Source organism: Xiphias gladius, chromosome 22 (assembly GCF_016859285.1).
Source record: "Xiphias gladius isolate SHS-SW01 ecotype Sanya breed wild chromosome 22, ASM1685928v1, whole genome shotgun sequence".
Taxonomy (NCBI): domain Eukaryota; kingdom Metazoa; phylum Chordata; class Actinopteri; order Istiophoriformes; family Xiphiidae; genus Xiphias; species Xiphias gladius.
Window position 1 is genome coordinate 6,842,010 of NC_053421.1, and position 72,089 is coordinate 6,914,098.

Here is a 72,089-nt window from a genome sequence, read left to right on the forward strand (position 1 = left end):
CAGCTCAGTGTTTGAAATGAAACATATCATTTCTTTCAGACTCAGGATTATATTCTCACAATCATCGAAGCCTTCTGTCTGTGTCCTTTAGGCTGCATTATCAGGCCAATTACAGCTCTGACAAAAGTGTGCCGCTGGACGACAGGTGGCTCTGTTTGTGCGCATGATTCTGTCCGACATGTCCTTGCAGGGGTACATGGTCCCCGGGCCTGTAGATGAGTTTTGTAGATGAGTTTTGAGCCAGTGTTAGGAGGCAGCGACGAGGCCTGACAACGTCTTTACCCCAAGTTCCTCCCCTAGAGGCAGATCTGAATGGATCGTAGAGGCTAGGAGGAGAAATAAATTGGAGAAAAGGATAAATCGATGCTTGGCGGAGAGGCAAACAGACCTTCCAACCCCCGGCCCAGACACACACACACACACACACACACACACACACACATGTACCACAGCGTGGCTTTTTTTCCTTGGGCTGTATTGGATTGGTATGCAGAGCTGAAGAGAGAGACGCTCAGAAAAGACTTGGCCTACAAATGATGTCCTTTGTTTGATCCATTAGGTTGGGGGGTTGGTTGGTGGGTGGATGGGGAGGGTTGTCCCATGGAGACGGTGGAAGGGCTGGGAAACAAACATCTCTGTCTGTGAGCCTCTCTTTCCCTCTCTATCCCTCTCTTACAGCTTCTCATCTAAGGGAGGAGAAAGAGATCAGCTCCAGGAAAAGCTGGTTATCTTCTCTTTCTGTTGATGAGTTAGAGGGCAGAAAGGATGTACTGTAGGTGTGTGTGCATAGCCACTGCTTAGATATGTGCTAAATTTACCTGAAGTTATCTGAAGCTTTGAATCTGAGGGATATTTCTGGTTTATTCCCACTTGTGTATTATTTATTTTTATAGTGTTGGTCATTCCCATCACTCATAATAACACTGAGCTCACCAAGTTCATTCCTAAGTATTGATAATACTATCATTTTGCTAAAAACACGAGCCATCAGACATGTTTGTATCTTACCATAACCAATAGAAATGATGGCCAAAACAACGACCCAGAATTATCCTTTAAGACTCATTGTTGTACTCTCATCCTAAACCCCTCTTGTTTTTTTTTTCTGTGAGGTTTGCCAGTACAAGTCTTCCAGATCAAATTCACTAAAGTCTCTTAACTGAAGAAACTAGCTTTAAATTGCTCGTTCCAGCCTGATGACTGTCACCTGTTGGTGAGGAGGTGCGCGTTCATGAGATTTGATCATTATTATCAGCGACCCCAAATTGCTATCTACGGTTGCCCGTTCCTCTCGGTTTTTTGGGCACGTTTCATTCACAAAAATGTCAAGAATAAAAAGAAGAACTTCACACTGCAGAGCTTGAAGCCCTGTTGTCAAACAGTAGCAGACAAAAACAGTAAATTTAGTAGTGTCAGTCATGGTATTAGGGGAGCCGAAAATATGAGAAAATATTACTGCGGTTGTCAACACTGTGTCATCACAGAGTGGTAACAGAACCACAGAAATGAAGAACGATTGGTTTGACATGAAGATAGATGCCAAGAAAGATCTTAAATTTATATTCTGCATTATAGGGGATTTTTCTGGGAAGCAACCTGAATAAAGACCCCGAGGCAGCCTTTTTTTAAAATTCTGTACAGACATTCATGGTCCCCAGAGGATGAAGACTACTGACTGTGGTGATCCCCTGATTTTTAATCCAGCGCCTCCAGCAGGTCAAATACCATTAACAGATTCAAGAAGATTTCAAGTCATTAAATATTAACTTAAAAGATGTGTTTTTCCTTACTGTTATTTAGTATTTGCGTTTTTATTACTCACTCCAGCTCAGTTAATGTCTCTCTCTCTATATATATATATATATATACATAAATCCCATTTTATGTTTGGCAACATTTCAAACAGTTATGCAAATTTTACTTGACATTTGGATGGAAACATAGCTAGTGAGGTAGACAGCGACATACAGCGCTTAAACAGCTTATTAGCCTGCTGATGCTAGCATTTAGCTCAAAGCACCACCGTGCTTAAGTACAGCCTCACAGAGGTGCTAGCAAGACTGCAGATTTTTAGTCTTCTTTATTTTTTATTTTGGTTTATTTCAGGAACACAAGAACACTCAACTCACTCAGACTAGTACATTATAATTCTTAAGTCAAACAAGTGTCTTTCGCCTTTGGACAAAGGCAGACTATCTGTACATTAGCCGTACCACAGGCCTGGACCATTGTGTTTATGAGTGGTTTGTGCATGAGGCCTTTTATCAAGTTTATCAGGCAAACTTCTGTCAAATCTAAACTTCAACCTCACTCCTTATTTATGCTTAGGTTTTTTTTCCATCACTGCTCTTTCTGTCTACACTCTACCACACTATACCTATTTCTCCTATTTCTGAGACATACACTATTCTCAGCTCTTATCCTGCAACAGCATACGTTGCCATATATTTTGGATTGGGAGTTCTCTTTTCACTACATGTCTTTTTATAGTTTTGGCGTTCGTACTGTACGCCCCGCTGTGCTTCTATTTTCATGAATGCTGTGAGAAATAATTGAAAGTGCTGTGTTCGCTGCCGTCTGTTGCAGCGCTCCCACTTCCTCGTGCCTTGTAAATACTGTATCACTGAAACCCCTGCTGCAAGCTGCCGGCTCGGGATTCCTCACAACTCGGAGACGTCAACACTCACTGAAAACTTGAGCCAAGATCAAATCGTAACTTGAGTCTGAACGTCGCTCCTGTGGACAGAGTCAGTCTGTGATTGATATCAAATTCAGCTGCTTGTCCCTGTCTTTTTCCTTGAAAAGACAGAGTTGAATAAGATTTCTCTGAACAGCTCATGTCCTGTTTCTTCTGTGAGTGTTTTCCCTCTTTTTTTTTTTTCACTCATGACATTTATAAGGAGGGGGAAAAGGATGTCAAAGGAGTCACAACCCCTGCTGCAAGTGGTGCTGGTGTGAAATGCAACAGACGGAGGACCTAAAGGAGCCCTAACAAGAATGAATAATGTACCACAACAACTATAAATAAAATCATGGCTTTTTAGAATAAGATTAAAGGGCTGGCTCACAGATTTATCACATGAATACTAATCATGGGGAGTACTACTCAGCCTGTGAAAAAAAGCTGTATATAATGTCTTCTGCGGCTCTGGAGGAGCTGTCTGAGAAAATAACCCCTTGTGATGTCATCCGATTTCGGATGACATCACACAACGTCTGCATTACACACAACGTGATCTTGGACTCTGAGAAAAACTTAAATGGATACTTTTTCAGAATTTTCTGACATTTTATAGACCAAATGATTCATCAGTAATCACCCTATGAATCAATAATTAAAATAATCAATTGTTTCAGCCCTAAATTCAGTCATGCAATGACTCCTTAATTATCTTTTGTCATCCTGGGTTTTATTAAAAGAAACAGGAAGGGATACCTTTCATTTGTCTTCAACACTAAATATTTGTTCCACCATCCAGACATGGAAGATTTTTGGAAACTTAGGGGTGGATAACCAGACCCCAGACGAGCCCCGGACGTCCAGTATGGCTCTCCAGGTAAGCTGCAGCACCACAAGCCCAGATACTACAGTCAAGTTACCAGCCAAATGTACTGCAAATTTTTACCGAATTTACAGAACACATGGATGGAAGCAATTAAACGGTTGACTGTGAAGGTTACTGTTCGGTAGAGTGACGGGAAAAATGTATCATTTTATGAATAAGATAAAAGGGTTTTCATTCTAATGGTGTTCATTACATTTGGAACCAAAATGCCTATGTGGTTGCTTTTACATCTTAAACATCTGAAAATTGATTAGTTGATCGACTGAAAAATAATCGACAACTATGTTGTTGCATCATTTTATTTTGTGCCAAATAAACAATATTCCTTAGTTCAAGCTTCTCAGTTGTGAGGATTTGCTGCTTTTCTTTGTCTTATGTGACAGTAATCAGAGTATCTCTGGGTTTTGGTCAGTCAAAAAAGGCAATTCAAAGATGGCACTTTGGGCATTAGGAAAAGATTCATTATTTTCTGATGTTTTATTGATGAATTGATTAAACGATTAAATTAGAAAATAATCAGCAAACTGTCTGATATAGAAAACAATTGTTATATTTAGCCCCAGTTGCTTTTCTGTAAGCTTCTCATATTAGTTTGTGTAGATTAAGCTTCCTCGTGTCATGCACTCATCACTCCTTTCACGTCCAACAGTTACAAAGGACAAATGTACAGGAACGTACGAGACCTGCTGCCGCGAAGGAACTTCACGAGACAAAGACCACCACGGATGATGTGAACCTAGAGATTAGGTCCTTCCCAACGCAGATCCTCCAGGATGTTGTCATGCTGGAGGCGCAACAGCCAGACTCATCAGACCAGGAGTTGGAAGAACTGTGAGCAGAGAGGCAGGGGAATGGAGGGGGGGCGGTGGGTAGGGGAGTGAAGAAACAAATATGAACCGTGGTTAAATAAAGACTGTTATTTTGCACAGTGCAGCCTGCCAGTTGATCATGAATCAATTCCATGTACTGTAGTTTGACTGGTTGGCCTCAGTGTCAGTAGAGTTCATATATTGTAGATTCCTAACTTGGCTTTAAAACTCAATCACTCTCCCGGCCACAGAAACACACACAAACATATAAATCCTCCCTGGAAAACAAATGGTCCCAGGAGCAGGTCTCAGCGAGCATCCCCGCTCTTCGTTTGCCTCCCGAAGTTGCAAAAGGTTGGTGAAAGATATGTTTGTCTTTTTCCACTTCAGTGAAGGGTGAATTCAGCTCAGTGTAATAAGAAATGGATTCCCCATTTATTAAAGGGGCCGTGTCACTCCTCATTGAGTTGGACAAATAACAAATTAATTTCTAACCGCCTAATTTCTCTCTGTTCTCCACTGAATTTCCGATAACGTCGAATCACTGATCACAGCCGTGTGAGCTCCCTCAACTTTTTATCAATTCATTAAAAACGTGCCACAGCGGAATAACCAACCCCATGCTTCCTTTAACGCCACAACACTGTGTACAAACAGAAACCAAATGAACTACTCCACAGAAATTAGGCTATTAAAAACACCGGAAGCCATCACAGACCATGTTGGAGAACGTTACTTTTGTTGCCATTTTGGAAACTTTTTTAAGGAGGCATGTCAGCACGAAACAAAAGATGTCAGGGTAGTAGCGCCCCCCCCCCCAGGTCGAGTTGCAGGTCTGTTGGTAGTGGCGTTTTGTAAAGTAGCAGTAGTGTATTGACAGGGCAGTATTGATGTTTCAATTAGAGCAGCGCTACATAGAGCCGCAGCATGCTAACATGGTGCGTCTCCCGCCATCTGCTCTGCCTCCACGTCTGACGAACGAGGCACGTGGGGCTAATCGAGCCGCACATGAGCGATGGGACCGCGAGATCTGTCACACACACTCACACACACACATTCGCTTATCCTATACGCACGTCCTTATGCAGAAAAATGGGGGGGGGGGGGGGGTCGTCAGCCCCGCTGTTTAAACAGCCTTCAGAAAGCTTGTGATTCCTCCCCTTCTCCTTTCGCATGTGCCACGGGAGCAGCGAGCAGGTTCCTCCTTCTGACAAGGAAACAGGCAAACGCACCAGATGCGCGATTCCAAAAATCGTCAGAAGCTCATCTGAAGGAAAGACAATAAAAAAAAAAAAAAGAAAAGAAAAGGAAAAAAAAAAGGCAGCAGCTTCTGCCAGGTTCTCTCGTGCTGGGACGGTCTGAAATAACAGTGTGCATTATGCCTGGCGGTAGCGCCTGCCAAACCACACGAATCAAAGACCTCATTGTGTGGATTACCTCGTTAATCTGTTGATGCCATTAAGTAGTATCGCAGGTGATAATGTGCCAGTTCCCCCCTCCTCTCTTCTCTTATTGGGGAGGTGTAGCGTTAGGTTGGTAATCTGCTTTAAATGCTTTCTGGGGAACGAGGCACGCTGAAACCCAGCCAAGAGAGCTGTGCTATCGCGACGAGCCCTCTCTCCGTACAGCACGCGGACGGGACTGACTCGCCGAGGCCGAGGCGCCGGTGCCAGCGGGGACGAGCTGGGGGGGCTACACGCCCCACGCCACTTGTTGAAAAACGTGGCTGTATGAATAATGAAAGAGGAGAGGGAAAGCGATATTGCTAAAGCGAGTCCCACAATGACATCCATCAGAGAAATGTCTCCTCGCTCTTCTCCCTCCGCTTCCTCCTGCAAAAACCCCAAGTTGTGTCTCTTTGGAGGAGTTCACCAAAGTTGCGCCGTGCTGCGCCTGCCAGAGCCCGCGGACTTAGGAGTGAAACCAGAAGGGGAGAGGGAGAGAGATACAGAGACAGAAAGAGAGAAAGACAGAGGGAAAGGGACAGAAAGAGAGGTAATCCTCCCTTTTTTTTTTTCCCTGCTCCCCGGGGTGGTCTCTTCATCCAGGGCCTCAAAGAGCGACAGAATACACCTCCCCGCTACAATGGAGGGGACCCACAGGGGCTGTTGCTATCTGAGTGTGTGTGTGTGTGTGTGTGTGTGTGTGCGAGCGTGCGTGCGTGCGTGCTTGCGTGCGCGGTGGGGGTGCAGCTTTAAGCAGGCCTTTGAGTGGCCTAATTGCATTGGAATACAGCAGTCTGAGAGCTGGCTCAGATCACGGCAGGGCTGTGTTGGAGGGGCGAGCGCCCGCGCCTCGACATCCACACTCAGCCAAAGAGCCCCGGCACAATGCACACAATTAAAGCTCTCCCGCTCGTTAACTCTCTCCCCACTTTTTGTCCTCTCCTGCGTTTCTTCCATTCTACCCCCCCCCCCTCAGCCCAGTGTCCTGCTCTCTCTCTTCTCTCCCGCTCCTGTTCCACCCTCCCTCCCCTCAGTATGTCGTCACTCACCCACTGGTATTAATCCTCCCATACAGCCTGTCAGTCTCCCTCTCTTTGATGCACACAACAATTACAGTAAGGATGAAAGGCGTGGGTAGGCTCTCCTTATGTAAGACTTGAAATGGGCCTTAGCGAGGATTTTTGATATCTGAACAGCTAATCTGAAATAAAACCTCAACAACATGACACCCGCTCCTATTAGTTTGCGAGAAACGATCTGTGCCTGATGAAAAAGTATATTGAATGTCTGGCCTTTTACTGTATATATTCGACAGTCCGCAGTCACACTTGCAAATGACCTCTCAGGAACACAGGGTATCTTTGGAGACACATTTTTATAAACTGCGGGACAGCGGTTCAGTTCTTGTGATTTTTGACTCTGTATCTGCTCAGGTATAAACCAAGCAAGTCAAACTTGAGGCAGGCGGTAGAAATATAGAATATATAGAGAGAAAAATCCATTTAGTCATGATTGTTCCATAAAGATGAGGCCGTAATAACCCAGTAATGCTCCAGCAGGGATGGCTTGTGTCTTCGTGGCAATAAATACTATGTTGTTAAGATCTTATTGTCCTTACTTGAATGTTATATCATACAGTAATAGTCCAGAGATCATATAGTATCCAGTAAGGGCTTATACATACAGTGAGGGCTGAAACAATTAGTTGATTAATTCATTAGTAAGGCGACAACTATTTTGATAATCAATTAGTTGTTTTAGTAATTTTTTTTTTAAATAAAATACCAAACTTTCTCTTATTCCAGCTTCTCAAATGTAAAAACTTCTACGACGGTAAACTGAATATGTTTGGGTTTTGGACTGATGTTTAGAAATGACAAGCATTTTAAAGACCTTGGCCCGAATCCCGTCCAGACATGATTTAAGATTATATAGAAATAATCATTTGTGTCTGATATGCTTGTACCCAGAAAAGACTTCCCGTACATTGTCAAAAACTCTTAAAATTATACCTTCCTCTTCTCCCTCATTGAAAAAAATATGAATGCAAATACTTCAACTACTCAGCACAAGATCCTGCTTCATGGAAAAGTCCATTCTCAGTGTACGTCCACTGGAGATTCACGTTTGCACATCCCAGTTGTCCAAGGCTGCATATCGGACTGTGATTGGCTCCAAACTAGTTGTGATGTCACAAAGTCCTGCTCTCAGGCATAAGTCTTAAATCTCTTAAAATGAGATTTAAAGTGAGCACAGAGAAACTTTCCCCCCTCCGTAGATTAAGTTGAAAACAGACTTCTAGTGTCAAGGAACAATAAGCAAAACCCATTTTGAGTGGAGCGGGACTTTAAATATGTTATCTTGGGCAATTTTCACTTTTTCCTGAATAATTGACAGATTAATAGATGATACAGGAGATGCAACCCCACATACCGTAATTTTCCAGTCATCTTTGGAAAATCCATGTCAAAAGTATTGCAAATACGGACTAGATTTCTGTCATAAGGGTTAGGACCACAAGTTACACTATCTTCCCTCCACAGCAGACAGTGGATAGATCATTATGTGGGCTAAGATAGTCAGACACACAGACAGATTCCCAGTCTCTCTCCTTCCTGTCCTTGTCTTTAAATGGGACTCAGTGGACTGTGTGCATGTCCCATTCAATGATTTTAAAAATATATCATATTTAACCATCCCCTCCTTTGATTTTCTTTATTACATGAGCCGTGTCTTAATAAAATCTAATTATTTCCGCTCACAGGACGCTTTCTGGTGAGAAATTGGCAGAGGGCTGTGAGCTGATGTATGGGGAGACAGTCGCCTAATTAGAGCGTTAGAAATTGAATCTTTACAGCACACGGGTCATATAATTATCCTACTGTTAATTTAACGCTTACATTCTCGGCTGTTCATTTTTATTCCCTTAAATGTAGTTTGGCAGCAACCCTCAATGCTCAGCGCTGGGTTTTTACAGTACGAGAGGAGGCAGCATGGCCCCTAACATTGGCCCCTCTGAGTGACCGAATAACTGAGGACCATGCCGTCCAAATAACAAGGTTTTGCATCATTTATGCATTGTTAAGCCATGTAATTGAAACGAGCCATAGTTTGCATATTACACCATTAAAATAATGTGCTTTGCGTTTCTCCCAACACGACTATTTAAGCCTGTGTGGCGATGTGGTAATTCCTTGAATTACAGCCTAATTATCACAATGTTCTTTTGATTTGGCCGATTTCAATGTTACGCCACTGTAATGTTCAATATTACCAGAATGAATTACTGAACCGTGCCTGGAAACTTTTCCTCGAATGACTTAAATCCTGGCGGCTTCATGTGCTGTCAGTACAGCTGGATCCACATCCACAAGGGATTATTAGCCTATGGAATGTGATCCATTAAAGGCCCAGTCAGTAATACTTCACGGAAGAGCTGGAGTTAACAACGGAATATAAGCATTTTGTGGGATTCTCAGCTGATTCTATAGGCCTGGTTTATGGCACTGTTTACAGATACTATTAATGTACACAGACCAACATCAGAAAACATTACCGACTTATAATTACTATTGTCTGCTATTTGTCCTTGTAATAAAAGACATATTATATTTAAAACTATTTGAATGATGTGATGAATTGGGGATGTTTGGGGAAAAATGTATATGTTTGGGATAAAAAAAATGTGCCCTTTGAGGATGAATATAACAAACTATGCATTTAATATGTAATTCGGTTGCCATTAATTTATTCTAACATTTTATTCAATTATTTTATTCATCTTTCAGAGTAGCATCAGTGGTTGAGACTGTTTTTATTTGGCCGCTGAAGCAGCATCAAGACAAACAGAAAAGCTGTAGCTTAAATCAGTGTGTGAGATCGAAACCCAAGCCAGGTCATATATGGTAAAGCAGAGAATAGAGAACATTTTATAATTAGCACTTGCCCTTTGTTACATGCCGCTGTATTGTTCACAGACCTCAGTCTATACACACGACATGTGTCCTTGTGTGAACTTTCTGAATAAATTAACATTGCTAAGAATGATTTGTGAGTGTACATATTCAGTATGTAGATCTTTCTGTTTTCACTGCGCTATTTGAATATTTTTGGTGAAAATATTTCTTTAATAACTGCTTTTTTTATTGCCTTTTAATTTTACTCCTAGGTCTAAGTTATTAAATAAATTGTTTAATTACAGCTTCAGTTATTTGCATAGTTTAGAAGCTATAAATTGTGGATATTGGAGAACTGTCTGCATTGATTTATAGGTTTAATTTGTATGTATTATGTATTACTTTATTTCTGGTGGATTGAATTGTTATAAACCATAGATTAACTAAAAGTGCCTTTTAATTGCATATATACAGTAGGAATTATTAATGCCTCCTAATAATGAGAATGAAGGGATTTGAAGTTTTGTTTGTAATTTTTTCACACAGAGTGTGAGGAGCAGCTTTGAGGACAGACATAATCTCTCTCATCTTTTCCAGTCTTTCTAGCCCCTTCTCCCTGGCAGGGCCCTGTGCTCTTTACTCCTCCCTCCTTTATCCCTGCGAAGGCTTTGTCCCCGCAGCAGAGAGCCTCTCTAAATAGAGGCCTTTAGATTGTCCAGGAGCATGGTGGGGGGGGGGGGGCAGCAGCGACGCGACTGCTGTTGTTTCATTTACCTCTCCCTATGGCAACCAGCAGCGGTCGGCCAGGAATGTCCCCCCTCGCTGGACAAAGTCCTGGTCCCTGAAGCTGCCGCCCGGGGATGGCAGCTGGGACGGGATGGAAACCTGCCCTCCCTACCCTGGGCTTGAGGCCTGAGTCTAGACCTGATCCTCCCCTTCTCTCGTGTCTGTCCTCACTTTAGTGGATGATGAGCAGCCAGAGAGGTTTTTCACACATGATTAACTCGAAAATAGTTTTATATAAGACCGGAAAATAATTTCTAAATCTCCTGGTGATGTAAAGAATCGTGGAAGGCTCTCAGTGCTGTTGCACCACGCTCTACTGGTCCAATATAGATCCTTTTCAGTGCTGTAAACAACCAATTAGAAGCACACAAAATCCTTCAAACTATATTTATTTAAGGAAAATGTGGGAACTAAATAACTTATTTTATGTAAAAAAAAAAAAAAAATCAATAAATCTATTAAGTCATTCATGATAAAGAACCTCAGCTTCAATCCAGGGACCCTCCTTTTTTCTGTGTGTAGCCACTCCTACTGAGACGGGCTTGTAAAATTGACTTTACGGCCTAGTGGGACACCAAAGTTGATTTGTTTACTTTATGGGCTGTTAAAAGTTTTCAAGTCAGGGCATATGAACGATGTCTACATTTACAACACTGGGTTGTAAAGAAAAGCATGCTAGTCTACGCGTTTACAAGCATTAGTCGGTGTTTGAGAAGGCGCAGATAATTCCCGCATCCCTGGCCAGATTTATAAAAGATTCACACACACTCAGAGGAAAATAATAGACTTCACACTGATGCCTGCAGTCAGTATAGCTGTCTTTTTTTTTTTTTTTTTTTTCAAAAGACAGAGTGCTCCGTTCAAACAAACTATAAAACTTTAACCTGGGTCTTCTGGAGACACATCAGGGCTCCTGCATGTCAACAAATGAGGTCCAGCACGGTCCCTTTCACGTAGCCTCCAATCTCCCCCAACTGATTAACGCTTTATTACAATGAAGATTTGTAAATAAATAAATAAAATAAAAAGAGTTTGACCGCAACGTGCCCGGTCGTTTTCCTTGACCCTATATCTCGATTTAGAAAACCAACTAGTTGTACGTGGTCTTATTCCTCCTACAATGCACCGCGTACCTTGCATCTCAAAAACACAGTGAAGGACATAGGACAGTTTAATATGCTGATATCTCAGCTTGCCTGTTGTTCTAAAACCGGTTCGAATAAATTAGATTTCAAATCATTCCTGTTTCTTTGTTTCACAAGCGCATTGGCTTAAAACGTCAAGGTTTCGTTTATGTTAACCTAAAAGTAATGGTTGATGGATGGACTGTACAGGGGATTCTCAATATTCTAAGACACACAAGTCCTGCACCGGTCGCTTCTTTCATCCACGCACGCCACACTTGCACGAGTAACATACGAATACACCTCCATCGTCCTAACAGAAATGTGGCAACACGGCGCAACTCCTGCTAGACAGTCACCTGCGGTTTCCCCCTCTAATAGGTCCAGTACGTGGCCCTGTCAGAGTTGGCCGACGAGATGAATACGCCTCTGTGCCACCTGAAACCCGGCTTTCTTTGCTGCAGGGAGAAATGGTCACATCGGGATCTCGCACGCACACGTCTCCAACGGCGGCGCTTAAAGCCATAAACGAGCCCATAACAGTTACAGTTAAAGTCGACTTGAAACAAATAAGTAGACATCCTACACGTCAGAGCCGTTGAAGCCTATTAATCGTCCCATAGAGGAAAACCCTGATCTCCTGGAAGCAGACTACCTACAGCCTGAGTCTCGATAGAACACGATTATCAAAATAAATCAACTGCATCTTACAGCTGCACCGCTGATCCCGGCTGCTCCGTCTCCCCATGCTGCACTCCGGCTCTCCGCTTCCACGGGAGCCTCCACTCGCACCTCTCCGACAAAGAAGGTAGTGTTTGCCGAGCCGTCCCCGCAGCCAATGGCCGCGCCGTTGCCCGTGGCAACCACGTCCATCATCTCTGGGCGGCCAATGAGCGGCGGGGGCGGGGCGGGGTCCAGGTGCGCCTCGGCGTACACTTGGCAGAGCGCCTGGGAGCCGCCTGTGGGCAGGAGAGAATCTGTCAAATGCGAGGTTCCTTTAATAAGAGCGACCAGTCCGGCTCCGAGAGTCATGGCGACCGCAGCGTCTAACCACTACAACATCCTCACCTCCAGCGCATCCATCGTGCACTCGGAGCCCGGCAGCATGCAGCAAGCCACGGCGTACCGGGACGCGCAGAGCCTGTTGCAGAGCGACTACCCGCTGCAGAGCAACAGTCACACGCTCAGCCACGCACACCAGTGGATCACGGCGCTGTCCCACGGAGAGGGAGCGCCGTGGTCCTCCAGCCCGCTCGGCGCAGAGCAGGACATCAAGCCCGCGGTGCAGGGCGCCCGGGACGAGATGCACAACTCCAGCAGCAACCTGCAGCACCAGTCGCGGCCGCCCCACCTGGTGCACCAGACGCACGGGAACCACCACGACGGCCGGGCGTGGAGAACCACCACCGCGGCGCACATACCAAGCATGGCGACGACGAACGGCCAAAGCCTTATTTACTCCCAGCCGGGCTTCAGCGTGAACGGGCTGATCCCGAGCAGCGGGCAGGGGATGCACCACCACAACCTAAGAGACAGTCATGACGACCACCACAGCCCGCACCTCAGCGAACACGGCCACCCTCCGTCCCAGCATCAGCACCAGCACCGGCCGCAGAGCCACCACGACCACTCGGACGAGGATACGCCGACCTCGGACGACCTGGAGCAGTTCGCCAAGCAGTTTAAACAGCGGAGGATCAAGCTGGGCTTCACGCAGGCGGACGTGGGACTCGCCCTGGGGACCCTGTACGGAAATGTGTTTTCCCAAACCACCATATGCAGGTTTGAGGCCCTGCAGCTCAGCTTCAAAAACATGTGCAAGCTGAAGCCTCTGTTGAACAAGTGGCTGGAGGAGGCGGACTCCACCTCGGGCAGCCCGACCAGCCTGGACAAAATCGCGGCGCAGGGGAGGAAAAGGAAAAAACGGACTTCGATCGAGGTAAGCGTAAAGGGAGCTTTGGAGAGCCATTTTTTGAAGTGCCCTAAACCGGCAGCGTCGGAAATAATCACCCTGGCGGACAGTCTGCACCTGGAGAAAGAAGTGGTGAGGGTTTGGTTTTGTAACAGGAGACAGAAGGAGAAACGCATGACCCCTCCCGGAGGAGCTCTGCCGGGGAGCGAGGATGTGTACGGGGACACGCCGCCGCACCACGGGGTCCAGACCCCGGTCCAATGAACTCTGCTGGACCGCTCCTCCAGGACTTGTTTCTCCTTTTTATTTATCCCCAAGGTTATATATAAATCACTGGACTATGAAACGATATAGTGGGTGTTTTATGTATAATAGATTGCAGTGAGTACTTATACAATATCTGCGGTGAATATCTGAGAAATGGAAAATGAGTGAGGGGAGGACAGGACATTTTTTTTCCCCCTCTCCCAGAGCTAAAGGAACATAAGCCTGTGTTGTGTTCTCCGAGGATACATGCCCAGCACTGTGACTCCAGTCGACGCAGTTTCAAGGTGTAGCCCCTATTGTGTATTGAAATCCTACTTGACGGGGGGAAAAGAGAGGGAGGGGGAGGAGGGTACCTGGTGTTTGACGAAAAGCAAAGCTGAATGGTTTCCATTTGCCACTTTTATATCCAATTCAACACATTTTTTTTTTTTTTTTTTTTCCTGTGCGCTAAAAAAGGGGGAAAGCAAAGGCAGAGGCGTTTAGTTTTGTAGCTCCCAATTGTGCGTCCGGCAGTGGTGGGTGGCGCATTCGGGTCAAAGGAGCTGCGTTAATGGAGCAAACTGGAGGCCAGTAAAGGCTGCAGCCCCAGTCCAGTGGAGTCCAGCTGAGGGTGAGCATCGGCCGAGTTCCCATCTGTCAGCCAGGCAGCCCAGAGCCGCTTTTGCATTAAAAACACTGCTGGGACACTGCAGGCCATTCAGCTCTCGTTCATTCTGTGAGGACTGTGGTCAGGATTTAGTTATTAACACAGCTTATTATTATTATCATTATAATAATTATTATTATTATTATTAGGCTACTACTACATGTGTGCAGCTCACTGGCCGAACTCCTCAGTAATTGGCCTGAGTGCAGTGATGTGGCAAATAAAGCGTATGACCTCTATCGTAAGTCAAACAGCAGTATAAACAAAAAAAAAAAGTCCATGACATTTGTCAGAAAACAAGCGCTAAATAATCTCATTCTACCCCTCAGAGAGTCTCCCGGCCCCAGGAAAGGCTCCGTGGCCATTAGTTGGATTATCTGGCACTTTTCCACCACAGGACGGGCTCTAGATATAAAGATACATCGACAAAAAAAGATATGTCACCAACTCTCGCAGAACATTTTGGATCCACTTTTGTAAATATTGTATAACTTTAAAAGTCATGGCTTCGTTCCTTCTTTTTTTCGTTCTTCACTGGGGCACTTTTTGGATTGATGTTTTCAGGAACAAGCAGGTTGAGTTTTTAAGATCCAGTTTTCATTCCTAGCCTACCTACTGCCTTGTATTTGTGCGCTATTTAACGTTCATTTTGTTGCCGAAATTATGCTCGTTTGAGGTTTAATCATTTTCTGTGGCGTGTTTCATTTGGAGCTCCAAGATATTTTTTTTTTTCTAATTCATGTGAAATCAATTGAATTTGTTTAAACTGTCCAAGGAGCTCTGTCTTTTTGCCATTTGATGCCCGCTCTGAAATTGCATTACACTCTGTTTCCAATCAAAATATGGTGCTTTAAGGACTGATTTCAGATTGATTGATAACACTATTGTAGTCCATAAATGAATCAGACCTAGAAAGGACAAATACAGCGTTTGCCATCATGATTATTTGTGTTTGAAAAGGAAGACAAATAATAATAAGGCCTTTGCATTTCTTCCTAAAACAAATTTTGGTGACATTCCAAAAAATTGCATTATTATTATTATTATTATTATTATTATTATTATTATTATTATTCATAAGGTGTTTTCATTTGCTTGTGAGTTCCTTGTCCTGCATTTCATTTCAGCCATTTTGTTCATCTTCGTCTGAGTTGCTTTATCATGGGGGGGGAACTGTTCGTAGACCTTTATATTTTATGTTCTAGTTTCGTTGACGAGATTGTAATTTATTCTACGATGGGTTTTTTTTATTTTTTTTTATAGATGACAGAAAAAGGCGAGATATATATGAAATGACACCGGGTAGGCTTTTCTTTTGTAGGGGAAGGAGGGAGACATATTTTTTATTTTTCCGCGGGATTGCCACAGCCTGGACCGTCACAGCTAAATGTATATACATCTTTTCTCCGTACAGTAGCTTGCTTTTTGTTTTATGCAAAGACAGATACCCAGGGATGCTTTTTTTTTTTTTCCTCTCATGTGGAAACAGCTTTTATCCCCCCCCCCTCCTGATTTGTGTTCCCCCTGCAGAAAACAACAAGCAGAAAACGATCATGGCATTGAAATCTTTCCTCGGTAGCTTTAATGAATCGATCTAAGTCATAAATCACTGGAAATCCAAGTTGCGGGATGTAGACCTGTAGCAACCCGACGCTGTTCTCTTGTTGTTCTGTTTAATTGCTTGTTAAACCGGTCGTTTGGGTTTTTTGGGGGGATATAGGCTATGTCATATTCACTGGATGAACTTGGGGTAGATATAAAGCAGAGGTGATAAATGCCTGTAGGTGTTTCACCACTTGACACATGAACAACGGACTTGCACATTTTTAAATAATGGGGTTGATATTAAACAGCTTTTTTCCAACGTCAAGGCTAAATGTATTTTATTTTTTTTCCCCTTTTAAATTCAGCAAACCAGAATGGTGCAGCAGTGAGCTCACTGTCCGCCCGACAGCTGTGGTGTTCAAAAATGGTTTTCTCGCTTTGAGCCCATTCGTTTGGGTGGAATTAAGGGTTGAGAGAAAATCAGGGTTGATGAATGGAAGACCCTGAGCCCGTGGTGTGTTGTTTCTGCCCCAGGCTGCTTGGAAATCCACTGGGCTCTGGCTGGGAAAGCCACAGCTTCCATGCGGGGTTAAATCAGGGGTTCTGAAAGTGGGGTCCGAGGACCGATAGTGGTCCATGGAAGGGGTCGACCATGGCCCAACGTGGTACTATTTTGCTCTCACTGCTATTTTACTGGGAGCTTAAGGTTTCACTTTCTCTGCTGCAAACTCACAGTACTGGGAACTAAAAAAAAAAAAAAAAAAAAAGGGGGGAACCATCTTGAAATCGTCTAAAACAAAGATCCTTAGCGTTTTAAAATGTGTTGTAGCCCCTAAAGTCCACAAGTCACAGGGTTTTGTTTTGTTTTCCTAAATTCTTGCTCTACGATGGAAAAACATAATTTTCTAAAAAAAATATCAGTCAACCTCAGAAGGTTAAAGCTTGCACGGTGTCAGACCTCTCCAGGCTGAAAACCCCTCTTCACCTGGGCTAAAGGAGATTGAGGCCTGCGAAAGTGACGGGTCGGTAAACAACCCGGACTGTGAACGCATCATGGGTTGTGAGACGTAAATAACCGCTTCCTCGCTTTGGTCCCTAATATACTCTCGTCATAACAGCACGTTCCGGATCGATGGATGAAAAAAAAAAAAAACAAAAAAAAAAGTGCTCTTCGGGGGAAAACAAAAGTCCACCGTAATGTTTCTAAGGGGACCTCCTGTGCCGTGACAGTGATATTGACAGCGGCGACCCTGGTGGTATTTTCCGTCCCCTATAGTCTGTCCTCCTCTGTGATATTCCCGTAGGAGCGTGTGGGGTGATGTTTGAACCCTAGCGGATTTTTATTTTGGAAGCCGGCGGCCGAAAACGCACAGTTGCCGTTTTTCCTCGCCGCCGCCCCCGCGATTCTGAACCGCGGGCGTGTGAGAGTGTGTCGCCCCCCTCCTCCGGTGGCCACGACGGCATTCATTGCGATCGGATTCCTCTCCGTTTCAACCCCACAAGCTGCCAGAGCCCGCTGCGACGGACGAGCCGAGGGCGAGATTCACGCGCCTCAGCGTTATTCGGCTCATGAGTAGGATCGACTGGGTGATCGATGGCCGAGTGCTGACTGATGGCCGATTAACCCGATCATAAACAAAAAAAAAAGTAGGGGCGCTCTTTTATTTCATGTATCTGTCGAATTAAGAGAATAAACGGGACGGACCACTTTCTACTGGCCACTGCAATGAACTATTTCCTTTCCGCCCGATTATCCAGCCATGTCTGTACTTAAAGAACGTGCTTCTTGAGAAGTTCACTTTTTAGTGACCCTACCGGACCTGACGGTGTCTGCAATCCACGGCAACATGTTTCCTTTACCTCTAGGCGGGACGATTACTGTCCCTCCGAAACACTGGGAGGGGGGGGGGCAGCTACAGATTACCGCGCCCTGCGACGGTGTCGTTGCACATGGCGCACTGTTGATGGTGCAGGGGGGGGCGAAACTCGTCCCCTTCCCCGCGTCGTCGCGGCCGCTCGACCCGCCATGTGGACGCCCGGCACGAGACGACGCCCTGAAGTGAAGCCCAGGCTCTGGTCTGCGAAGTAGACTTTGGTGGAGCCCAGGCATCCGGAAAGTGCGCCCCCGTGCCCTTCAACCGCTCTCTAGCAGATGCAATTAATAGCGCGTCGCGTTAATTACACCTTCCTTTTTATTTAGGTGACTTGAAATTTCCCATTAGGCTCCCAGGGAAGAGAGAGAGAGAGAAAAAAAAAAAAAACCCTCCACTGTTGTGGTGCTGACTGAGCTGTGGAGAAACAGAGAGAGGGGGGGGGGGGGGGGTCATAGTCGGTGCTCCAGCGCCATCTAGCGGCGCCAGCATGGCCCGAGGGGGGTGAGTCCAAGGCGTCATGTCACTTTGTTGTCTGCGAGGACTGGGTTTAGAAACAGAGACCGTAGTATTCAAATCTGTGCTGAATCAGGAACCCGTGGAGGAAATATGTAATACACGAGTGCAGTCTGTGGTCGGATGAGTTCCACTCTGGGGGAGCCGATGCGGAAACACTTAGTAATTATTTACTAAATGTGGAAAAGACAGTAGAGGCCTGCACAAGAAGGTTAGCTAGTGTTAAAGTAATATAATAGGATATTAAAAGACCATCAAAAAATAATAGACAGTTAATAGACAGCATAGGTCTTTGTAGAACTAAATCACACTTGCTAACACTAAGTACAACTAAAACAGACCACTGTCAGTCCTTGCAGAATTTAAAGTATATGGAAATATTATAGAGGTGTTTTATAGTAAAAATGTTTTAATATTTTCATATTAATTTCTGTTGGGGTTTTTTTTTTGACACAATTACTGCTGAGAGAATGAATGCAACGATCCATTGGTACACATAAGAGCACACTTTCAAGGATCTGCACCGTTTTTTCTCCTTTTAAAAGAATCTCAGTCTTTATGGACAAGAGCGAAGCCTAAAACTCAAGGTATTAAACATGTCACATATGAACATGAAACGTTTTAAAAGATGAATAAATACAATAAACAATTAGCTACACGTTATATAAAAATTTGAAAAATTGCACTTCTTGGTGGTATTGCATCTTTGTAAATAAAAATTAGACTTGCTGATTTGTGTGGCGATGCAACTGCACAACATTCATTTGGGCGATGGATCTTTTGCTTGTGCTTTTCTCTAAACCACACACAAAAGTATTTTCTATACATTTTAATCTGGACATAGACTTTGGCCAGAAGTGTTTCTGCCCCCAGTGATCAGAGTGAAGTGTTCAATGTCACAACTGTTGTTGTGCTTCAACTTGACTCTACCATTAACATCATCCTGGATTTATGGATTTGCCAAATAATCCCTGTATTTTCATTGAAAAATAATTACAAGAAGTGTAGAATTGAATAACATTAGACTTATCACATTTACAGCATTTTAGGATCAGGAAATGTTTTATTTAGTGTCAGTATTCTACCTCTGCCGTTAATGGATGTCTCAACTAATTGGTAGAGCATGTGTTTTTTAGGGCAATATTAATTTATAGCCATTTGTTCAGTCAGCCCTCTAAAACCTAACTATATCCAAAAATTTGATTAACTATGAAAAGTCCATCATAAACATACCACATGCCAAAACTGCAGTGCACCAAGGGGACTTCTTTGGGACTAACCGGGTGATAAGAGATGGCCTGATCAGGATGAGTTCAACAAATTTTTCAACTTTTCAAGATGTCCAACTACAGATGTGTCTGTTAAACGGTTGAGAAGATCCTCAGAGGTCCTTTGTCAAGCAACAATGCCAAACATTTGCCGGTTCCAGATTCTCAAATCTGAAAATTTGCTGCCCTCCTCGGTTTGACATCATTGTAAATTGGATATAAATTGTCGGTTCGACAAAACAAGCAGTAAGCCTTTTTTTTTTTTTCCCCTCAAAGGACATTCAGACATGTCACAGTAAGAAAAGGACAGGTGTAAATAATACAGTTAATGATGCCGGAATTACATTTAGCTGCTTGAGTTTCAGGGCTTCTGGCTCTCTGTCACACTGTCATGGCTCACTGGGACACTCGGATAGAACGGATCCATTGTTAATGTTATTAGTAACACCTGTGCCTTTCCTACCATGACAGCTGTGACAAGTAAACATTTCTGCTGTCAAAAAAGCCATTTGAAGACATAACCCTCAGGCTCTGGAAACTCGCAATGGCCACTTTAAACTATTTTGTCATGTTTTAATGGAATAAACGATTAATCCAAAACAATTTTTTTTAAATCAATTGACTGATCGATAATGAAAGTAATACTTGTGGCTCCGGCAAGAGTCCTGGCAAGATAATCACGCGGACCCATAGACTGGTTGTACAGACTTCTTACCAAACTCCACATCTCAGCCTTGCAGATTTGTGCCTATTGTTGCAAGGTGCCCGAGTGAAAATCAAATGCTAAATGTGAAAGGACATCTCGGCCTGTAGAGCCTGTTCGGACGGGCTGGCGGCCTCACGCAGGGTGTCACCTGGAACATTGTTTTTTTCCGTGACAGAGCGGTGACCATTGCCTCCTGGAATAGGTAATGAAGAGGGACATAGAGTATGCTTCCCGGTGCCAATGCTGACTCAGCACTTTCAGCCCTGTCACTAAAGGAACATTTTTGTGTTTGTAATTAGCAGATTCACTAACTTGTTAGAAAAAGTGACAAATGAAAGCGTAATTACAACAACAAACAGATATATTTCTGTCTGTCAATGAGAAACAACATTAATACTTAATCATAATCTGAGCGCACAAAGTCAATTAACATTGTGTGTAACTACATAATGTTTCAATAAGATTTCCTGGGGTCTAATTAATTTTGAAAATTAATGTTTTTGTGACTAACTTTATTTACCCTCCAGAGATCTTAATTTAATGCCTTTATACAAAGTTTCCCTGTCAGACATCATGTCCATCTCTGAATTGCGTGAAGATGAATCAGCCTCCTGTATCAATCACTCATTCAGTCTGCCCTTCTCTCTTCGCTCACACCGCCCATCCCCCACTCCGCCGCCGCCTCCTCCTCCACCCCCGAGCACACGGATAGCAGTGATACGAGCTCACGACCTGAACATAATTCCACCATTTGACATTGTTGTTCTTCAATCTCACTCAGATGCGTCGTAGCTAATTACACTTTGCACACTTAAGTACACAAATGCATGTGTGCATTCATTTGTAAACGAGTTATTGTTTAATTATAACTTCACATGAACTTTGCTGATCAGTGGGGCGAAACGTGTCTCCCCTTCAGCGCATAATTATTCAGGCTATAATTGCTCGGCCTGTTTGTGAAACATGCACATCTCTCAGCCAGGCCATCTTATATAGCGTCTGTGCTAGATCCTCTTTGAGAGCGCTCAGGAGCCTCTAAGCGGTTCTGTTTAAGGCTGCCGAGAGAACAGGAAGCTTTAGATGGACACCAGTCAGGAGAGTTTACAAGTTTCAAGGCTAATTAGTAGGTAAAAAATGTAAAGTTTCCCTGGTTAGGTGCTACTTCAAGTTAAAAATGCACCTGTAACACCTGAGGCGACGTTCCTTATCAGAGTGGACCAAGATGATATATTTTTTTAACATTCATCTACCATACATTTCTCACTCGTGAAAACATAATCCCAATTTGAGGTCCACTTACTCTCTTTTTGGAGCTTTTCAACTGCATCTCATGGTCTTCATCAGCGAAGGGGAACGACCCGATTTGAGCCAGTCGCAACTGGCGAGGCAGTTCCCTTTGCCGATGAAAACGGTGAGAAGTGGTTGAAAGCTCAGAAAAAGCTGGTAGATGAGCTGGGCTTATTTTTTGTCATGCAAAATTAGACTTTTTTCCAAGATGAAAAATCAAAGTTACATATACAAACATTCATGGCATGTTATCCATATTTGAAAAGGATAAAACATTTGTAATTCTATAAAATCTTACAATTAAAAGAAAAAAAGGATGCCCGAATTCATACACTTTTACTCCATTTTTGTTCTATTCCATGGAAACAAAATGGCATTTCAGTCAATATCTGCAGGCAATACTCTTTTCAATAATTCAGTTGGACAGATTTGTCTCTAAAGTGCTTTTAAATGGTCTGTGGCAGAGATAGTTTGAAATCTGCTAGGTTGCTTTCTCGCACAAAACAAGAGCAGGATGTTGTTGTTCTGCTCCATTGGTTCCCAACCTGGGGATTGAGACCCCTAAAGGGGTGATTAAAGGGATTATTTGGAACACTTTCACCTCTTCAGGCTCCCACAAATCCTTCAAATAAAACAATCTGTGAAGGAAAATTAACACTGAGGCTGAAAACCCCATAGCTCACATCCACACTGAGGCCATAACCTTTAACAAGGGGTCACGAGAAGACTGGGCTCCATTTTAAGGGGTCACAGGCCAAGAACGTTGAAAACCTCTGGTCTGGAACAAATTTCTGGAAGATGTATCCGTTTGCCTTCAAAAAACAAAAACAACCTCTAAGTGAAAGAACAGGCAAAGACTCGTAAGAGCAAACAATGGGTTTTATAAGCTATCTGGTCTTAATTTTGAGAAACATGAGCACTATATCTGCACCACTAGAATCAGATCAGGGTTACAAAATTAGATCAACTTCTTTGTCACTTGTTTACAGTAATTACAGAAAAGTATCACGGTGCGACAATGTGTCTAAATGAAAAAACTTATCCTCATGGATTTAGACTTGGCTAAATAAAGAAAAACACTGCATCCCTGCTGCTTCAAAGCTACCTATGGATTATAGTATTTCGATGGATTTAACAAATTCAGTGCTGACATTCTTAATATCCTCAAAAGCAAAACTAAAACAATGGGCTTTAGACACAGCGGTGTGAGGACTGACAGGGACGCCTTCATTGTTAGAGTCTAAGCTGGGAAACTAGAGAAGGAACACCAAGCCACATAATGATGGGTATCACAGTGAGGTCTCCCTCAGACAGGTCTGAGGCCTGTCGAGTAGAAGTCTGAGGGGGACTCAGAGGAGGCAGACAACAGGACTCTGCAGACAGACGTCTCCCTGAAGAGAAGACTATTACTGCACTGGCGAGGTGCTGCCATGTTTGTCAAGGTACATTCATGTGTCACTCATGTGGTTTGTAGATAGAGAAAGGAAGGAGGCACGGGGCAACCTTGTGCCAGCCCTCTAACCCTTCCCTTCTTTATGTTTTAATGTTGGATATATTATTCAGGAACAATATTTCCATCCATATATTCTCCCCGCAGATTCATCAAGCAACGTCTGTAAGCTCCTGAAAGGCAAATAAAAAGCTGAACTAATTGCTGCAGATCCCCCCTGGATATATTAGCCTCATAGAATAGCGTGACAGCAAGAAATCAAGCCATAGCGCAGAGCGGAAAGCCTCCATGAATCACGTTCGCATCCGTCCTCGCACACACAGCAGCGGAGGCAGCAGTGGTGGTGGTGTCGGTGGCTGAGGAATAATCATTGGGGAGGCAGTCCAAATTAATACTTCAGCCGAGGCCGCCTCGTTCTCCGTCATTAGGGCACATTACAGGGCCACAATATACATCATTAAACCAGGCATAAACAATTCATTAAAAGGCCGTTAAGAAGACAAGCTAATGTCACTTCTCCCCGTGGTATTAATAGACTGTAAAATAGCAGAGGGTTAAGGCATAAAGGATCATTCCACCACTACTATTCAGTCAGTCATCCTGAATAAAGGCTTCACTAGCTGTTGTGGATTTAGTAGATGACCCTACTTTTCTCCAAGTCAGAGTTAGATGATTCTCCTTAGGAAGCCTTAGCTTGACACAGTAAAACAATTCACATTTATTTTTGACTGTGAAGGTGAACTGTACACTGACGCTGGAGAATTAGGGAAAATGTCATATTAGCAAGTTAATACATTTTTAGCAATGTAGGCACTTTGTTCTAGTGTCGGATTCCTTATAATAGCCACGTCCTTACAGGATCACAAGAAGACTAAGAATTAAAGGGAGCCACACAGAGACAGAGCCTTCTGTTTTGGTCATTGGCCTTCAGTTTATTTAAAATCTGGTGAAAGTGAAGCACCCAGTTTCATCATGAGAGAGGCACAATCTTTTCACGCAACACTGACTTTCTCACTACAGCACAGGGAACGTCACCGCATGTCCTACCAATTGCACAAAGGCTGACTGGGAGAAGAGAGAATGCATGTTGCATGACAGAAAAGCAGGGCTGTCCCAGTCACTCAAGGTGGCGAGAAAATACAACACAAATATTGGAAAGCGTTGAACCAAACTGCTTCAGTGGTCAAATGGTGAGCATCTGAGAATGGTGTCCATTTTCAAGTAATCTGCCTTAAATAAATGCCGTTTCCGATCTTTGCTGTACACGGTATACACTGTCAATGTTTTCATTGTGTTGCTATTACCATTTGAGAAGTAATTATCTTAAAATATACTTGACATTATTACTGCCTGGTTTTGGGTGGGCCAGGCAAACGTGATGTATGCCCTTCTTGGCTTCTAGTCAGCCAGCTATAATAAAAATTGCTTTCAGCTTCAATTATCTGATTTCCACTCACTGAAGTAATATTTGCATCATCTGAATGGGAGGGCTTGTGTATGCACACGTTAGTGTCATACTCTTATTACAACCATCCTGTTTCATACACAACCAATACTGAAAACAATATGGAAAAATATCAATTTCAACATCAATGCAATTGTGTTGTGACACTCCAGCATTTTGGGGGTTTCCATCAAACCCATAATTAGATATCTGGATTGATATCTGTTGGATTTCAGGGCATCCTGCACATGACCGATCGGTCATGACTTTAGCCTAGCTTAGCACAAAGGAGCAGGGAAACCGCTAGCATCAAGATCAGATTGAAGATTTTAGAAATACGGAAGCCAATAATTTCAAATTCCCTCAACATCCAACCCCAACAAAAAACTAACGTTATACAGTATTTATTCATTTAACTGTTCAGTTGCATTTTCTGTAAATGTTATCTTCCTCTACGATATTTAAAAAGCTTAACTTCCTCAATAATGATTTGATGAAACCTTCCTCTTTTTCTGCATAAAACAGATTCCAAAGATACTGACTCTATAGGATATTAGAATCAGCATTTTAAGTCCCACTATGTGTAATTTGACTGTTTTCATAGAGCGTCTAGAAAAAATACTGAGGACATGACCTCAGTGGAGCTACAGCACCAGCTAGCACCGCACCTGCAAAAGTGAAAACAATTAGGCTTCTAAAAGCGTCAAAGCGAACTTACATACACAGACTATCCTAATAGTTGGAGTAGCAAGCTAGTCACTAGTGCAGTGTTGTTCACAGTAGAGTTTCTCAGCACATTCTGGCTGGCGACCCCACTGTACGACCACAACGGCTACGACACATGCAGTCACTGTTGCAGATGTTGCTTGTCAAGCTGGGAAGTATTTATTTATTTATTTATTTATTTATTTTTTACTGTTGATGGAGCTAGCTCACACTTTCCCCCCGATTCCATAACTTAGGTTAAAGACGTAGCATTCTTTGTACTAAACTAAACTTAGGACGTACTTCCGTTCTTTGCGGGATCTAGGCTAAAGACTTCCTTCCCTTCTCTGTGTTAAGCTACGCTAGACCTACTGAATGCAATGAGATGACTTTGGGTAGGAAAACAAAACACAGTGTTTCCTGAAATGTATATTACTGTTTATGCGTATAAAGATAATGAATTTAAATAAAGTTTTTGTCACACAGGGAAGTATAAATAAATATAATTTTGCATATTAATTAACATGGCTGATATACAATATATGGCATATAAACTGGTCAAATATAATAGTGGGACTAATGACCAGGTTTCTGTGTATTACTTTGGTTGAAGGGCATAAAAGCAAAGCACTTCACTACAGTCTATACCACATGGACATCACACCACATTCAAACAGGAGTATAAGGCACAAATATTGACTAATAGCATGTGCTCAAAAGAAAACTTCAAGTTTTTAAAAAAAAAAAGAAATGCTTTTCAAGCACTTATGCTTACACATTGCAAATGTGGCTTTATATATTACAAAAATTAAATAATTAATAACAGGAATATATTTTTCACAATCATACAATTACTTCAACATTCAACACCCAATAAGCTATAATTTTTTCCTTTTTCTAAGTTACTTCAGTGCTAGCTAATCATTTCTGTCATGTGTATTTGTTGTTTAAGAGCAACACTTATGGCAGGTAACCTTGAAGCAGACTCAGTTACTGTCTAGAAAGATGTCTGTTGTGCTGGTTTCTGGAGTAAAATATATGTTTAAAAAAAAAAATTAAAACCAGTTGAAATATATAACCCCTGAGTTTCAGGACAAACACTGAGATCACGCAGAGTATTTACACGGTGTTATTTTAACATACTATCCTCATCTTAAGTCGCAGTACTCCTTGCCATCGGTAGAACTCCATTTTGGTAGGTAAGAACATAAGTAGGTGGCTGTAGTTTAACAGCAGTGACAAACAGCTTTATGTAAATAACAACAGGAAAAACATGCCACATCATGAAAGCACTGTGGGACCAGCGACATTCAAACTTATTCATTTAGCTCTGGAGACAAAACTGTGTGTCTGCGACCTAAAGCCTACCACCCCCTTCCCAATCCCTTAAAAAATAATGGCCAAAACAATTACTAATGACAAAAGGAATGACCTGTATGACCTGAGCATGCACGATTATCAGTTTAATACCATTAACGTTGGCAAAGCTGACTTCAAAACCTGACCCGAAGTTTTGCTTTACTTGGGTCAGATAAAGTGTTTAGAAGAACCTCACATAACCAAAAACGTAACTGAACAAAAAATGCTATTTCAATTAAACGGCAGATTTAAACAGAAATTAGGAAATTAAATGAAAAGTTCGGTTTAACATAAGCCTTGTGTATTTGATTAAGAAGGCAACCACCATGCCACAATCTCAATTAGAGCTCTTTTCTAATTTATATATCATTGTTATATCCATCTGTAGAGTAAAGTATGGTGGAAAACTATTCCATATAATGCTATTGGAAAATTTTAAATGGATTTCTGGCATCAGAGCTGTCAGGTCGACAGATTAGACCTGAAGTTATTAGGCAACTCATTAAAAGGTCAATTGAGAATAAAACTTTAGATAATGTACTAATTGTTTCAGTCATTATTTTTAAAAGCAAAGCTAAATGTCAAACAGTCACTGGTTTCACCTTCTTCCAAGTGAGGATTAGCTGCTGTTCTCTGTTTTCTGCTGCTGTATATTGTACATCTTTGGGTTTTAGACTCTTGAACTGTTACTTCTCACTGCTCTTATTTCAAATGAGTCGTTCTGTCTGCTGTTGATTTGATGCCTCGGGTGTTTTTTCTACTTCTGCATTTACAGAACGTGTAAATTAACATTAACTTTGTTCCAGTTTGGTTTTTCACAAGTTCTCACGTGTTTTTTTTCTTTTATACAAACATGTTGTTAGTGAATCTCAGGTGCAAGGACAGTTGATGGTGAGTTGTTTTTGTTTCACTTACACATGACATCTTTGTGTATGATTCTGAAGTCAGTTTGCAGCAACAAATAACTTGTGATACTTGCATTAAGGTTTAAGTTGGCACAATCCACACAGTGCAGTGTGTGAATTAAGGCTGCGTTCACCCCTTTGTTTCACCTTTAACGCTCCCAAAACCTCTGAACACAACAGCATTTTTTATGTTGATGTTGACAGATGCCGTCAGAATGACCATCATGCATTAAAATAGTCCATGTTGGCTGCACATTCTGACAAGGCACTGACCAAGGCCCTGATCTTTAAATCTGTTACCAGCTATCATGAGTATAGGACTACCAAATGCTAGTTTTTCTCACAGTTTTCGATAAGGGTATGTTTTATACTTTTTTTTGTCCCTTTTCATTGTCTTCACAAGATGTTCCAGGGAGGATTTCTCACAAATATTGGTTTGTTTGTGTGTCCTCCAGTAGCAAGACATATTTTATAGCCTGTGCTTCTTGCAATACATAAGTGGTGATTGATATTCTGGGAAGATGAAGCAGTTCTACTGCAACAACCCTGATTTCAAGCGTCCAAAAAATAACAACAAAAAAGTCTTGTGTTCTATAATCCTTAACTAGGAGTCTGTAGAACCGCCTCACCCAGTCCAACTGCTTTATTTACTGACGACCAAAAGGTCTTGTCTGTCATACAGATCGAGGCAGGTCTGCAATCTCCTCCAGCGTCTGACCTCTTATTCACTCCGGGGCAGTGTTTGCTGGTGAGCACCTCCCCGCTCTTACTTCCTCTGGACAGTGGGAAATGAAACGGTGCTGGGGTCATTGAGTGAAACTCTTCTTGATGGCAACATTGGGGAAGAGGCCACAGAGCTCTTGGACGACCCGCATGTCTATCTGGGAGCAGAAGGAGATGTCCAGGAGGAGAAGTCGAGGACACGACTGGAGGAGTTTCTTCAGCGACGCAGCACTCACCAACCGCGTACCTGCCCGTTAGAAGTGTCACAACAGGGACAAGTAGATACTTTATAAAAAGTATCCCGTAAGCAGAGAAATACCAGGGGAAAATGCAAGTAAATCTGCCAAAATAGAATGTAAATTTGTGAATAAATGAAATAGAAATTCTTCTGCAATATGTCCAATATTACCAATAATATTTACAACTGATACATATTACAGACATAGTCCAGACCAAAATAACATGCTTCATGTTTCTTATGTGCTACTTGTGATTTACTCTCCTGCATACAGATTCAGCTAACTACTGTAACACGCCTGTAATAGCCAAAGAACTCATAACATCAGCAGACTGCAGTCAGCCTCTACAACACTCGTCATGCTACTGTGCTGCCAAAGTCATCAACTTACACAACTGGAAGTACAGTGTTAGTTACTGCTGTGGTGAGCGGCTGCAACTTTGCTTACTGAGAAATATTTTTTTCATATCAATGGGAAGCAGATTACTTGGGTTAGTGTTTGCAGTTAACTTGGGAGTTTCTGAAAATTCTCAAATGCAAATTTGGGACTGAGCTTGCCAAACACACATCCGATGTAAAGTGATGATTCATTAACGACCGGCTGAATCACAAAAAATGCAGTCATTCACAATATATGTGTGTGTTTATCACTGAAACATCCACAACTCCCATTTTTCATGGCTAACTAATCAGTGAGTGATAGGAACAAGTAATGGTCATACTGACATGTACCTTTCACATTGTACCGTATATACACAGGGCTATAACTGAATGTGGGAAAAGTCTCACATGACATTTTAAGACAAAAACAGGTATAATGAAAAAGAGAGACGCACATTAATCCTTAAAAAAAAAAAACTTCAAATTTACTTAGAAAAATGTAATGCAAGGAAATAATAATTATTATTTTCCAGGAAAATCAACATACGAAGTGCATTTGTGATGTGATGATGGCTAGGTGTAAAGACCAAGGCAACAGTGCTGGCATATTGCCATTATACATATGTTAATGTGTCTTTGATTTTGTCCTCCGAGGCTAGCTGCTGTAGCTCTCTTGCAGTTTAATATGACATCGGACCACGTCCCACACAAGAAATGCACAGCTAAATGTTTGTGAAGGGATATCCACATATGTGTGAGATAAGGGCTTACCCAGTATGTCAAGATGCTGCAGTGAGGGGCAGCTGGCAGCCAGCTCCTCTATGTCTGAGTCGCAGACGGTGCGGTTGGCGGTGAGGAAGAGTTTGCGCAGGCGTGGCAGACTGCGGGCAAGGTACTGGAAACATCCAGTGCTGCTCTGCAGTGTGGGACACCAGCCCAGGTCCAACTCCTCCAGCATCCTGAACAACCACAGACCAAACCGGGAAACTGGGGTGACTCAGTCCACAAATTAACACATGCAGTGGAATCAGATATGATCTGCTTTGGCTCTCTGGTCTGCAACATTTGAGTTGTTAATCATCATAATGGTGTTAATTGCATTAAAGTGCTAAAAAAACTGGTCATGCCTCTAATGTAATGATCTATACACAAAGTGATCACTGAGAATATTGGTAGCCTTTATTGGTCTCTACAATATATTTATATTTTGTAGTGTGACATCTCATCGGCTGGAAGAAGGACACTGCTGTTCCAGCACAGACAAAGCAAAAGAGTGAAATGCTGATGAAAAATGCATTCAATCCTGTTTATTCTCCTCAGTCAAGATAAGTAGAAGATAAACAGAACACAATGGCACTACCCACCTACAGCCGGAGACGAGCTCGGTTAGGCCTCGATCTGTCAGGTTTCTGCAACGCCACAAGTCCAGTGAGCAGAGTGAGCGACAGCGAGCAGCCAGCATACTGGCCACAACGTCATAGTCCTCAATCTGGAGGAGAGACAGGCAGCGGATAACACCGATTTACATTCTCTCCAGTGTGTGCAGTGTGTGTCTCTCTGGCGTGCGCTTTATTTGCAGGGCAACGGCCTGTTTGAAGCTTTATGGAGAATCTTTGGAGGGTCAACACCAGTTTGAAAATTGACAATCAGAAGATGCAACTCCCTGAAATGTTGCAGCCTATTCAGAAGATATGATTTATGAATGATTACTATGTCAGTGTAAAAAACACTATCAAGAGGCAGAGGAGATTCTGTGAGGTTGGCTGCAGCTACTAAAGATACCATAAAACACTGTCCCTCTGTGTGTTTCATACAGTCACAGCTTTCAGTAATTCGCCTTGAGGACGCCATGGCTGAGGACTGAGAAAATGATGCGGTGAGAAGGAAGTAAGTCAGGAGTGGGTCAGTCAATAGTAATTTTCCCGTGTCTCTTTTGTCGGGCGTATTTTGAACAAACTTTTGAAATGTAGTTGATAATAAATAGCTGATTAGGTGAACTGGCTGGTTTGAGGCACATAACCTCACTTCCTTAAGAGAGAATATCATCATTAAAAAAAGAAAAGAAAAAAAGAAATAGTCTTTCAAGAACTAATTTGTGTTTATGAGACTGTTATTGTTCTGGTGTCAGGTAATGTTGGCCATATTTCATCCTTTCATCCAAAGATGAAAGCAAAGAAATCCAAATTAACAGCCAGACAGCTAGCGCAGGCACCTTACCCAACAGAAATGACAGCATCTAGAACATTCTTGGAGTTAGCAGTGGACTGATAATAAAACTCTGGCTGAAAGAGTTGGTGTCATGTATTTCCACTCCATTACTAATGATGACACGTTATGTCTTAAAGCCGGAGTGCGGGACTTTTACATATATATGATGGTCTGTTACATTCAAGCCCTTGTCAAACGAGTTCACACAATGCTCAAATTAAGCATTTAATGCTCAAATCATCGCCAGATAAATCTCTCTGTATTTCTCAGTATACTGGAATTTTTAATCTGGTGTCTGTGGCAACATTCCTACACTGTGCACCGGTAGCGATGCATTTTATATCAACCAGCCAGTTTTGCCAGAGCTGCAGAGCGGATCAACTGTACTGACGGAGGCGGAGTAGGCTACAGCAACTAGGAGTTTGGTGGAGCCTATGGCGGAAAAACCTAGGAGGCGTCCAAGAAAAGTTTTCTGAAGCTTCAGATAAAAAAAGAAACTCGGTGCTCAGAGGACGGATTACAATTTTAAAAAGAAAGCGATCAGTGGCGAGGACAAACACGGATTACCGTTGGTTTGGCTTTTCCTTGTTGGAGAGTGCCCAAATAATAGAAGGAACTGAGGGCAGACACAGATGTTGCCTTACTGCTTTTGACAGGTTGGCATTTGTAAAACATTTGGAGTAGGCTATGTAGCAAATAAATTTAACAATGATACATTAAATAATGAATTACTGTCTTGGAACTGCAGAAATGTTTCTGTGTTTGACAGTGTTTGTGTAATTACTCTCACTGCCAGAAGGGGGGGACAAAAGTTCCGCACTGCAGGTTTGAGAAAAAGTACCAGAGGAACTGTCCTGAAATTTTGGATCTCCTCTTACATTTTCTACTTTGCTACATCCTAATTTGGATTAAATATCAATCAGCTGGATGGAAACTCAGCTAATGACACAGTGTGTGGTTGCGTTACTGAGTCATTTTGTCAGTTAAAGACTGGGTGAGTGAGCAAATCAGACAGTCAGTAAACAATGTGCTCAAGGTGAATTTTCTTTATGAAATACCTTTTAGAAAAAACACATAAAGAAGCACTGGATCTGTCCGAACATTATCACCATGAAACATTAACCATTTACAAAGATGTCTCCTTCATTAATCTAATAAATCCATGATCTTAAAAAATGCAGTATTTCAACATACTTGTCTAACCCTAACCCTTAAATGCTACATACTGTGTACTATGTATCATGGTGGACATGCTCACTTAGCAGAACATTGTTAAAGGAAAATACGCGCATTCGCTTTCTGTTATATGAGAAGACCGATACCACTCTCATATCTGTCTTTTAAATCTGTCTGTCTACAGCCGATTAGCTTAACTTAACTTATAAAGACTGGAAACACCTAGCCTGACTCGGCAACAGTAACACAGTCTATCTACCAGCACCTCGAAAGTTCATCTCATTTGTCTTTACAAAAACTGAAGTAAAAAAAAACTGGAAGATCAATTTCCTGTTTTACGCGGGTTACGTGCTCCGAGCCAACAAAAAAATTTAGCACTGAAAAAATCCGATTTGTGGTTTTGCACATTGGTTTTTGTACAAAGTAAACTAATGAGTATTAGAGGTGCTGCTAGGCGGATTTTACAGTATAAAAATCAGAAGTACAGGTAGCTGTTTCCCCGTTTCCAGTCTTTATGCTAAGTGGATGCTGCCTATAGCCTTGACAGATGACAGTCCTATCCGCCAGAAAGCAAATACGCTTATTTCCCAAAATACTGAACTATTCCTTTAAGATTATGTAAAAGCTCTTGGTAGCAAGTAGCTAATTTGTTTATTATGAAACTAAAGAACCTAACAGCTTCCTTATTTCTGTGAAGTGACACATCCAATGTGACAACGCTCTGAAGTCTTCCTCTGTGTGTGCGTGCGTGTGTGTGTGTGTGGTTGTGTGTGTGTACATTCTCACCCACACACAGCTCCCTAGGTTGAGGTGTCTCAGCTCAATGCAGAAAGTCAGGATGCTCAGAATAGCTGTTTGCTGGAGAAGCAAGGAGAAAGAAAGACACCGAGTTACTAAATTATACTTCTGAAAAATGACATTCATTCCAATTGTAATGTGGTTATATTCAAGAGACTGCAGGCTAGTAATCAGGCCATCCCAAAAAAAGCAGGTACAAATGAAGGACAAAACAGCTAGAAAAAGGAAACTTCTCTTAAATAACTGCTGTATTGGAGCAACATGCTCAAAAACAAACTAAAGCTCTGACATATTATCTGACATCTTATCTAAAAAGGTATACATTAAAATGACAATATAGATTTCAATAACACAGTAACAAGTGCAGTCATGTCGTCCAAAGTTCCTCCTAAGTGATTTCCTGTCTGCTGTCTGGCACACTCAGGTAACACTTACTGTATTTAAGGGAATTTGATATTGCAAAACAGATTTTTTTTTTTTTTTTACATCTCCTCTCAGAGACAGCATAGCGAGGACAGAGACCTCTCCAGTGGCACTGCAGCTAGGATGGAGATATGGGAATTCAACACTGCAACTGCCAACAAATGAATCTCAGTGGCAAGAGAAAGTGTCAGACATGAAAGTGAAAGCCTCTTGTGTGTGTGTGTGTGTGTGTGTGTGTGTGTGTTTGGTGTGTGTACTCGAGTCTGTTGCTGGCATCTTTATAAACACCTCTCACTGGCAAGCTAGCCATTTAATTAGAACAGTGACAGGGTAATGACAGTTGAGATGTCAGGGCTTCAAACAGACACACAGCTCGCTCTGTCTGCCTGGGTATAAACAACTTGCAGCATGTTGCCTGGCTCCACTGCAGAAACTCTACACTGCTTCCTGCCCGCAGGGCCACTCTGAAACATGACAAACACTGGAGAAACGCTGAGACCAAAACACAAGACAGTGGTTTTACACGCCAGACAGGCCTGAACCTGAACACATGCAGTACGTGTCATTATGCCCCCCTTAGCTCAGAGTTGACTCAGTTCATCTTAAAAACAACAACAGAGAATTAGCTGAATCACTCCCAAAACATGTTCAATCAAATAAGCTGCTTGTGGAGATCCACAAGCAGTCCTACATCATGACAGGGCTTTTGAATGTTTTATTAAAGTGAAGTTAAAGCTTGATTAAACATGTATTTTTTATTAAAGGGGACCGTTTATGCTTTTCCTTATAATCTGTCATATATATATATATATATATATATACACATATATATATATATATATATATATATATATATATATATATATATATATATATATATATATATATAATGTTACAATGCGGGATGTGAATATTAAATTTGGCCAAAGTTTCAAATAATGAGGTAAACATATGTAAAGACACAAAAGCTCAGTTGTCAGACTGCTATGAACGCTGGGTTTCCAATGGCTCTCTCTACCTCCACAACAAGCTGATGTCAGCTTCTTCATACTGTCATCTGCTCCATAGCTCGCTCTCCCAAAATAGTCTACCTAAGCAGTATTACAGATATTAAATGTACTCCAGCAAACACATAACCGACGGTGCAGGTTTACTATACCGTCGTCTGGCGACAGCAGAATGACACTTTACTAGCAACGTTAGCTTTTGTATTTTCTGACAATAGATAATTTCTACTTTCTACAATTCCCACACTTACAACTATTAACAGGGGCCTATATAGAAAAGATTTTTATATACGGATTGTGATTGAACAATAATCCACCTAATGTCACACAATAAGCAGGTAATGGGCAAAATATTTACTGAACAGAGACGTCCTGCTGTAATCTTTGTTGCTAAAGATGTTCGTGTTGTCCACTTTCATATTCCAGATAGGATTCGGGGTTCAAACGTGTATTGATGCATCGGTTTTTCCCCACCCAAGGTAGCCAAAGACCTGCCCTTAACTTGCCTGTAATTGGCTCTGACCCTGGCGTTTTCTTCTAACGCTAACTACCTCACCACTCCTCATGCCTAAACCTAACCAATCAGGCCAATCAGAGGCAAGTAGGGTGGGTCTTCGCCCACCTCGAGAGGGAGAAAAAGTTGTGCTGTACTGATGAATTTTTAGAAGTTGCCATTTCCAATCATTTATGTTCTGTTGCTTAGTTTTAGTTACTAGTTACTTATTTTAACAGTTTGCTATCAGAACCTCCTCACCGGTAAGAGGATGAAGCGGTGCTCACAAGCTCTGGGTGCACTGCCCCTTGGATGTTCGGCCAATGAGAAGAAAGTGGGCTTTTAAGGAGCTAATATTGAGTAAATAATTCAGTAAGAGGCTCAACTGAGGGGCTGCATAACAGGCAGTTTCAGATAAATAAGGACTTTTTTTAAAACTCTGAAACATGCTAAGATACTCTAGTGGAGTCTCAGAATAAAGATATGGATCTGGAACTGAGCATAATAGGTCCCCTTTAAGGAAACTATTCAGTATGTACTGAACAAACTGCAGCCAGTCACTTTCATCATGTTAAAGCTTTGTGAAGTCTTTACCTCGTAGGAAACTATCAAGATGACACAATCTAAGAATGGAAGATAATGCTTTTGGGTGCTTATAGATTTATGCAACCTCCAACGAGGGGTCACAAGTAAGCATGACTTACCATGTGACCCTTTACAGTCAGTAAGAGCCACAAACCCAAAAGGTGGGAAATCACTCTGCTTAAGCCTTAAGTGGTCTAAGGCTTCTTCTAGTCTTCTTTTCAGAGACCAGACATAGTGAATTTTTTTTTATAGAAAAAGCTGTGTTATGTTAAGAAATTTAAAGATAAAGATACAACCAACTCCTCCACCATCACTAGAGGAAACTGCTTTGCAGAAAGACTGCAAGCAAGAACAAAAGCAATGGGAACTGGAACAGAACAAGAGTAATGATAGGAATGAGGACTGGCCAGGAAATGGTTCAGTTTATGCCTAAAAAACTAGATGTTCCTCTTAATATGCCATTTGTTAAATGCTATTATCTCTTTTTGATACTGACCATTTTGTGGCTGTGTAAGCAATTGGGTAAAATTTTGTTTTCACTTTTTATTACTATTTATTTGAACAACAGTTCCCCCTCCACTCAAAATTATGTTTTGCTTACTGTTACTTCACTTCACATTTTTGAGGTTCCCTGTGCATAATGATGTATGTGTAGAGTTTGACACTAGAAGGAAGTTTTCACATCCGTCTGCTGTTTAATGTCATTAGTTTAATGTTTTTGTATGTACGAGCATGACTTTGTAATGTCACAACTAGCTCATAGTCCAATATACAGCTAACATCAGTGTGATTTGGAAACACTAAGCCTCCAGTGCAAATCCTGAGAACTGACTGAAATAAGAGATATCCTGTGTCCAGATACAGGATATCCTATCAGCAAAGTATTCTTAAATGTCTGGAGGGGATCTTTAAGACCAACATAAAGATCAATCAATCAATAAATCAATCAATAGGTAAAGTGACCCGTGATAGATGCCTTCTGCTGTGCAAAAAACTGTAAAGTTTTTCTTTTTTTTCGATTAAGAAATATCTATTAAAGTATATATTTTTTAAAGCCAGTTATAATAAGACGAAGAACAACCATTTAAACACAGCTGTGCAGTTATGTATCACTGGGCAGATTTACAGAATCATGTTTTATGACACCCATAAAACATTTTGAGACCTCTAGTTTAACCATAGTAACTATTACAATTGTCCTCAACACCTAATGTTTCAAGTAAAACTTCTAAAAAAACCTGTTATTTCATCATTGCTGAAACAAGCTCAAAAACCTATTCTGCTATATTAATGTCAAGTGCATCTTTTGTAAACTTCCATGATATCTGCTGATTTGCATGACTTCTTCCGCCTCAGACACGCTACCATAACTTCTTATCCTCAATATTAATTAATATTAGCAAAAAATTGATGCATGTGGGTTTCCTCTATAAGGGAACTAAGCAGCCTGTATATCCCCATATTACAAACAGCTAGGGCAACCATTTAAGATACAGAGGTATTGGTTGACCTGCTGTATTTCAACAGGACAGATATAAGTCCGCAGTTGAAAACGTCATCTTGATTGTGGTTTCCAGGATACACTGTTGACCAGGCCTACCTCTATCTTGGTCCGGTAGAGCACCAGCCTGCGTAGACGGATTAGTTTAGAGATGTGAGTGAAGGCCTGCGGGTGGAGACGGTCGCAGGAGGACAGGTTGAGCTCTTGCAGCTCTGGACAAGTCTGCGAGATGACCTCCAGACAGGCCTCGTTCAGGAAATGGCAGCACGACAGCTCTAGACAGACTAAGCTGAGACCACAAGCCTTCATGAAACTGGGGAGGGAGATGGAGAACAATGAGTGGAAGGAGAGAAAACACACAGAAAATAAATGAATCCCACTTTAGCAATGTCCTAGTCCTTCCGTACCTATTTCAGATAATAAGGCTAACGCCCTTTGTCAGGGTTTCTTTTTTTTTTGGTGAGGAATTACAGAAAACTGTTACTTTTGTCTCAGTATGTCTCAAAACAAATGCTTATGGCTGTGAGTATTTGCTAGTTTTCCAAGGTCATTTTCTATTTTTCTAGCACTTGTAGGCTGCTGACAGTCTGACCTGCTGAAGCCGGTCAGGGTGAGAGCTCCACGGTTGCCAGTCCAGGACAGGTTGAGCCTCTGGAGGAGGGTGCAGCGGCCCTGCAGGTGTCCCAGAGAAGCGTCACTCAGCCGGGCCCAGTAGGGCTGCAGACTCAGCTGGGTGTACTGCAGTGGGTCGCAGCAGTGCTGGTGCAGCAGCTTACAGCTCTGGGCCAGACGGCAGAGGTCTGGCAGGGTCAGGTGGCTCAGTATCAGCTGGATGAGCTGTGGACGGAGGATGGGAAGAGGGGTTAGGAGAGTTGAGGAGAAAGGAAAGGTTAAGATATGGGGAAAGGAGGAGAAAGGCAACAAAAAGAAAGGAGAAGGACAAAAGGTGTAACTGTAGTAGACCGCTGCAGAAAGCAAAGCATTAAAGAGTGGTAGAGCCTTGTAGAGAACAGAGAATAACAGAGTAGAGTAGAGAATGTTAATTGTGCTCCCTCTGTCAGGCAGATCTAAATAGTGGTTATCTGGGACACAAAGCACTGATAGCAGGATCAGTGGCGAGGTGAGCCGGCTTGTTTTGCACTTTGTTCGTGTGCCTCTCAAACAGAAAGAATGACAGTGCTCCTGTGAATATGTGTTGCTGTGAATTAACAATACACGGTGTTCAAGCGTGTATCTGCTGACAGATAATAGCTATATTGTGTTTCTGAAACAAACACACGCCGGTTGTGAAGACTGCTGTTAATGGCAGCGGCTTGGAGAGGAGATAAGAGAACGAATATCAAGAGTACTGCCGTTGTTTTGAAGCTCACCTCAGACAATGTGATACGTCTGTATGGCATGAAAATGAGTGTTTCCGTGGGTGCATACGAGATCAAATGTCACAATGGGTCCAAACCACAATGTTCACGTTTGTGTGTTATACTGTTAAATTTTCTTCGTCAGGCAATGTTTATGTGCTACAGCAAACTAAAATAACAACATGCTAAAATACACGTCAAAGGCGTACAACTCTCTGTGAGATGCATGTACATATGGATATTTACATTTAAGTGAAAACTGCTAGAAAACTTCAGTGTAAGGCTGTTAAGTGGTCAGTCAACAGAAAATTAATCAGCAACAGTTTTGATAATCAATTAATTGGTTCAGTTATTTAATTAAACAAAAATGCCAGATATTCTCTGGGTACAGTTTCTCAAATGTAAGGTTTTGCTGCTTTTCTCTATTATATAATTGTAAATTAAATAAGTTTGGGGTTTTGGACAATTTGTCAGTCAAAACAAGACATATGAAGTTTTTTTTTTTCTATATTTCCATAGGCTAAAAATGTAAATCAGTGGACAATGAAAGTAAGCATTATTTCAGGCTAAGACAAGTACATCTGTCATTACCTCGGCCAAGGAGGTTATGTTGTCACCCCTATCTGTTTGATGGTTTGTTTGTTTAATAGTCAGCAGGACTACACAAAAAGAACTAGACCGATTTGCACCAAACCTGGCGGAGGGATAGGGCATGGGCCGGGGAAGAACCCACAAAGCTTTGGTGAAGACCCAGGAATTCACTATCCTTAACATTACGAGATAGGGCATTTTTCAACATTTTCGTCAATATTTGGCCTTGGTGGAAGTATGTGCTCTCCTGAGTGCTATTCTAGTTTGTTATGTTCTGACACATAACATTATTTCTACTAGGTTAATGTTGCTCTTTTAATTCTTAAATTCAAAAAGTACCCAAACATTTGCTTAGAGATTTACTGGCACCGGCTTGATGACAACCACTCTTACTCTTAATACTCAGGTTGGACTTTCATACTTGCCAAAAAAACAGTGAAATGATAACCGGAGTGACACCTTAAAAGGAAATTTCATTTACTATTTAGTAAATTAGCGTTTGGTCAAAAATATTCCTTTCTGTACTAATATACCTATCAGGATTTACGGAATCAGAACAGCAAAATTGAAGTGTCTATTCTTTCTCCCAGTTCTGAGTAATTCAGGGTGTACATCAGTCTGGTCTGTTATTACCTCATAGGGCAGCTTGTCAAAGAAGCCATTTCCTGTCCTCTGGTGCTTGCCATCTCCTCCTTGCCGGAAAGGCCCGCCCATATCAGACAGCTCCTCCTCACTGTCACTCAGGTCACAAATGTCGATGACAGGCATCTTATATAGGGCCAGCATGGGCCTCTCTTTTACTCCACGGAGAATAACAGCATCCAGCTCAGTGTAGTAATCCAGCAAAGAGCTGTTGACCTCCACACGCAGCAGGTTGGTAGGGAAGCTGATATGCTTGATGTTAGGGGAAAACTGGCGCGCCTGGGGGGTCAGCATCTTGGTGGGCTCCCCTGACCACAGCACCTCCCACCTGGACAAGAGAAAGTATACACAACAGTTGTACTGTAAAGCTACAACACCAGTCTTTGAGATGGCCAACTAGGGTCTATGTAGATAGTTGGCTTAAATCTTAGAGGGGGTGAAGGATGAGTGAAAGCCGGTTCGTCATGAAGTAATCAAGTGGGCACCTTTGATCACTGATTTTTTTCCCCTGGAAATAGGCCCCTAACACTGTTGATTTGTGGGCACGAGTCTACCTGTAGTACAGCTCACAGCAACATTCAGACCTACAGTCATTTTTATAATTCAACATTGGCACTAAAATGCTTTATATGGTTCATAATACCTCACCACATTCATAATCCATCAGGACAACATACCCTGACTTTCGTCTTATACTATTCATATTCAGCTGCTGGCTCAGTGTTTCAAAAACTTGCTTGGAATGCTTCGTGTACTCAAACCGTTACACAATGACTTAGTGTTTGATAACGCTGTGCCTCATTCACAACTTCACAGATTACTGGTTTGAAAAACCCAGCAATGATTTATGAAGGACGAGGGATTGGCAGAGATGGGCTAGCTCTCTCCTGCTGCTGTCTGTATTGCTGGTTTACAGAAAACATACAGTATGTGATTTACACGAAGACAGATTAACAGTATGATTCAAACATTTTTTTATTTTTCAGATTTTTATTTAATGTAATTTTACAAACGGTAATGGCCACATGGTATTCATTTTGACACTGGTTATAAATCAGACCTCTTTTGGTACTATTAAAGAGGCAAAGAGCTACATTATAGGGACTAGCTCTTGACTTGCAAGCATGAAACCCCACAATAAATGTCTGTTACTGTGAATAGTTAAGCGAGTAATAGATTAACTGATTTCAAAAAGGCATAAAATTAAAGATGAAAAAACATTCATTTTAAGCAAGATTAGTGTATTATTTATTAAAATGAGCACCATACAAAGTTTGGGCACCAAAACAGCTCTCAGATAACTGTTGCCAAGGTCTCAAACCTAAGTTAGATTGTTAGGACTATGGCTTGTTCACTATCATCATTAGGAACTGCCAGGTGATGCAAATTTCAAACTTTTTAAATTCTCTGACTCCTCAAATCTTGTCCCAAGAACCAGCAGCCATGGGTTCCTCTAAGCAGCTGCCTAGCAGGTGCCCACAAAGCAGGAGAAGACTATTAAGAAGATTGCAAAGCGTTTTCAGGTAGCCGTTTCCTCAGTTTCCTGTAATTAAGAAATGGCAAGAAAATTAGAGAACTGCTGGTAGGATTTCTAGAAAGGCGAATCAAAACCCCCGTTAGACTGTAGAGGACTTTCAGGAAGATTTAGCAGACTCTGGAGTTGTGGTGCACTGTTCTACTGTGCAGCGACACCATGGAAGAGTCATCAGAAGAAAACCTTTCCTGCGTCCTCACCACAAAATCAGCGTCAGAAGTCTGCAAAGGAACATCTAAAAAAGCCTGATGCTTTCTGGAAACAAGTTCTATGGACTGATGAAGTTAAAAGAGATCTTTTTGGCCACAGTGAGCAAAGGTATTTTTGGAGAAAAAAGGGTGCAAAATTTCATGAAAAGAACACCTCTCCAACTGTTAAGCACAGGGGTGGATCGATCATTCTCTGCTCTGTGTTGCAGCCATTGGCATTGGGAACATTTCCGTGGTAGAGGGAAAAATTGATTCAATTAAATACCAGCAAATTCTGGGAGCAAACAACACACTGTCTGTAAAAAAGCTGAAGATGAAAAGAGGATGGCTTCTACAACAGGATAATGATCCTAAACACACCTCAAAATCCACAATAGACTAATAAATACTGACCATGCAGGGTGCCCAAACTTTTGAGCCCTTTTCCTTTTTTTTTTTTTTTTAAAAACTGTAAAAGATGGAAATTTAAAAAAGTCATTTCGCTTAAAATATTAAAGAAATGTTTAATCTTTAACTTCATGCCCTTTGGAAATCAGTTTATTTGATCAAATTTTGACCAGTGCTACCCAAACTTTTTCATGCCACTGTAAATCCATTTCTCTTATTTGGAAAAACCACCGTACCCACAAAAATCTGGCTGAAAATATATTGATCAATTATTGCTCCCACTGTCTTGTGTGGGAGAGAAAATGGGGCAAATACTCACTAATTAAAGATTGTGATACATTTAGATTTGGTTAATGACCAGGTTGTCATTTGGTAGTAACATGATTAGGCTGGTTTTACCCAAGTACCATCTGTCTGTACACATTCCTTGGATCTTACCCACAGCACAACACATGGTCATCACAAGCTAATTTCAAATTGGTCAATTTTACTGAACAAATATCCGTTTTCTTCACTCAAGTGAACCTATCAACACTTTTGTATCACTGGAACATTAGGTTAATATGATGGTAACAAACAGCATGCTCTCTCACCTATTACTGAATGACAATTGCCCACTCTGCCCTATATTTGAACCATTAATTTTCCCTTAACCAGGAGTTGTAACAGGAAAAGTAGTGGTTTATTGAGGTTAATTTGTGCTACATCAAAAGGTTTCTACCAACCAATTTCACCCAGAGTACCTTCTAAAACGCTATCTTAACTAGTTGATTATACTTACAAATAAAAGTTCTACCAGTAGTTTTAAAAACGCATGTTTTCTCAGACTGAAGTTACAGAATTTTAAAGATTACATTTGCACTTTTTGGTTTCATTGGTGGAAAGCAGAAGCATAAGAGCCACTCTGCTAGGACGCTGTGGAGATTTTAAACAAGTTCCATAAGTAGTAATGAACATTATTTGTAGAGCATTTTCCATAACAATATAACAAAAATGTTTTACAAACACACGAAAATAATAAAGAAAATCCAATATGATAAAGAATACAAATGCCAGGCCTCAATTTATGAGGCGTAACATATGTAATAAACACCAAGTAATGTGATATGAGATGAATGAGATTATGACTGTAAGGCCGCCAATGTTCCTTTCAAAAACTAGAGGCCTGACATAATTGCAGGTACGGAATGGCTTTCTTAGTAGTGTTAATTACCCCTTAATATCTTAGTGGAGCACTTAGAATGATTGATGATGGTTTTCCAGAACAGATGGCTGTTGTTACCTGACATCAGTAGGTGGGTTCTGGGAGAAGGGGTTGTGAGAGCAGGCCAGGATCTGGACAATAGCTCCAGGGTAATAAGTCTCAAGCACCTCTACTGCTGTAGGATAGACAGGCTCCTCAAAGCCCAGCTCAATATAATCCTGGCTGTAGAAGCCTTTAGGGGTGCGGCGGAAAGGTGGCGGAGCACTGGCACACTGTTCCCACCAAGTCCCATAAGCTCTGAATACAGCCGTCTGGGTGAAGTCCCCTGAGCTGGGGTACACGTTGGGTACCCCAGCCAGGTTCCACATGGTGTAGGACATGCTATTCTCACTGCCATAGTGGGAACTGAAGTCCAGAACCTCCTTTGCATACTGCTCCACCTCCACACTGACCGGCAACACCGCTCGCTGACCTGACTCCACGGCCCGTCGACTGGTCAGAGCCTCACCTCGAGTCCCACTCCTGGAGCGTCGCCGCAGACAGATATAGTAAAACATGCTCAAGAGGGTTAACATAGGGAGCTCCGGGGTTGACGGGGGCAGAGGGGAGAAACGGAGGCTAGAGGGAGGAAGAGCCTCCACCTAGTGGAAGCACACAGGCTCAAGGGCTGGGGGTGTACAAAGCGCAGGCTAGAGGGCCGGCTGCATGCATGACCTGTAGGTTAGGCAGAGACAAACAATTACAACAATGAGAACAGCAACAGCAGGTCTGAGAAAGCACAGAGTACATGTAAACAAGAAAATTCTAAATGCTTATACTTTTACAAAAAAAAATAAATAAAAAGGGAGAAATGTGTGTCAACTAGACTTCTAGCTGAATGTATATGGGAGCTTTCCAAAATACAAATTAAATCCACATGAAAAAAGAATATAAATTAATAGATCCATGCCTACTTTGAGCATTTACATTAAGGGAAAACTTTCAGAGGACAAAAGCTCATTGACTGTGAAGGTAAAGCTGATTGATGAGAGGTGTAGCTTTTGAAGCTTAATGACACCATTTATGATGTGCTGCAAAAGGTGTAATACTTTCTTACTTACACTCCTGGTATTAATGTGATTCATGGTGACACTACTTATCTACAATTGCCACAGCCCCCCTGTCATCCAAAGGTTGCCGGGTACTGCTGTTTGCGCATGATGGAAATATATCTATTTCTAATAAAGACCAATCCTCATGAAAAAAAAAATGCACGTAGCAAATTAACATGAAAGCAGGATTATCAGGTCAAACTGGGAAGTCAAAATGCATGTTAACACCCCAAATCATCAAAAAGCTCTAGCCTGAGTACTCCTTCCGGGCCTGAGTGACTAGTGTCCTGCAGGCTCCGTTCTCCCACACAGTTACACCATGCCTGATGCAAGGTACACACAAACCAAGAGTGGCAGGGCTGGCCTGCAGGACACCAGGCACCTCGAGGTCTGGGTTCTGACAACTCCCTGCTGTACAGGTTTTTAGCACCACTTCGTGTAGGGACAACCTGTGATTCAAATGGGAACAGAAGAAAGTCCAATCAGAAATATTCAAAACAGGACTGGGACCACTGCTATCAATCCCAAAGTGACTGGCAGGTCTTTTAAACACCACGCCAAAACTAGAGGACAGCTAAATCAATGTTGTCAGTCATTTCAAATGTTGGCTTTAGCAAAAGTGTATTATAAGCACTGATATAAAAAATAAGCTCCGACGTTGTACGTACAGGAAAAAACAGCACATATCCATGAAGGCTAGTCAGCCATAAGTTGGCTTTGCTTAATCAATGCTACTGAGGAATCGTTACTCTTTTTAGCATTAGCTAACGCTGTCTTGTAAAATGTCATCTCCTCTCTAGCTTTCCCTGTGTGCCAGTGACACTTCCCTGAAAATTTAGCTTAACTAAATTATCCTAAACGCTTGGCTAACTTTATAGGAATTTCCAATTTTAAATTAACGATACATTTATATGAATGTAAGACATCTCCCACGACAAAACTGCTGTTTTTTGAGGACCATATTTCAATAATATATAATACTAACATGACCTAACTAGTGAAGTTACATTAGCAAGAAAGGTGCCCCCCCCCAAGCATGTGTTGTTGGTGTTAATGTTAAATAGCTGTTGTTAGTTAGCCACCATTAGCTAGCTAGCCTACAGACAAGCTGAGCTGTCAAAACATAACTTTTAGCTTCAGTAGCTAGCTTTGAAAAACTTGACAATCAAAGGGGTCGGGACATAAGTTAAATTTACGGTAAACGCAGATCGATGTGTCCATTCATGGGGAGAAATCCTCTTCTTCCTTTTATCAGGATATTTCAGCCAGCAAACCACATTCCTGCCATTTACCTTGTGATTCCTTCCCGAACAGTCGGAAAATGCTGAACGCACTGAGCGCACAGCATAATCAGCCCTATAGATCGGAAAATAATGCGGGGAATATCGGAAGTGTCCATGATGTCAGGTTTTTGAGACGTAAAGTTTAGAAAACAAAATGCATACCAGCAGCGGTCGTGTCAATAATTGAGGACAAAAGCAATAACTTCTGTATAATTCCTTTATAATCTTAATTTCACCGCTGCCTTGCAAAATAGGTTGATATCGCTTAGCTTTTCAAACGCCTACGACAGAAGACAAACAGTAACATATCATCTTTGACATAGTAAAGGGGTATGTGAAAAGGCAGATTTTAAAATATCTGTAATCTGAGAGAGTTACGTAGGAGCATTAAAAGCCCCATCAGTTCCTTACAACTAATTGTCAACATCCGGTCAGCGTTGTTTGAAAGCAAAGGCTTAGCGGAACTGTAGTTCTTTAATTGCTGCTAACTAGAGATAGATTTTTTTTTAGTTTTATTTAGTTCAGTTTGTGAAAATAAATGTTATAATTGTAATGAATATTTAAAAGTCTTTATTCAAAACAAAAGAACATTTTTCAAAAATATATGTGTTCAGTGGAGTGATGAAAATAGGCTACTTTGACAGTTTTTTTGTGGGCAGTCAAAAAGGGATGCAGAGTGAACTATTTGAAAATCCTGCATAGAGCAGCTTGAGGATGAACGTATTCTTTCAATACGTACAGATGTGGGATATCTCTTTTTTCACCTACTTCATCTTTCACTTACAATATGTGATATCCTGCCACAATGGGACTGTGCAATACTCCAAACACAGTATATCGTTGCTAATTGTGTCTATAGTTTATCATTTTACAGTTCCAGCAGATATTGATTCTTCTGATTTACTTGATGAATTGAGCTATTTTCTCAGATTAAATATTGGCAATTACCTTATGCTCACTTCTTCCATCAAATCCGAAATCAGATGTGCTGCAATCATTGTTTTATCTTTGCCAAAATGTCTAAAGACATTTTAGTATGAAAACTTAATGTCAACGTGTTCTGTGTTTTTGGGAATGTGACATTTCTTGTAAGATATTTTTCTGTTCCTGATTCTGATTCACCATAATTAGAAGTGTTTATTTTTCAAATACATCCCTGGATGCACTTCTTCAAAATCAAGCCTATACTGTATTGGCAGTATTATATGAAAAATATATACAACAAAGAACCCCTGTATCAAGTCTTAATGTTAATACAGATTTATTAATTCACAACAAATGAAACTAACAATTACAACAGTGCAGCACAAAAATGATTTTTTTTTTACACAGAGAATTTCATTCTGTCTCTGCGTTGTCTTCAGGCAGGAAGCAGCAGTAGACATTTTTTTGCAGCCAAGTAAAGAAGCGGCGGAATCCACTCATCTTTGTCTTTTTAACCTCTGAAAAACCAAAGGAGGACAGTCAGTGACTTAACTCATCGCAGCAGCAGTAACACTTAACCACTGGGAATGGACCTGAATAATATTTCCTACCTGTTGTGGTGTTGAAAGATTCCTCCACCCTGACTGGCTGCTGCGTGATGATCAGCTCATCCTGTACTGCAGAGATGACACGAGACTCATCAGCAAGAGGGGTCAAAGGTGGTGGAGGAGTGGTAACAGAGGCGCAGTCTGGCTCTGGACCGAGCATTGGCTGCTGGGCGTTGGAGGTGTTGGCGGCGTCAGCGACGCGGGCCACGTTGGTAGAAGTTTCGGGATAGGGGGTCAGAGGAGCAGGTAGAGGAGAAATAACAGCAGACTCTAGGCTGAGCGCTGACTGTTCCTCTGCTTCATCCAGGCTACTGTTCAAACCATTTTGGATGGTGGAGTTGGCAGGATGTTCAGCACTGGTGGTCAGGTCATCCTGCGCTGCAGGGATGAAAGGAGGTTCGTCTGCAAGGGTCCGAAGAGCTGGTTGAGCTGGATCCAAGGCAGAGTCTGGTTCTCTGGTGGGTTCCTCACTCATCTTCTCAGCATCCAGGACGGAAGCAGTGACTGGAGTCTCAGCAGCAGGGGTCAGAGGGAGTGGTTGAGCTGGAGCCACACTAGAGTCTGGTTCTGAGCTGGATATGGGCTTTTCGCCTTCTTCATCCAGCTTGTGGTTCAAGCCATTCTGGACGGCGGTGTTGTCCGGGAGTTCGGCAGTGCTGGTCAGAGGAGTTGGTGGAGGAGTAATGACAGCAGTGTCTGTTTCTCTGTTTGGTTCACTGTCTTCCTCCAGACCAGGCTCCTTATTCACACCTTCAGCAGGGCTGGGTTTGTCTTCTGCACCATCCACCACGTCTGCTGGCTGGGTGCAGGCCTCTCTGGCATTCAGGTTTGGAGACAGTTTTATGTGAGGCTGAAAAAGCGCAGAGATTTCTCCCGTTGCGACATAGCTGATGGTGTTCAGCACCTCTGCTGCGAAGCAGTTCAGCATCTTCACCAGGACGTCTTGAGTGTAACCCTGTCTAACCTTTTCCTGGATAGACAGGACCACGTTGTCCCTGATGGAGCGAGAGAAGGTGACCTGAAGTAGCATGGAGGACAGAGCAGCCGAGACCCGGTCCTCAACTGCTTTTGTGACTCCAACCGCCATTTTACCGAGCTGCTGGGAGGGCATGTTGAAGGAGGTGTTCGGAGGAGGCAACCAGAAGCCTTGCAGGACTTTTGGAACCACTTCCATCACAACCTCCCTTGGCCCCAGCAGTTTGGAGCTGGGGGCCTCCTGCTGCTGCTGCTGCTGCTCTGTCAGGCTCCTGGCGTACTTCTGAGCCGTGCTGATGATCTTGGGATGTCTGTAGGTTACAGTCATTCAAAGTTTGTTTTAAAACCACTTCATAACAACACAGAGACATTGCAGCTACTGCAGTGTAACTGATAATAAATGTGTGTCAAATACAACTCACTGAAACTGAGGAGGGATGGTCTCTGGTGAGTTGAGCAGCCTTCTAGCTTCAAACTCAACGTCCCTCATCTTCATGCTGGTGTTCACTTCCCACACCTGAAACAAGGAACGAGATACGATGAGCAGATTGGATACATTTACAGAATAAATCAAGTGTCATGTTCACTCCAAACTACTGTGAAGTCTTCTCAGGATTGTGGTCTTACCAGCTTGAGAAGAGGTCTGGCCTCGTCCTCTTCAAAATCCTCCAGTTCAAACTCCCAGAGCCTTCAAACAGAAAGAAAACACAAGCCTCATCTTTACTGTTCCTCTCTCTCTCTTTACACGCAGATTGGTGTGACATGAGCAGAGTTCATGTCAGGTGTAGTGCTGGTCTGAGTCTTTGAGTGTGTTCCGTGTGCACGTGTGCGTGTGTGTGCGTGTCTCAGTAACTCACTGCACTCTCAGTGTGGTTTTGCTCTCCTCCACCAGCAGCTCAGTCATGTCTTCAGCAGTCACCTCAGATGGGAGCTGGTTTTTCTGCTGAAGCCTCAGAAGTTCAGCCACCAGTGCAATCTACACAACATACAAGAGACCACATGTCTTTAAGTTTAAGTACAATAAACAGTTTGGGAAACTTTAGCTTTTATCTTATGTTGGTGTGGACATGAAAACTAAAGTGGGTCCTACCTGAGACTTATAAGAGCCCATGTGCCAGCAGGTCTGCAGAGCCCGCTCATATATGGGTGTGTTAAACAACACCTGTGAAGAATATACAATCATGTTGATCATTAGTTTCTTATTCAGAGACTTAATTACATCTGAAAATGTTTACAGGGTAACTCAAGTAAAAAACAAAAAACAAACTCTTACATACCCTGATGGGTCTGTAGATGCCTCTACTTCCTTCAGTAAATTCCATGGGTGTTTTTTGTTGCTGTATATCAAAATACAGAACAAGGTAAACTGTCAAAGCGACAACGGAAATTTCACGAGTGTGAGTTCAACGAACGATTCGAGAGTACTCAAACACGGTTGATCCTTCAGACACAAATGAACAGTGTGTTCTGGTTGAAGAGTGTGTGAAGTCTGTAGAGAGATTCTAATTCTTGAGTCTTTGCAATCACCATTCTGGAACTCATTATGACACTTTTCAGAACGGATCCAGAGGACTTTTTTTTCAAAGGTCAACTGACTGACCAGGGATAACCAAGGGACCTTATGAAAGGCATAAACTGATACAATACCTGTGGTTTACGTCTAAATCTGTGTAATAATCAGATATACCATCATTAGACAGACACATTAATTTGCATATTCAGATATTATAATATTTGTGTTATGTATCAATCCCCCCCAAGATGAGAAAAGATACAACTGTTTCAGCTACATAACAGCGGCAGGAGATGTTATAGTGGTAAATAATGATGATAAATGGTATTTTGTCCAGAATTAATATTTTTTAGCAATATTTTTAAGAGATGTCTAGTTGCAAGTGTTTAGTGTTCTTAAAGCAAATCATCTATATGATTATAGATTGTCAAAAATGTTTTATCTTATCTATCAACAAATTATGTAACTGGCTAATACACTAGTTGTAGACAGACAAGTGAAGCTTGTGCATCAGCAGGATGTTGCATAGCACTTACCAGATAATACAAGCATTATAGGATTTTTGCATTTTTACCTGTCCTGACATGCTTAAAACCTCCAGAAACGTACACTGTATATTGTTTAACTTGAGACATGTATTTTAGAGGCATTTATCGTTGTTTTCAATTTTCTGCGTCCATGCAGAGCTGCTGAGGAACTAAGCATCATCATCAGTTTTCTTTGTTGCAAACACTGGAAAGTTGTTCTTACCTGCCAAATACGTCATTAACTATTTTTGCAAATTTTCACAGTACTGCTTTCGTGATGACACTTTATTTTTTAACAGATATCTGAAAATGTAGATACAGTGTACTTAAATCAATAAATGGTGCCAATGTAATCTGAATGTTCATGCTGCAATGTCATTTCTAGTGGTGCATCAACTTTAATGGATGTAAACATAAACATTTTTACAGATATTTAGGAAAGTACGTTTGTTTTGGGGCTAGCGTTCTTAGTGAGAGCTTCCCACGTGCTAAAAGCCTCCTCTCTAGAGAAGAGAAGCCTCTAACCTCCACTGTAGCTCCACCTCACCCCCCATCCCAAAAGCCTCCACCCACAGCAGAAAAAGATGTCACGGCATGCGCACAAGTAAACCCAAAAAAGAGTCGTAGTGTGTGAGTTGATAACAGCACTGTTCTCCAGAGAAGAGAAGGCAATGTCTTCACTGTCTGGGAACTACTCCAGTGCCCATAAATACAAAGTCCCACAGGTCTGTGTCCTGCAAAGGTTAAAGCAATCTGTGGTGAGTTATTAGTGGCTTGAGAAGTATTTTGCTTACCTGGGCTCATACCGTGTTACAACGATAACATCCTTTGTCATATGAATGTCTAACAAAGCGCTCAGACCTTGGCTTTCACAAAGCTTGTTGGACCCATAAAGTCCTAGTGCTGTGGATCATTCGCTGGATTTGGAGACACCACTTGAGACCTGTGTTTCTTTTGAGATGACATGTATTAGGGGGCAAAAGTGCACCTTTTTGTTCCATTGTTCCTGAATTTCGTTAGAAGGAGTGCATGGAAGACCAACTTTGAGTATTTTTGAAAACAAGAACGCGGAAACAAACTTCAAGTGAGTAAGAAGTCCATAAATCCCTTGAAAAGTGTCCTTGTCTGAACAAGTCAAAACACAGTAAGTGTGCTGGTTTGTGTATTTTAGTAAATTCCCACTATGAAGATATTTAATGATAATAATGATTTATTATCTCAGAATCATTACATTTACAAGCTTTAATGTTTGAAAAACATTAAAGAAAAAAAAAAAACTTGTTACAAATCCTGTCTTGTATTTGAAGTGTTGTTAGTGCCACCCTGCTACTGCTACCAGTGTTAAACCTAGATTATTTTCAATTTGAACTGTAGCTACAGATTTGCAGTACCATAGTTTACTGGTCTGATATGTATTAGTAATATTGAGTAGCACTGCTCAAGCTCATTACTGACCTGCAGATAAACCACTTTGTTTTTGTGGATTTTAGTTCCTACTCCTCTGACAAACTGTAGAGTATGCACTATATTTACCTCCTCCCCAGCTTCTGCCAGGGCTTTTTTGTGCAATCTATGTTTTAAATATATTAATATTTTTATAGAAATAAAAAATAAAAATGTTGTGCTTTCAGTTACCATAATTAGTTTTTGTAAATTATATCCATAACTGTTGCTTTTATAACAGCTATTGCTAACATCAAAGACTCACAGTGATCACAATGTCATTTATTACCAAAAAACAATAGTAAGTGTTTTACTAAAAATAACTGTGTCAATATTATTTCTAATAAATTGCATATAGTATTAATGTCTTTCCTTAAATTTCTAGATGTGTGTTTAAAGAACTGAACAGCATTACTTCACAGCATTTTAAGTACATTTTAAACCTCTGCAGGATGATTTGTATAGAAAATTGAAATGATGGCAGGCACTGTAAAACATTATAAATGGTTAAAAAAGGATTTTAAAAATCTACAATGTGCTTTGGAAATTTGTGGACAATAATGTAGAGTCTAAAGTGTACTTGATTGTATAAGGTCAAAAATGGAAAGTAACAGTATTGCAATTAAAGTGTGGTTCATGCATACATGTACTGATAAGAACTGGAAAGGTTTACATTGAATATTCAGAAAGGACTTTTTTTAAAAAGCAGGGTGAAATTTTTGAAATTTTATTTGAGAAATATACAATTCCACAGGTCATACAGTTAGAAAAAACGTACACATTATTTAGCTTCAAATGGACATTTTTGCCATTGTACATCTTCTCGTCTGGGAGTAATAATGTCGCACCATCACTTGTGTCCCTACGTTGGTGGTTTTTCATGGTCTATTCATGAAAAACCCAATGTTGGCAATACATCTAACAGTGTTTCCATAAATAGTCTGGTGAACAATACATACGACACCAGAAATTAGAGGGTTTTTGCATTGATTTTTCTGATTACTGGAATCAAATTAGACCGAGAACAGAATTTAATTGGGTTTCATTTTGGGCCTCAAGGCAGTAACAGACATACTCTGACAGTGTGCAGATGTGGAATGAGCTTAAAATTGAGGAAGTGTGGATATTAACACTAAAATTGCTGGTATGACATAGTGATACAGGTGCCAGATTGTTGCATCTTTCTTTCTTCCTTACCACAACCTCCAGTGAAAGTGTTTAAATTGCACGCAGACAACAGACACATGCACACAATCTCATATTCACAGATCTATTCTCACTCTCAGTCTTTCTCGCTCTCTCTCACACACTTGCTCACTCACACACACACACACACACACACACATACACACACACCCCACCGTGTATCCCCTGATAATTAAGAGCCTAATGGATCTTGTGTATGGCGACGGTCACATTTTGGCTGGCATTTGCATAGATGAATGACTTGTCCAGTCTCTGCAGTGTACTGTGGCTCTATTGTCAAAACCAAAAGAGCTGAGCGTCTCCACAGACCCACAGGCAACCAATCATGAGTCCAGCTCTCATTAGCAGGCATCCATTGTTGGTAACAAGAGGAGATAATTACCTCTGACTACAAGAGCTCTTGCTCCCTTTCTCCTAATGGCAACGATGCTTGGCCTATAATGGATCACTTTAGAGATAAAAATAAACCCAGTGTCACTAAATCGGTCTCTTTTTTGATAGGGGACATGTCTATGACTTGCAAGGTATTTTTAATTGTAGTATTTAATAGTTCTCTCAATATGTTCAATAATCAGTCTCACTTTGTCTGCAGAGCATAATATTGACTGTGTGGACAGGTTTCTACAGGAACTTAAGTATCAGTATTAGTCACAGCATAGCATGTTTCTTAGCAATCCCTGTACCAGTTTTTCATCACTTTGTCTTTAGTGATCCCTCTGAAACAGACCCACACAGCCAAGACAGTAACACAGAAACAAATCAGAGGGAAGAATGCACCACCCCACTCACAAACACACACACACACACACACACACACACACACACACACACACACACACACACACACACACACACACACACAGTGTATAAACAGTACTCAGCCAGATTTAGAGTTAACAAGATAGGATGATGTGAATAGGTGGCTAGTGGGCATGCTCATGTGATTGACAGGCCGGGCCGCAGTCAGCTCCTCCAGGCAGGCATCAGCGAGCAGCAGGCCTGCTACTGTCATAGCTCTGTTCTGGTCCACTGTGCCACACATACATATGCACATGGCAGAGCGCACACAAATGCAAATGGGGATGGACACACATAAGTAAGCGCATGCACGTATACGTGTGTATGCGCACACACAGAGACACACGCTCTTATTTTCTCTCTGCGTCACTCACACATACATGCATGCACGCACACACTTTTTGTCCCGCGCTAAGCCCCAGCTGTCAAAAGCCAGTTAAATAACGAGTCCGCTGCTCTCCTTCCTTTCTGCAGAAAGGCACAGAAGTTGGTTATTGCTTGTATGGAACAGTACATGTGTGCCTTTCTCCCAGCTGCAGCACGGTCAAGCCCACATGGGGAAACGTCTCATGGGGCTCTGAGAATATCCAGGCATGCCTGCCCATCTCTGTTTGGATCGAGGAAGTGAAAGGAGGCTTTGCACTGTAGCTAACCTCCTATTTGAAAGCACCTCCCAGGAAAAAAAAAATCCAAGTTATACTGGAGCAGTGCATTATTAGGTGTTGTCCTAGTTTATGTACTGTGGGACTGAGGCTACACTAAGGAGTTGTAGAAGCATGTGATTTATAAATGGATCATCATAAGTTATAGCACAGCATAATTTACCTCAGACAAGTCTGTGGTCACTGCCATTACAAACATGACTTCTAGGTGGCAGGACCTTTATTATTCACATACATTAAAATATATCTGACAGTCCAACATGTTTTATGCATTTAGGCATGTCAGCAGTGCAATGGGCAGTATGGGCAGTTAAAATGTGAAGTACCAGGAGCTATGATTGACAACAGAGAGCAGAGTTGGCACTTGAGCTGCTTGAGTTGCTCTCCAGTAAAGATTTACTTTGTGTTAATCAGTTAGCAGAGGTGACTGTGTTGAGTGCAAATTGTAACAGTGTAACACTGAATAAGCAAAGTATGGAAATAAAGATAGATGTTGCGGATTTGTCCTTAAGGTAGTTCAGAGTTAATGTAGGAAATGCAATGCACCGTAATATTTATTCTAAGAGTCTACAGCGATGCCGCATTGTGAGGCTGTACTTTGACACAATGGTGCTTTGGGATAAATGCTAACTTCAGCATATGACATGCTCACGCTGATAAGGCTATTATGCCAATGTTTAGCAGGTAAAGTATAATGTTTACCAAGATCAACATCCTAAATAGGTGTGTCAGTGTGCTAACATTTGCTAATTAGTGCTATGCACAAAGTACAACGGAGGCTGATGGGGATGTCTCTAGCGCTGCCTGTATTTGGTTATGAACTAAAGTACTGGATGCTGAAGGACACTAAAGGATACACTGAATGATCACCAATAGTTGTTGAGACATTTCACTTAAAACCACAAATGTCAGCCTCATGGTGCTGGTCAATGGAAAGTCAAGGGATCACCAAAGTCATAAGTATACAACCTCCGGGGACCATGAATGTCTGTACTCAATTTCATGGAAATCCATCCAATAAGTGTTGAGAAATTTCAGTCTGGACCAAAGTGGTGGACCAGCTGACCGACCAACTGACGTTACTGTCGCCTTAGCAACACAGCTAGCATGGTTACAAAGAATTACTTCATATATTGTTTTTTGTTCATGAAACCACAGTGATGGGTGCCACAGCTGTGCACTGGGTAGCACTGTCGCCTCACAGCGCAAACGTTCGGCCGGGGCCTCTCCCTATAGAGTTTGCATGTTCAACCCGGGCCTGCGTGGGTTTTCCTCCAGGCGCTCCAGCCTCCTCCCAGAGCCAAAAGACTTGCAGGGTAATTCGCGACTCTAAATTGCCCATAGGTGTGAATGTGAGCGTGACTGGTTGATTGTGTCTACACGTCGGCAGACATATGTCTGTGATAGACTGGCTACCTGTCCAGGGTATGGATGTATGGAACTATAAGGACTTAAAGACAGAAGTCAATCTAAAGGAAACATTTCTACCAAGCAACACTTTATTTCAACCCTATCTATTTAGAATTTATAGTATATTAAAACAGCAATAATGGATGGTTTGTTTCTACATGAATTATGTTTGTTTAGTGGAGGGGGACAAAATATTTCAGCCTATGCTTTGGAAGATTGGGGTCTTTGGATTATGTATCAATCAAAAAATTGATCGTCTCCCATCCCCACAAACTACGATATTTTTTTGTTGTCTCATGGCAACAATTTGCCTTACAGATATAAAAACACTGAAAATAATCTGATTTCAGTAGAATAGTTATTACATGAAAACAAGCAGCATATGCATTAGAAAACTTGTGATAGAACATATATGGTCTTTTTTTCTTTATGTAATGATTCAGCAATTCTTTAATAAACATAAATATTTTGTAAACCTCAGTCTTTCTTCTTTTTGTCTTCATTTGTCTATTTTCTGGTTTCTTGAAGACCCACAGGAAGAAGTTGCTTTCTGGTCATAAAAAGGACATGTGTATTACTAAATACAATGAGCACGGTTATCATTTTAAATCATAATACACGACCCTCATCGAGCATGGTGTTGTCCTAACAAGTAGCCTAACTGCACAACTTTGCGTTGCAAGTGGGGGGAAAATGTTACTTCACTAATCTTTGCATTTCATGAAAGCCCAAACGACTGATTTGACATTGCATATCACTTCTACTCACCATTAAAGTTTTCACACAGGTCTGACCTCCAATCACAATCCTTGGCGTCTGACATTCTGTTTCCAAATGCTGCTAACGTCAGCCAACGTTTTGAATATTTCCAGCTGATTGCAAAACTTCTCCGGCTTTTTAGTCTTAATGACAGAATCTGCAAATATAATTACTGCTCCAAGAAAACCCAGCCAGAGATAGCAGAGAGAGGCTGTCATCTGCTATTGTTTTCCAATCTGTGTCCTCCAACTGAACTTCACCGACCGACAGTTTAATTGGTTTCAGGGAATCGGGTGTGAAGAGGAGCCATGACCTTGATCTTTCTCCCTGATAAATGTTTTTTTGTTTTGTTTTTTTTTTAACCAGCTATACATGCAAATATGCAGAGTGTGTGTGTGTGTGTATGTGTGTCGGAGAGTTGGGAGGGAGGTAAACAGATACAGATTTTCTCATTTTATTGTGTGTTTAATGGCTGATTAGAAGCCTAATTAAATACAGTGTTAGTGAGTTCAGAGGCAAACAGAGGAGACACTGACCCTGTGACTTCTAATGCACCCCAGGGGATCGTCTGAACAAAGAGAGTAGATGCACACAGGCTGATAGAGAACATGCATTCAGAGACTTTGAACAAACAAGCATCATCAGACCTTTATCATCAGAACCTGTCCTTAATTCACTCTTCACCTTGTGTGATAAATATTAATGGGAGGACAGGGGGAAATTAAACAAAACTAAACATTAGCTCATGATGATGCTGGCTTAAGTTCAGACCTGCAGGGTAAAAAAGCTCAGCACCACTGTCGGAAGGTTTGAGTGTTATTTTACCCCGGTATATACCAGGTGCAGACCTCTAAATGTATCGAGTACTCTACCAACTGGTATGTTTGTTGTATCATGACAGTAGCAGAAGCAAAAAAATAACCTGGAGATGATAAAAGTACTTAAATGAAAATGTAAAACAATTATTAACATTGACGGGCTCTAAAAGTTGTGTAGCTTCTGTTGTGTTGTGTCAACTCCTGCACTGCTGAAAGCTAAACTTTGTCAAATAGTACTCAGAGAGTTTGTAACACTATTTAATGTTGTAATGCTTTCATTTATATGGCTGGCAGTTAATGGTAACATATAAAAGGTGAGTAGTAATATATGGCTATTTCCTGGAGGCAGTATATTTCAGTGTAAATTTGATTTGTGTGGAACTTGCAAAAATTACAGTAGACAAGATTAGTTTGTTCATTTTTGGCCACAATTTAGCACAGCAAACACTCAGTGTATAAATACTAGTAAAAATCTCACAACCTTGCCGTATGCTGAGGAGTTACTGTGCTCAAAAACTTTGTTATGACTTCCTGTTGTGTTAAATACACCGATGTTCAACCTGGAGTAATACTGTATTAACTAGTTAATGGGAGAATGTCGAGGTTTGTGGACTGTGTACAAGAGGTCGATGTATGGGCTAACTAATAGTTATTCCTACTTAGTTTATACTGTATGCAAAGCAACACTTGCTTCACTAAAACTTATAGAATGGAAGTCACCTAGTCTGGAGTCACTTCTTGTCACATTGGAGGTTGTAATTCTACAAGTTTAGCCTGGAAACTGCAAAGTCGATGATTAAAAAAATCACCTAGGGGAACATAATTGCTTTCTTTTCAGTGAATAGTACTTTCTTCTTGTTTGTTTGGCGAGCTACACTATGGTAAATGAATAGTCCAACGATTCAGCATTGCACTTCCACAAAATTAGGAGGCTTGCAACAGACACATTAAAAACAAAAAATGGTCACAATTGATGCAGCATACACCCAATATCCTGACTTTCAGTCACTAGTATGGGACAAGCTTAAAAAATTCTGGATCCTACGTTTCCTATGATGCAGCTCAGTAGCATCTTTCATTTGATGTCCCCTGCCACTGGTAAGCACCCATATCTTTCAAACTCCATGTATTGTCTCTGTGCCGTGGTAGCTCACCTGGCAGAGCGCGTACCACGTGTCAAGGCTGAGTCCTTACCGCAGCGGCCTACGTTCAAATCCAGCCTGGGCCCTTTGATGCATGTCATCGCCTCTCTCTCCCCTGCCTTTCCCATTTCTCTCTATTATCAAATAACGTAGAAACAATAATCTTTAAAAAACAAAAAGTGTTGTCTCCAAGCCCAAACCATGATCAGGGTTATTTTCTCAGACTTTAGAAAGCCCCTTTCAATGCCACATAAGAAATTAAAGATCTTTTTTTTCGCAGGCTCAGTAGTACCCCCCACCACCCCATAATGAGTAAAAAGACCTACATTTTTCAAAACCAGTGGAGTGCCCATTTCTCTCATCAAATGATGCATTGAAATGTAATATTAAGAGTAGCAAATAAATGCATTATTTGCCCATTGAAAAAACTGTAGCTGCAGACCAGTGCATGCATATTTTCAGCTGGAGCCTAGATAATAGATAGAGTGCCTAGAGGCTTACAATGGCCGTGGCAGAGGAGGAGCAGAGAGCCGGTCAAAACCTAACAATGACAATGTCTTTTTTTCAGAAAACTAAGGTTAACAGCCCTGTTTTAGCTTACTAACATTCATTTTTGAGTTTATGTGTGGTTTTAAAAAGCTACCTATAATGAAGAAGAGTAGTCAGTTCTTAATGAAGTCTCTAATTACATGCCCTGAATATCTTCTTTGGTTTGCAGGGGGTTCAATAATCTTTCAATAGTTAAATCGTGTAAGTCAGCAGAACAGGAGTCATGGCAATCTCTCTGGACAGCTGTGATTAAATGGGTCAATTTTACCTCTTGGGGAAGGGAAAAGAACTGCCTCAATCCATGCTGTTGTAAACTCTTCCACTGTTTCACAGCCGCTAGTCTGTTACAATTGTTGAACTAGCAACATACTTCAGATTTAAGGCAGAACGTTTACACCTACAAATGTCACTGGAGGAGGCAGCCCCAATAGCCAAGCAATACACCACCAACACAATCACTCCCTCTCACCTGAAAAGACAACACACACAATGTGCATCCCAACAACTGTGAAATAAAAGCTAAACCATCTATGGTTGTAGAAGCTATTCAGTCATATCAAATATATGTCATGCTGATATAAAAATTGCAAAGGCACATGAGGGTGTCTTTACAGATTTAAATAGAGACAGGCTAGAGTAAACAAATACAGTCCTGGCTGAAATTATTGCCACCCCTGAACTTTAAGTGCAGAATTTAAAATATTTTCTGTAATGCAAATTAACCAATTTTGTATAATCACATTTTTTTAATAAAATTGCCCAGGGTTTCTGAAAAAAAAACAAAAAACAAAACTTGCATGATAGGGAATTAATACAAACACAAAATGTACCCCAGACACCATTATGTCACCATTCACTAATATTTGGTTGCAGAACCTTTGGCAACAGTGACAGCCTCTAAACATTCCTTGCACCTGTCTGGTGCTAGTTTTCTACCACTTTTTCCATTGCTATGTGTTTAAGCTCTTAAGTCTGCAGGAGTCCTTTTTGCATCGGCAGATTTCAGCTCTCTCCAACGGTTTTCAATGGGATTTAGGTCAGGACTCAATGCTGGCCAGTTTAAAACAGTCCATCTTCTACTTTTCAAGCATTCTTTTGTGCTGCTCGAAGTGTGTTTTGGGTCGTTGTCCTGCTGAAAGACCCAAGACCTTCAACGCAACCCTAGTTTTTTGACAAAGGGTAACACATTTCACTCTAAAATGCCTTGGTAATCTTCTGATTTCATCATTCCTTTGATACATTCAGTGCCTTCAGTCCCAGAGACAGAGAAGCAGCCCCACAGTATGATAGAACCTCCACCATGTTTTACTGTAGGAGGGTTTTCTTTTCCTTATTGGCTTCATTCTGTCCCATGTATACAAACTGAAGCACTGCATTCCCAAAGAGCTTGACTTTGGTTTCATCTGTCCATAGACCATTATCCCAGAAAGACTGTGGCTTATCTAGGAAAGTTTTGCAAACATAAGTCTTGTCTTTTTGTGCCTTTCTATCAATGGTGGTTTCCTCCATGTCCATCGCCCATAGAGTCCTACTTGGTTTAGTGTGCGTTGTATGGTACAGGCTGAAACCACCATTCCAGATTGCTCCAGGTCAGCCTGAAGCTCTTTAGATGTCTTGTGTGGTGTTTTTTCCTAGATCTACATCAACCTTCACAGACTTCTCTCGCTGAGTTTCTTCTTAGCACCACATCCTGGAAGCGTCTTAACAGCTTTATGACTGTGAAACTTCTTCATAACACTTTGAACTGTTGAAACAGGGATTTGAAGATCTTTGGCGAGTGCCTTGAAGCCTTTTGAATTGTTCTGTCTTTTGATAATAGCATTTCTGATGCTCTCAGACAGCTCTCTTGTCTTCGCCATTGAGAAAAAGAAATTGGAAAAAAAATCATCCCCTTTTTATGCAGTAAAACCATCTTTCATTGGTTAATTCAGGTCATGTGAACACTGAAAATTAAGCAAAGATTAGTCTTATTTGTTTTTTTATTTGAGGAACTAATTTAAATTCATCAAAAGGGTGCCAATATTTGTGTCAACCATATATTTTATGTCTGTGTTTTTTTATCTGACTATATGAAAGCATTTTTTGTTATTGTTGTTCTTTGGACATTTTTTAAGTATTTTGATTACAAAAGATTGACAGATTTGCATTTCTTTCTGAAGACATTCTAAATTCTGTACTTACAATTCAGGGGTGCCAATAGCTTCATCCAGGATTGTATCTGGCAAAATATACTAAAACTATGACGGATGCGAATTATGTAAATAACAATGTAAATATAACATTTTTAATCAGAAATATGTGAATAGAAATGTGAGAGAAAATAGTATTGATTATTGCATTATGATGGTGTTCAAAGAGTACTACTACTACAGCAGTTCTTTGTATACATGACATCAACATATAACAAATATATACAGTCAAAACTGAATGGGAAACACTAAAATTTCTTTAACATTTTTTTAGATTACTGCCCCAAAATGTGAAAAAAACCATACTGCAGTTTATTTGCATTAGTCACAAGCCTACAGAAGAACATACACGCAGTAGGTATGAAAAATATAGGCATACATCTTATCTAGGTATTCATTTCACTGGAGCAGATAATATACGTACAGACTGAGATGTGGAGGCGAGGAGACTCTAGCTGTCTAAAAGTCAGGAACTGTGCCCTATACAGTACACAGAAGCAGTGAGAGTGTACAGCATATCTGCATTGTTGTGTGTTTTCAGTGTTATTATCAGTAATCTAAGCCGAGGGAGGAAATCGTTTAAAATGAGCCAAAATATCACTGCAGTGGCCAAGCCTTTGATTTCCATTTAGCTCGTGTTCTTCCAGAGGCCCGTGAAGGCTATTTTACATGCAAACCCCCTCCACCACTGCCCCCCACCCCCACCCCCCTTTTTATTCCCCAACCCTCTCATCCCCTCTCCACCCCATTGGCGCTAACAATACCCCTCTCACCGCACCGCCCCACTCTCAACAGGCTTCTGTGGAATTTATTCAAATATTTTGACATTTCGCCTCCCCTCACTTCCCGAGCAGAAATGATTTGTGACAGCTGGAGATGGGCTCGGTTAGAGGAGCTTCCTCTAACACCCTGCCTTCTTTTTTCCACCTGTCCTTCTTTGCAGAAAGGCTGATTTTTCTGTTTTGACTCTCATCTTTTTTTCCTCCTCCTTTATTCACTGCTGCTCCTCCTGTCAGCTGGTGCGGGCCTTCAAAGCTCCTCTCCTTATTTTTTTCATGTGACTCCACAGTGTGATATACAAACTGGGTGATATTCCCCTATTTGTTGACATTTTGTGTTTGCTGTCTTTTTTGTGCCTTTTGCTCAGTGCCCACTTGCTGTTTGATCCTGTGCTGACACCATGTATTGGCAGCACAGAGGGTAATCCCCCTCTGAGAAAGCTTTCATCTGAATCCTCTGAGGCTACGGTGCAACAAAAATCATTCCTTTTATTAGTTTTAGAAGATGAAAATATTAAGCGAGCAATCACTATTAGATGATCTCCAGCAGGGTGGTACATACAGGTACATACAGAACAGTAAATAAAATCTGAACTACCAACAGTTTCAAGGTGCCTTATTTTCCCACATGCATTTCAATGGGCGATAAACTGGTAAAGCATCAAAATGAGGAAGCGGTGCGTGAGGCGATGCTGCCTGTGACAGCAGTGTGCGGACTACAGCGCAGTGCACTGACAACAAAGACTCCATTTGAATAATGCTGCTCATTAGTTGGGGGACAGGGCCTTTTTCTGTTGGCGCCTGTCCCTGGTCACTTTGCACCGCTAAGATAGACAAACACACACACTCAACACCAAGGTTGTCATCCATCACCGCACTGAGAGAAAGGTACTAGACGCCCAAGACAAATGTGTCTTTTGTTTTTTATTTCCACTGCAATGATTAGACATTTTCTCTCGTGAAGCATCACAGCATCCGCGCACAGAGAATAAACTGATGCCAGCTTTCTTACACTGTACACAGCGCCGTCTGAAAAGATCTATTGAAGAAAGATCTGAAAATCCAGAGGAGACTTGAGCTGTTGGAAGCCCTTCATCAACTCCAGTATCAGCACCCTAAACAATAATGAACACCCTGACTCACCAGATACTAAGATACTCATTGTCAATACAATTTGGCATCCAAACAGGAGGTTTCTCTTGAGGTTCGACCAAATACTGAACTCTCAGTTTGTCTGTTAGGCTTTCTTCACTCCCTTTATACCCTTAGTTGCTTTCCTGCAGAGGGTTACATGAAAAGATTTATACCACCCACATGTCTGTACATTAAATATGACTCTGTGGCTGCTAGACAACCAACAGAGAATCCAGAATAGAGGTTACAGCTCCCTGCCAAGAAACAGTCCGGCACATAGTGTTGTTTTTTACACATGGACTATTGGACAGAGTGAGGCTAGGTATTTCCCCATTTCCAGTCTTTATGCAAAGCTAAACTAACCAGCTGCTGGTGGTAGCTTTATATTTCTCATACAAACTGAGAGAGGTATCAATCTTCTCGTCTAACTCTTGGCAACAAAGAGAGCAAGCTAATTTCCCAAAAATGTTGAACTATTCCTTTAACATGACCATTTTACACATTGAAGCATTGGGGATGTAAAGGTTTATAAGCGCTACAAACAGCAACTCTCCATATCAGGCAAATCCATCTGCAAGACATGCATGAGCAGATTATCGCTATAGGAATTTAATCAGTCAAAGGCTAATCTGCTATGCAAATGAAAAATTGTGAAAAGTAAATAATTGGATTCAAAGAGGATACAGGAACATTGTGATTGTTTGAACAGACCTGAAGAAAATCCAACTGTAGCTCTATAAAAGGAGAGAATCAGTCATCTGCCAAGGACAGCCGGAGCTAATAAGTGTGTAACATGATAGAAAAGAAAATTAGTTCATAGCTGTCATCTTCTTGATGAAGAGGCAATCAAAATCAAAGTGAATCATTCTGTGAGGAGGACTGTGTTTTGGAATTCAAACGGGCAATGCTTCAATATGACAAATCAGCCGGTGTGGTGCATGTTGATTGATTCTATCCATGAAAACCTAATAGATTTAGCCCTCTGTGAATTTGGCTCTCATTAACCTCGCAGCGTTTTCATATGAGAATGTATTGGAGCCATTTTATCCACCACTCAAAGGCAATTCACTGGGTGATAAATCCTTTGGCTTATCTGGCTGCAGGTGACAGCACAGCAGAGCACTGGCGCTGGCTGGGGCACAAACACACTGAAACACACACAAAAATGCATGCACGCACACACATACTCACATTCTGCATAAACATGTACAGACACACACAGACACACACACACACACACACACACGCATTTTCGTGGAGGGGTCGCCATGGTGACCCATGAGCGGAAAAACCTTGTGATCCAACTGGGACCAAAGACATGCCCCTCGACCCGAGCGACCAGCCGCAACAGAAAAGCCTTCCTCTTAGCTCTCCGAAGAAGAAGAGGAAGAAGTAGAAGGAGGAGAAGAAAAAAAAAACAGAATTCAATTACTCAGTCGAAACCCACTCCTTGCCCTCCGGGAGTGATATCAGCACCATTTAAAAGTCTGATTACTCACAAAACCAATAACATTTTGACTCCTTGGTAATGGACCAGTAGATTAGAAAATTTAGATTACATTTAACTGCCTGTAGATTCTCATTAAAACGCCACCAACTAGTTAGAAACAATAGGTAATTAAGAGTGTAATGAAGCGCAGTAGCGTTAGCGCACGTCGGCTGTATGCTACTCTTGTGGGACCCAGCCTTACTTTGCACTTATCCTGCAGCAAAGCCATACCAGCGTCTCATTTGGGCAATACGACATATTTAATTAGATTAATGAATTTCGGTGGCGTCTCTGCGGGGTTGGTTGTGCTCCTTGCGGTGACAGTATAACAACAGATTATATATTAGGGGAGGCCTGAAAGCTGCTGGCAGGCCGGTACAGGTTGGTCCCTCGACAGAGGTGCAATGTGTGACAGTTTGGGTGGAACCTGTCTCAGGTTTACTCCTGCTAAATTGTCACATGCAAATAATCATAAGTAAAAGTGCTGCACGAGTAAACACAAACTCTTATCCAAAACTGCAGATTTGATTTAGCAAAGTGAGGCCTATTGAATTAAACATGATTGATTGTAACACAGGGAGAACACAAACCGAGGCAAGAAAGCCCAGGGTGATGAATGGGTTAGTGCCCGTGTTTGGCTTCAAGCTAGACTCTGTCGCTCTAACCGGCCATAAGTAAATCCTTCAACACAAAGTAAAAACTAAAGGAAATGAAACAGGGCATGGCTCTCTGAGGCTGACATAAACTAGTTTGAGACTGTTTCAGCCTCCTGCAAGTCATATTAATTTGGTTTTTAGATTTTGCGAAATGCAGAATAAACAGATGCAACATGAATGATGTGAAGTGGACACAAATCATTCAAAGTTCATTAACATGACAATTTGATGTGTTTTTCATATGGAAAAGCTAGCTAACAGCTTGAATCTAATAAGAACAGGGTTGTTTTTATAGGCAGTTAAAACTCTGGTTAGGTAGGGCAACAGAAATAATTTGCTGTAAGAATTAAGATTAGGAAAAGTGTTACTCAGTGCAACATGAATAGGTGTCACTGGAGTTGAACTGCATTCACCTCTCCTCCACCCAGACACATGGCTGTGTCCTCCACCCTGACATAGCCATGCCTTTTTGCGGAGAGTCTTCCCTCACTCAAGCCTTTTGGGTGGTGGAAACAGCTTGTCATTTTCTCTCTCTGTTTTCACATGCGGAGCAAAAGACAGCTCATTTCACAAACTTTCAGGTGCTCAGGTTTAAAGCTGTAGGTTAAGTTTAGCTTATGCAAAGTTTAAATTTTAAATTTTAGGTTAAGCTTTAACATCATGTTTAGTCTCATGGGTTTAATGTTTATGATTTAGTTTTAGATTAAATTGTCAGATGACTTTATTTAGCTGTAAGTTATTCTTTAGCTTTAGCTTGCGGTTACATTTAGCTTTAATTTTAGATTTCATTGAAGTTAAACGTTAGGTTTAGATTTCAAAGTTTAGCTAGGTTTTAGCTTTAGCTGTAGCTTTCTTCTAGGTTATTCAAGTTTAAGATTTAAGATGAAATTAACTTAAACTTAAACTTTCGGTTTGACTGTAACTGCAGCTTTAGCTTGGACTATTTTTCTTCTTTAACTGGATTTAGATTTAGCACATAACTTTATGTTTTAAAGTCTGGCTTGGCTATAACTGCACACACAAATATGGTAAAAATATTTGTACGTGACACTTTACACAAGACGAATACAATTTAAACGTGCAAAAGAGAAAAAGGAAACAGAAAACAGGCTTGTATGAGCAGCATTGGACCTCAAAAAAAAAAGTTGATTCCTGTAATTTTAAAAACACTACCTTTGAATGGTACTCATTAGCAACAAACAACACAGTCAGCACTGTCCACTTTTTAAACCTCTCTGTGGTACCAGTGCCTGTGAAGTCATGATGTTCAGTATCCGTTTTCTTTTGTAGTATCACACTGCCCCCTATAGGGCTGGATCCTAAGTGCACTGGATTCACCCTTGACACACAGATGTGTGCTTCAGTTATATACCCTCCCCAGCTGTTTTCACAGCATCCTACAGATCTACATTTCAACACAGAGAGAATCGCATTTTGCTGAGAAGCTTTTAGCAATGTTTTCAAAAGTTGAGCCTTAGTCAGTGTAAACTGTAAATGGCTTGCTGTATATTAACTTTTGCACTGATTTTAGTGACAGGCACAGATGTTGTACTCTCTGTGTGTATATACACAGACTGTACGTGAATCACAAGGGGAATATGTCTAGAAGACACACTCACCCACACATACACACCTCCAACCTGGCAGTGTTTGTGATTGTAAACACTTGAATAATTGAGCCAGATTTAAACAAGGAATCATAGAGGAGGAGGAAGAAGAGAGAGGCAGAGCAGATGGCCCAGTGCAGATAGACACAGAGACTGGGAGTGAGAAGTGTTCTCTGAAGGACGAGGTCTTGTATTGTTGTTGCTGCAAGGGCCGCTCTGTCACGTGGCGTCGCAGGGGTCCCCAAAGAGCCAGGGTCTTATGGTGTCAGTGTCCCCCCAGTCCTCATCCCCAGCCCTGGCCTATTGTCATTCCTGTTTTTTAATTTCTCAAACGCAATCAAGTGTGACACACACTGTTTACCTAGCGTGTCTGCCACAACCAGGAAGAGAAAAGGAGGGGGAAAAACAGACACACAAGCCAGGATCTCGGCACAAAATAATCCTCCATAATACCACAGAGTTTAAAGAGGCTTTGCCAACACCTCCCTGAACCCCCCCCCCCTTCTCTTTGCTCTTATGAAAAAAGTAGGGGGAGATAAAGAGAAAAGAGGGGGGGAAACCACATCAGAAGAAAGCTGTTAAATTCGCCCCTCAGTCTCGTTTGGGATTGCTAATTATTGTTTTTAGAGCACAACAATTGGGGTATTAGGGCATAAGTGGCTGGAGATAACATCCAGAGGAAGGCAAAGGGAGGGAAAGAGGAGAGGAGGGAAGAGGAACACTGGGGAGAAAGATAATGTGTCGACAGAAGGTAAGCCATGATAGGGTCTGGTCCATGGTGGTGTCTCTGTCTCTGTAGTACAACACACCACAGTATCTGGAGACTCACTAGCTCACTCTGTCTCCAAGGATTTTGAAAAGCGGAGGAAACTTAACAATTAAAAGTTTCTAATGTTGGACAGTTTATGGATCGAATGAGATAAGAAAGTGCAGGAGAAATTAAGTTTTCACATCTATAGAACAGCATTTAAGCTTCACCTTCATACACTTCACAGGTTTAAATATAAATATCAGACACACACACACAGGCAGGATCCCAAAAATACAGGTAAGAATGTTAATGTGACAACAGGATTGAGGATAAGAAATTTTAAAAAGTTAAAGGCTACAATAGTTAATTTTTTTTTAATATTACCACCAGATTACATGGCTACTTAAGTGTGAAAGAGGTCACTCAGAGGGATGAAACCACTGTGAATTATCACCTGAATCCACAGCAGAAGATGGGTTTTAAGCCTAGACATTAAGCTCCATTTGAGACAGCCTCCCGAATTTGCAGTGTGAGTTTATTCTAAAGAGGGAATGCTCAATGTGCAGAGACTCGACCACGTAAAATTCTTTTATTAAACCTAGGAACAGTTAAGCAAAAAGCATTAAGGGAATGTAAAAGTGGAGTGTATGGAGTGAGAAGACTGGACATCTTGAAAGGAGCCAGTCCATTTAAACTCTGGTACGTCAGACGGAGGATTTTGAAATCAGCTCTGGCTTGTATTGGTAGCCAGTGCAGACAAGACAACAGCATAGGTGTTGGATGATCAAACTTCAGAGATCTTGTGAGGACTCTGGCAGCTGCTCTTTGCTGTCATAAGTAGGAAAAGAGAAAAGCACATTGCAGCAATCAGTTTTGAATGTTGCACATGCAAGCACAAGGATTTCGACATCTGATCTTGACTGTGTTACGTAAATGGAAAAAGGAAGATTTTGTCATAGTTTTCATATGAGGCTCAAAAATAAGAGAGGGATACAAAAGCTATTCTAAGCTAAGCTAGAATTCTTGACTTCCCTGAGAAACTATGCAGCCATCATGATTTATGGAAACGTCCATTAAAACTGATCAATATCTGGCTGGACCAACAAAGCAACATTTCAGTCTTCTGGGCAATCAAACGATGATAAGCAGTTCTCTGCTTTCACAAGCTGGGAGGGGTCACCAACTGCTACAGCAAGATGGATTTGTGTGCTTTCGGCATAGTAATGAAATGTGTGTTGTTTTTATTTGAAGATGTGACCAAGTGGCCGAATGTACACACAGAACAGAGATGGCCCAAGCACTGATCCCAGTGGAACAACATTCTTGAACTTAGAGCAGGAATATAGAGTATTATTGCATACTTCTCCTTGTGTTCTGTCAGATATGACTGGACCTGTTTACATGCAAATTTATTAATTCATCATTAGCCCATGGACCACATAAGCATCCTGTTGTGACTGTTGGCACTAGTAGACAAAGTTCCAAATGACACAATATTGAATCTGATATCATTAGTTTTGTGCCAGTAAAGAAAATACTCACAGGAGCAATGTATCAAATCACCAAAGATTAGAAAAGTATAAGAGTATTACAAGGCAGGTAATGGCTTGTGTTCCACAAGATGGAAAAAAAGCATCCTGGAAAACACACATTCATACATACATACATACATACATACACACACACATACATACATACATACATACATACATATACACACACACACACACACACACACACACACACACACACACACACACACACACACACACACACACAGGCTTTTATCCTGTGAATGAGCAGGCCAGCCAAAGTCATCTGGAAGCTTACACATGCCAATGAATAAATAAAGCTGTAATTAGTAAAGAAAACAGCGCCACCTGTTGGTGTCTCACCCCTGTGAACTCAGACCATTATAGGGAGCTGTGAGAAACACCTGAGCCTGCAAAGACTGTGTGTTAAAGGGCTGGCACACACGCGCGATGTGTGTGTGCGAGAGAGAGCAAGTTTTTTATGTGGGCCACCCGTGTAACCATGTGTGTCTCAGGGCTTCCATTTGTAAAGAGGCTTACTGAGCATATGTGTCGGTATTGTGAGAGTGTGTGTATTTGTGTGCTCCTCTGTGTGTATATGAAGGGGTCCAACTGCGTGTCCTGGGGCCCACCTGGCAGTCCTGTGCAGATTCTGGGGCCTGAGCAGCTGGCCTGGGGGCTGGTGAGGGTGCTTGGTGGGGGGAGGTCTGAGAGGGGTGTGGGGGGTCTTCCATGGCCCCTGTCCCACCAGACCCAGACAGTAGGAGGCAGATGGACAGGCCACAGTCAATGCCAGAGGGCCAAAGGGGGCCATGGGGCAGAGCGAGAGGGCCAGCCAAGACCAACTGAGTTCTCTCTCTCTCTCACACACACACACACACACACACACACAGAAAAAAGAAGAAAAAAAATACGCACACAAAAACATATTAACTGATGAAAAACGTGAAAAAGTTGCCTTCTGACAGTTGTCAGAGAATGGCTTGGAACATTCAGCATACGGATTATGAATTCAATATAAGATAGTGATAGAGATTGTGTTAGAAAAGCTTTTCTGGTCCAGAAAAGGTAAAAGTTGAGCTTCTTACTAAATGCATTCCAGTCAACTGTGACTCAAATTTGTGAAAAAAATGATACCAGTGCCCCCCAACAACAGATGTTCCTTATGTGAGCTGTACTTTCAGGCAAACTTTCACAGAACTGCTGCAAGACATGAAGGCGCTGGATGCAAAAATACCAAATGAAAAAAAGATGTAAACATCTGCACATTTATATCTATTACAAAAACCCAATTTATTGTCTAAGCTTTTGACCAGATCAGAGCATTGGACATGCCTATGTTTTTCCCCCGTATGAGCTGTCTTCTCTGGCACTGGAGCCAAAAGCTGATGTTCATCCTTGATGTTACAGCTACTCTGTGAATGTCATAACATTATGTTGCATAATACATGTTCATCCAGATATACATGGGAACGGAAAATTCCCCCACTGAACACCAAAATTGATCCAAAAATGTAGTATACCATAACAATGGCTTTAGAGATGACGTTCCCCTCAAGTTATAACAAATTAATAATATTGATAAAGAACGACAGAAAAAGCAGGTGTGTTAAATTAAAGAACAGAACAGAATGGAGAATACAATATTCAAGGCTGAACTACTGTATATGTATTTATGTATGATACACACATGATGCATAAACATGCATCAACCAATCATCAAGTCTCTTTTTAAACTTTCTGCAGCTGATTTCTGCCGTGCGACAGAGGAAAACAAGAAAACTGTGCCAGAAAACAACACTGTTTTAAACAGACAGTCACAGTGATTTGAGCATGTGGTATTGACACAGAGTTTATTGTGAACATGTACTATAGATGGTGGTGTAGGAGGTAGCCACCGGCTCCAGTAGTCCAGAGAGCCACAGATGCTCCACTGTTTGTGTGTTGACTCTCTGTAATTTGTTTGCTCTAATTTGTTTTGCCGTGCCAGGGGAGTTCCGATTTTAATTTTGCTGTGTGTGTGTTTACCCCTCTTTGTGGATCGCTGATCTGTTAAGCATAGAGAAAGAGAGAGAGAGAGAGAGAGAGAGAGAGAGAGAGGGAGACAGAGTCAGCGTGGAGGGTAGGCTGTTCAGAGAAGCAAATTAAAAAAGGAGCAGTGCAGATTGTTTTAAGCTCTGGCAGCCCCTTCAGGCCCAAAGGCCTCGCTCGCAGCCTGCACCTGCTCCGTCCTCCCGGGAGCCTGGTTCTTGATCCGTGGCCCTCATTTCTCCTCCCCGGGCCCCTAGCCCAGCCGCCTCATCTTCTCCTCTCCTCTCATTTCTACTCTTATTTTTTCCTCGTCTGCTTTATCTCCACCCCATCGACTTCACACCTTTTCCTTCCCTTCTACAGTCTCCATCCTCTTCCTGACTCCTCCTCTTAAACTTAAATAATAATGACTTTATTAGTATAACACCTTTCGTGCAAAGATCCAGCCCAAAGTGTTTTACAGACAAGATTAGAAACAAAGGTCAAAACTAAAATGAAAATAAAACATAACTTCAAAAAAAAAGGTTAAGTTAAAGTTAACTCAAAGTCAAAGCCAAATTAAAAAGATAGGTCTGCAATTTCTTTTAAAAAATACAAAGGGTTTGTTGTTCTAAGATCCCAGAGGAGGTGTGTAGAAAGGTGCTAGGTTATGTAAGGCTTATAGACAAGTAAATGGACTTTATAATCAATTCTAAAAGAAACAGGTAGCCAGTGTAGTGATGCAAGCAGTGGGGTGATGTGACGTCTCTTTTTTCTACCAGTGTAAATCCTGGCTGCATCATTCTGAATTAACTTTTATTTTCTTAAAGACTTTCTTTGGAAGCCCAGTAAACCCTGCCTCTCTCCCCTCCAAAAACTCCTGCTGCTCCTTTCCTCTCTCCTCTTCCCCAGTGACTTCCTTCTATTCCTCGGCGCCTCAGTCCTGGCCCTATTTACCCCTTTCCTCCTCTCCACCAGCTGCTCTCCTCTTCATTCCTCCTTTTCCTCTTGCTCCTGGTTACTTCCCTCTTTGCCCTGGCTCAACTCCTACCATTGCCTCTGATCCCCCCCCCCCTTGTAATTCTTCCTCTGCTCTCTCCTCCTCTCCTCCTGTCCTGCCTCCAGCAGCTGGCAGTCTTAATCAGCCCCTCTCTGCACCTGAACGATTGTGACTGGTTAGCCTGATTGAAAACACACAACCACACACACATAAAACACAGTCAGAGATATGACAATATAACACTCTAAAATACAGTGTGCAGCTCGCTG

At 41.6% G+C, this 72,089-nt stretch overlaps 4 protein-coding genes across 7 annotated transcripts in view; 2 read left to right on the forward strand and 2 right to left on the reverse strand.

Annotated features, from left to right (window-relative positions):
• The window catches only part of LOC120784663 (furin-like protease kpc-1), a 193,053-nt gene extending 188,577 nt beyond the window's left edge, over positions 1-4,476 (forward strand). The window contains exons 19-20 of the mRNA XM_040118638.1: positions 3,480-3,557; positions 4,216-4,476. Coding sequence (XP_039974572.1) covers positions 3,480-3,557; positions 4,216-4,401 — 264 coding nt within the window. The 3' untranslated portion in view covers positions 4,402-4,476. The remainder of the gene's footprint in view (positions 1-3,479; positions 3,558-4,215) is intronic.
• An 8,039-nt stretch (positions 4,477-12,515) lies between these two features.
• pou3f2b (POU class 3 homeobox 2b) lies at positions 12,516-13,802 on the forward strand. The gene has a single exon (XM_040118315.1). It carries the CDS (start codon positions 12,516-12,518, stop codon positions 13,800-13,802), a length of 1,287 nt encoding a protein of 428 aa, XP_039974249.1.
• An 11,928-nt stretch (positions 13,803-25,730) lies between these two features.
• Positions 25,731-45,721, reverse strand: fbxl4 (F-box and leucine-rich repeat protein 4). Of its 4 annotated transcripts, XM_040117983.1 has the most exons (10): positions 45,253-45,354; positions 44,066-44,505; positions 43,044-43,679; positions 39,623-39,959; positions 37,633-37,877; positions 37,140-37,353; positions 33,020-33,091; positions 30,214-30,338; positions 29,621-29,808; positions 25,731-28,477 (listed from the first exon to the last, which is right to left on the reverse strand). In XM_040117983.1, exons 3-10 carry the CDS (start codon positions 43,538-43,540, stop codon positions 28,314-28,316), a joined length of 1,842 nt encoding a protein of 613 aa, XP_039973917.1. In that variant the 5' UTR covers positions 43,541-43,679; positions 44,066-44,505; positions 45,253-45,354; the 3' UTR covers positions 25,731-28,313. The 4 variants fall into 4 exon arrangements, with proteins under 4 accessions (XP_039973917.1, XP_039973915.1, XP_039973914.1 ...); XM_040117981.1 differs by lacking the exon at positions 44,066-44,505 and having other exon boundaries at positions 45,349-45,721; XM_040117980.1 differs by lacking the exon at positions 44,066-44,505 and having other exon boundaries at positions 45,253-45,361.
• A 956-nt stretch (positions 45,722-46,677) lies between these two features.
• On the reverse strand, positions 46,678-47,861 carry LOC120783946 (DNA translocase FtsK 1-like). The gene is made up of 2 exons (XM_040117353.1): positions 46,875-47,861; positions 46,678-46,781 (listed from the first exon to the last, which is right to left on the reverse strand). The coding sequence occupies exons 1-2, from the start codon at positions 47,797-47,799 to the stop codon at positions 46,678-46,680; spliced, it is 1,029 nt and encodes a 342-aa protein (XP_039973287.1). The 5' UTR covers positions 47,800-47,861.
• Between the last annotated feature and the right edge of the window lie 24,228 nt (positions 47,862-72,089).

Bases quoted from the DNA above. Each gene is read 5' to 3' on its own strand.
- pou3f2b (XM_040118315.1), top strand. From the start codon at position 12,516: ATGAGCGGCGGGGGCGGGGCGGGGTCCAGGTGCGCCTCGGCGTACACT.
- fbxl4 (XM_040117981.1), bottom strand. From the start codon at position 43,540: ATGTTAACCCTCTTGAGCATGTTTTACTATATCTGTCTGCGGCGACGC. The intron at 33,092-37,139 runs GTAGGCCTGGTC...TTGCTTCTCCAG, and splicing joins TCTACCGGACCAAGATAGAG to CAAACAGCTATTCTGAGCAT. The intron at 28,478-29,620 runs GTAAGCCCTTAT...TCTAACGGGCAG, and splicing joins GCAGCATCTTGACATACTGG to GTACGCGGTTGGTGAGTGCT.
- LOC120783946 (XM_040117353.1), bottom strand. From the start codon at position 47,799: ATGCTGAACTGCTTCGCAGCAGAGGTGCTGAACACCATCAGCTATGTC. The intron at 46,782-46,874 runs GTAGGAAATATT...TTGGTTTTTCAG, and splicing joins ATCTTTCAACACCACAACAG to AGGTTAAAAAGACAAAGATG.